This window comes from Aquila chrysaetos, chromosome 13 (genome assembly GCF_900496995.4).
Source record: "Aquila chrysaetos chrysaetos chromosome 13, bAquChr1.4, whole genome shotgun sequence".
Taxonomy (NCBI): Eukaryota; Metazoa; Chordata; class Aves; order Accipitriformes; family Accipitridae; genus Aquila; species Aquila chrysaetos.
In genome coordinates, this window is record NC_044016.1 from 39,187,046 (window position 1) to 39,247,993 (window position 60,948).

At 45.8% G+C, this 60,948-nt stretch overlaps 1 protein-coding gene across 2 annotated transcripts; it reads left to right on the forward strand.

Annotated features, from left to right (window-relative positions):
- The first annotated feature begins 4,471 nt into the window (after positions 1-4,471).
- Positions 4,472-59,642, forward strand: DPYSL2 (dihydropyrimidinase like 2). 2 transcript variants are annotated; one of them, XM_030036101.2, is made up of 14 exons: positions 4,472-4,861; positions 19,285-19,373; positions 20,697-20,881; positions 38,778-38,942; positions 40,075-40,136; positions 41,309-41,389; positions 42,295-42,363; positions 46,941-47,061; positions 50,573-50,729; positions 50,892-51,033; positions 51,255-51,425; positions 54,267-54,446; positions 55,898-56,063; positions 56,748-59,642. In XM_030036101.2, the coding sequence occupies exons 1-14, from the start codon at positions 4,511-4,513 to the stop codon at positions 56,837-56,839; spliced, it is 2,031 nt and encodes a 676-aa protein (XP_029891961.1). In that variant the 5' UTR covers positions 4,472-4,510; the 3' UTR covers positions 56,840-59,642. The 2 variants fall into 2 exon arrangements, with proteins under 2 accessions (XP_029891961.1, XP_029891963.1); XM_030036103.2 differs by lacking the exon at positions 4,472-4,861 and adding an exon at positions 15,487-15,923.
- Positions 59,643-60,948: the final 1,306 nt, after the last annotated feature.

Genomic DNA, 60,948 nt, shown 5'->3' on the forward strand with positions numbered 1-60,948 from the left:
GCAAAAGGATCCTTGTGAAATCCTTGTGCTCTTCATGAGGTCATTTTTCTTGTCTTGCCAGGGCAAATCCCCAGGCAGGGATTGTCTTTTGTCATGTGGTGCTGCAGTGCTTAAGGTAGTGAGTACTTATGTCACTTAGGACTTTTGTGCACTAGCATAAAAGAATCTTAAATTAAGCCAGTTCTGCCACTGCTTTCCTCTGCAGTTTTGGGCAGGCTGTGCAAGCTCTCTATTCATCACTTTCCTTTTTTGCAGTGTAGAGATATTACTACTAGAAGTCACTCACCCAGAAGAGTCCAGAGTGTTATGATGTTAAGAAAACCTGATGTTATGATTCCTTTTGTTCCTTTTATTATATGGTGTGTGGATAATGTTAGCTGATAAAATTATCTAATTTTTCATGTGGTGCTAAATAGTTTATCTGCAAATAAGTGTTCAAGTTAGTTATTCTACTCTGCATACCTGTATCACTGTAATATTGCAAGAACCAATTAATACTCATGACAGGGTCGGAATATGAAATCTGCTGCATGGAGAGCGAAGGCTAGAAGTGTAACTCCAATTGGCCTGATTTGTTTCTCAGGTTGTGTTTATGTTACTATTCAGCGTTTCTCCACCTTTGTTGTCAATAGGGCTAAGTATGATCTGTTATCTGAGAAATTTTTCTTATTGATGCTGGGTTTATGAAATTCAGATGAGGGTCAGTGTTATTTTCAAAGTAATCTATGTGGTTCGGAGTGAAAATAGATGCCCTATGGGATTATTAAGCACACACGGATTATCAGTGTCTGGTGATTTTTCAGCAAACTTTGGTTATTTCCATGCTTAGAGCATGGGCATATCCAGTTGCTGGTTTAATATACTGCCACTCAGGAGTTGTCCCATGCTGACTAGCTGGAAACAAACTCAAACTGAAATGTAAGTTGCATCAGCCTATGCTTTTTTATGATAACAAGGTTGGTAAGGAATCTCATATATACGGCTGGGAATTCTGGAATCTTAAAGAAGACCTGTGTGTCAGACATCGTAGAGGCTCAACAGGATTCATGTAGACAATAAGTTTCTGTGGCTGGTCCCAAAGTCAGAGTGATTTTGGGGGTCTAAGTTCTCAGTGTGCTGGCTGGTTGAGCTTTACTCATGATAGCAATCTTCCTGTAGGAAAAAGAATGTCCTAGGAATAAAGATGTGGAGTCATGTAGGTGTATCAAAATGTTTCAGTTCAAGTATAACAAACAGATTGAGTAGAGTTTGCTACAGCTGGACATTTCTCAAGGTCTGATACTTGAGTTTCACAGGTTGGAATAGAAACATTTGAGATTACCCCAGTATTTTTCAGTGTCCGTAAAAGGACCATAAAGACATAGAGAGTACTCTACAAACACCCTGTGAAATATCCAAAAAGGAGAATACAGTCAAAGGAGGATTCCTTTTAGTAGTTCAGTGATTTTTTTTTTTTTTTTTTTTTGGAGTGCCTCAGTTTCCACATGGGTGATTGAAATCATCTTTGGTTTGATATGTGAGGCCAATCAGAGACTCAACAGAACAGTCTGTGGTAAGGTGGTAAGGCATCTTTGATAGACTTCCCGTGAGCGCAACTGGAGCTGAACACAAAATAACTGAAGACACTGCTGAGTGTGTCCTCAAGTGCGTGTGGAAAGGGGAAACGCTTGGAGACGGCTGTTCAATATGTGACTGTTGTCCATGTTTTGAGGGTTTATTGGAAAAGAGAGTCAGATCTGTATGGTAGGAAACCTCAGCTTTTGGGAGTGACCTTCATCAAGTCTGAAACATTTGGAAGTTGCAGTCTTGTCTGCAGGATTTTGTTCTTGTCTCAGTCACTTCAGAGCCTCTAGGCTAGCTTATTGGCAGATCATTCTCTTTCCGTCCCTCCACAGAGGCTTGTGTCTGTGGCCATCTGAGCATCTTCCAAGGATGTGCCAAGTGGTGAATGAGCTTTATTTAAGGCTATCCCTGAAAGCCACTGCATACATTTCAGCAAACTGCAGAACGTGTCAACACAATCGCTTCAAGGCTTTCAGCTTGCTGGGGCCTCTGTCAGCACTCTCTGCAGCTTCTGCGGACTGCCTGATCAGCAATGCTATGACTATTAATATTTATAAACCTTAAATAATACAGGACTTCAGCGTACCTGAGAGACCATATGTTGGCCTCCAGTCCCCAACCAAGCACCTGAGATCAGTGTGGCTACAACCCTGGATGATCCACTGTTACGGTCCCAGAAGGGGAAGGAGGTGGAGCTTTTCCCCTGGAGGGCCTCTGTCTTTGGATTTCTCCTTCCTTCATTAGTTACCAGAGCACATCATCTTCATCCTTCAGGGCCAAGCTGCAGGCTTATTTCTTTCCTTTTAGTCTGGAGTCTTTTAACACTGTGCTGTGCATTTATTACAGGGCTTCACTTGGTTGTGACCTTGGTTTGGGGTTTTTTCCACCTCTTAGTAAAAATGCATTGATTTGGGTGTGGTTTGCAGGGAGAGAGGGCTCTGACATTTGTATTGTTATTTATTTATTTTTTGCTTTTGGTAATTTTTTTTTTTTTTTTTTTTTTTTGGCTTGATTCTTATGAAGGTGCTTGGTAACCATTTGGACACAGATGCTTCTGAATTAACATTTAATATATGCATGTGCAAAGATGCATATCGATGAATAATGCATAGTAATAAACACCTTGGTGATTGGGTTTGGTTCAGAGCAATATTGCATATGGATTAGCCTTAAGGACCCAGAGCAGTGGTGTTAATAACACGTATCAGGTGGAGACAGCCAAGCTAAACCTATTGTGTGCTGCACCACTTACCTTTGTGATAAAAATGTCTCTCCTCCCACGTACACAGCCTCAGCTGGACTCACAGGGCCGTTGGGTGTACTCTACTGAAACAAGCCCTTCGGAAATGACTAAGGCAAACCACCCTCTGCACCGCCAGCTGCCGGAGCAGTTTATTTAGGTACAAACCCGAGAGAATAAGTTAAAAAAACCCCAACAAACCAAACAAAAAGAATCCCTGACCCATGCGGCTGTACCAGCCACGAAGAGCAGGAGGGTGTGTTAGAGCCCAGCGGCTCATGCAAGGCGCTGCGTGGCGCAAAGGGGGCTGGGGGGGGGGGGGGGGGGGGGCAAGTGGCGAGTGTCTGGACGTGGCTCGGAGCCCCCCCTCGGGGCTGGTTTGGAGCCCCCCCCCCCCACCCCGGCCTTGGCTTTGAGCCCCCGACCCGACCCCGGGCCGGCGGTCGGGGCCGGGCGCGGGTGGTGCTGAAGGGACAGCGCCGGCGGCCCGGCCCGGCCCGGGGGGGGGGGTTCACCCGGCCCCCCTCGGCCCCTCGCTTTCTCGCTCGCCTCCGTCTCCCAGCGCAGGGAGGCTGTCGGCATGGGTAAGAGCGGGGAGGCAAGGGGCTGCTGCTGCTGCTCTGTCTCCTCCTCTAGAAACCTGTATTCAGCCGGAGCCGCCTTTGGCTGCCTCGCCTGATCCCCCGCAGGGAGGGACTGGGGGCTGCTGGCTTTGCGGAGGCTTAATTGACTTGCAAGGTCACTAATTTCGGCTCCTGGAGGTAAGTCCTGGTTAACGGCTCGTTCTCCTCTCTCCCTCGGTTCCCGCACCCCTCTCCCATCCGTCTGTCTTTCTCGTTCTCTCTCCAGTGCCATCAATCGACCCTTTTCCCCCCTGAAGAGGGTCTAACCCGAGTCACGGCACCAGCGATCCCCCAAAACCCAGAAAGATGAGTCAGCATTTTGCCTCCCACTAGCCCCACTAACCCAACCGCGATCCCATCTGCTCCCCGCCCTCCGGCTCCGCTGCTTTGAGAAAAGTGAGGAACAATAGGATTCCCGGAGCACTCCCTGACTCCACCATTGCGGGGCTAGGGGAGGAAGGGGAAAGGGTGGTGGGAGGAAGGAAGAGATCCTTTCTCCCCTGCCTTGGGAACACGCCTCCAGAGCAGCCGGAGGTGAGGGGGGTGCTCAGTCCCCATCAGCCTCTGTGCAACTTGTAGCAATAGCAGCACGCTGGGGAAGGGGAGGGGGGGAAAGGGTGTGTGTGATGGGGGCTGTTGCTCCAACCTGATCGAGTCCATTTGCCAATTCACCGGTCGCATCACTTCCGGATCAGTCCTCAGTTTCTGCTGCAGAGTGAGGATTTTTTTTTTTTTTTTTTTTTTCTCTCTCCTTTTCCCTCCCTCCCCATCTGGATGCTGGGAACTTGAAACCTCCTCCCTTGATTGCAGCAGGATCTGCCCCAATCTTCCCTCAACTTTGCACTGCATCAAAGAAAACAGAGCGAGCCACAGGCTATATTGTACCGATGGGGGCAGGGGATCTGCCAGGCACAGCCCTTTGCAATTGATGTTGCCGTATCTCTAGGACCCAGAGCGATCTCTCTTTTTTTTTTTTTTTTTTTTCTTCCCCCTCTCCTCCTTTCGCGTGTGTGCGTGTGTGTGTGAAGGATCCTCCTGGTTACTGCTGTTATTATTTTCCCTTAGCAGAGAGACCACACAAGCCATGGCTGAGAGGAAGCAGTCTGGCCGGCAGGGCGAGGAAGAAGAAGTGCCAGCCTTCTTCAAAAACCTGGGCTCGGGCAGTCCCAAGCCCCGGCAGAAATTCTGTGGCATGTTCTGCCCGGTCGAAGGCTCCCTGGAGAACAAGACCATCGACTTCGACTCCCTCTCGGTGGGCCGCGGATCTAACAAAGTCGTGGCAAAGCAGAAGGACGTTGCCCACCTGGGTCCGGATGCTCAATCCGTCTATTCCAGGCAGAGCGGGAAGGGAGGGGAACCATCTGTTGATTTCGGGAGAAAGGTGGAGATCAGGAGTGCCACTGGGAAGGAGGCGCTGCAGAACCTAAATGACAAGGTGGGTACATATATATATGTATGTGTGTGTGCGTGTGAGAGATGCAACTCGAACATGCGATAGGCTGCAGAAGGGATGTATCCTTTCCACCCTGCAGTTTCTTGCTTTTATGTCAGTTGCGTGTATGTGGCAGTCAATGTCTTCCTCTAAGCAGCAGCATCTCTCCTAGAGCATTCTTGCCAGACAGACATCTAACGTTATCCGTGTGCTCTCTGCAGGTGTGTGTGTATGTGCGCAGGGAAGAGGGCAGAAGAAGAAAGGAGCCCCCGCACCCACAAACATCCTCCCTTTCCCTGTCCTGCCTTCCTATTTGGTGATAGAGACTGACTTTTTTGTTTCTTGGGCGATTTCCCCCAGCACAACGGTAGCAAAATGCCCCACCCAGCTAGTGAACGCAGCTCACGGGAACAGAAATGCAATTGTTAGCAAAAGAGCATCAATGAGCCTCCACCTACAGGGATTAAATCCCTGCAGGCTTCTTCCAGGGGAAACTCCTACCCCCTCCTCCCAGGGGAGGACAGACTCCAGAGTGACCCCTGGGAGCTGTATTTCAATACCAATTTTGATCAAGGCCTCTGGCTACAGTGGGAATTTTTGCCTCAGGAAGATCTGGGACTTTCACAGGAATGTGGCGTTCTCTTAGAAACCACCGAACTCCTCCCAGTCTTTTAAGACTCCTGAAGCTATTTTCTTGCTCTCTGTATGTGTCATGGTGTAATAAAGCCTATCCTCTTCCTGAGGCAAAACCCATTCAACCCATAGGTCTAGCTGACCGTGCACGTTTGCTTTCCTCGATAAATAGATTTAAGCAAGCTTTATTCAGATCTGAGCCACGAAATACTCTGTGTATTCCTCTGACAATGCTGGCTCCTATGCATAGGCTGGAAGAGTGGAAATGAATGAAGCACCGACCAGCAAACCGATAAACTCCTAGCATACTGGGAAAGAGTTTCTGTGAGTAGTCCACCAGTGGGTTTACAGAGCAGTGCTTTCTTCTGGGAACTGTTTCTAGGATGTGCCTCCTGATTTTTAATAGCGGCATGGACTGCATATACAGGGCAGAAGTCTGCCTGGAATTTATAATATGGGCTTGTTCGCCACTTTCTCCTGCTTTCAGAAACGGGAAATATTACTAGGAGTATTACTGGGGACTCATCCTCCTCAAATCAGACCCTGCTCTGCTTCTTCCTACTACAGTAACCTAAGGGCTTCATCCAGCCATATTTACATGCATGAACAACTGCTGTTTACAGTGAGATCACAAAGGTAGGCCTTGATATTCAGAAGTGCTACGCACCGACCTTTAATTAGGAGTGGGATTTGCTCCACACCACTTCAAACCTGATTTGCCAAGCCCAAACAAAAGTTTGCCACTACAAATGCCTATGGTTTGGTTTGACCATATTGAAGTGCCTACTAATTGAGCAACTTTCCATGATTAATTAGTCTTGTTGGACTAACCAAGGTGCATCTCAAGAATAAAGGGCATACACCTTTTCATCTTGGGGAGTCAAAGGTTTTGCAATTCAGGACACTTTCAGGACTCATTTCCGACAATTTGATGTGGCAATGTCCTGCAGGACATAAGTATAAACAGGTGATACATTAATTCTGAAAAGCTCAATTATTTTGTGATTAACATAATAAAAAAATTTAAGTACAATGTGGTGAAAAATCAGCAGTCCACACAGAATATTAATCACATTTTTTAAAAGTGTGGTTTTTGGTTCTATTTTTAAAGATTGTCATCTAAATGTTAACTGAGGCCATGAAATAATGGGATAGTGCAACATTGGAGTTGTTTCTCATTAGCTTTACATAACACTGATGCCAATGGATTGTGTTGTGAGGGGTTGTGAGCATTCGGGTAAGTGCAGTCTTTTATTATAAATGTCTCGCTATGGATTGGCACTTTATTGCAGGAGTGTTTTAGCTTTGATGGTTTTCCAGCTGACTGCAACTGTAGCTTGAATCAATGGTTAGATCCTCAGCAGGTAAAACTGGCTTTACTTCAGTGTAGTTAATAGAAATGTGTTTATGATGATAATCAAAGCTCAACATATTAAAAAAAAAAAAGGTAAAGAAAAATAATGTTGCAGGAAGTGGCGTTAAAGGAAACAGTGCATTAAAATCACTTCAGGTAGGAGTTAAAAGGCTTCTGAAGTTTTGCAACTGAATTTGGCCCATTATTTTCAAACCTTTGACTTAAGCATTTAATAACACATCTGAAATAGGTTCTCCCTGGATAGACTATACACTATTTCTATGTGATAGGAATCTAAATTATAGTGGAAAGGAACAGTATGCTAATTTATAGGATCTTGAATTTATAACTTGCATGAATTATTTCACAATAGGGTAGAAATCTTACTGCTTCTTTTTCTTTAGCTTGAGGCTGACAGTAGTTGCAATTTTTATCAATACATGTAACAACCAACATAGAGGATGGTCCACGCTCTCTTTCAGCAACCAAAGGACCATATTGTGAGCTGATGGGAATGGGCGCCTAACAACTGGAGGCAATGGAGATAGGTGGAAGTATTTTAGCCAGTGACTGGATCCAAAAACAGTCATCCTTTCTGTCACTGTATAGAAAGATCTTGTATTAATCTCCACCGAAATAATTAACAAAGCAAGATGGACAAGCTATTTTTTATTTTTCTCAGTTCTTAACTGTCCAGAGGATAAAAAAAGGAATGTAATTATTCCACATTAAATTGCAATATATTGTTCTGCAGGCAAAGATAAGGGTAATCAAATCTCTTTGTGTCTATCCTGTCTAGGGTATTCTGTAGGCATCTATCATGGCCTCGCTTTATTGCCTCTGGGCCATGCTGCCTCATAATTCAGGGTTAAGATCCTCTCTAGAGGCACCAGCAAGGCTCTCTGTCTTGGTTTAAGCAGCTCTTTACAGTTAGGCCTCTGGAGGCAGTGTGACCTATTCAACAGGTCTGCAACTCAGCAGATCTGAGGCAAGCTCTGTTACTTCCCAGCCGTCAGGCCTTGGAGAATTAACTGTGCTTCTATTTCCCATCTTAAACTTTGTCATCTTCACTGTTTAGACTGTTAATGCCTGGTCCTGGAGCTACTTGTTCAATGCCTGAGCATTGCTTAGTGCTTTGAGGCCCTGACCCCAGCTGGGCCATCGCTGCAGTCTAACAAGAATGTCATGTTCAAACCCGGCATTTCTTGAATGAGACAATAAACGCTTGGCTTGGCTTTCATGAATTGCTGTGCACCTGCAAGCCCACTTCCTACAGTGGGATTGGGTATTCAGATAGCATCAGGGCAGGGACCTGTGGAACTTACTCATAGCACTGCTTTGTAGTAGTCAGTGCAGGAGCTGCAAGCTACCTTGTCTCAGAGCAGGGGGACTGATAAAATGGCTTCCCAGGGCATTAGTCCTCTGTTCCTTAGATGACCAGTCTTGAGACACATGCCTTCATCTGGACTTTGAAAAACCTTGGCCATTGCTTGCTTGACCTGGGTCATTTCTCTGTGTGCATTTCCCAGGTTTCCCATGTGTATAATTGGGTTTCCTTCTGTTTTGCTCATCTGTTGAGATTCTTTGGGACAGAGACAGTCTTTTAGGGAACATCTATAGGGGAAAGCAAGGTTTGACTGCAAGAGGGATCAGCAAGCCTGGGGCTTGCTTTCATCTAGTTTGCACAGAGAGCCTGAGTAGGTGCTAAGACATTTCAACACAGCTACAAGCCCTGGGGTCCCAGATCTCGTCTGCAGTTGCTAGCGAAAGTTCCCATTGCCATCTTGTCCTTACTCCAGTGATTCAGGTGGTTCCCCTGTGCAGCAAACAGTCACCTTTTCGTACCTTTTTTACATCCCTTAGAAACAGTTCATGGACCTTTAGGAAGTGCAGAGCACTGGGTGTAAACTACCAGTCTAAACCGACAAAGCTATGTCCTATTGTAATACGATAAGTAACAATAATGAATAAACAGAGACTAGGAAAACATTTTTATTTTAGAATTGACAGGAGAGGAATCACTTGCAAAATGCAGTGTCATGAAGCTTTTGACGTGACTGGACTTTTTGCTAAAACCTCAAAGCTCTCAGGATCATGGTGGTTCGTTCCTGGAAAGAAATAATTAACAGGACATTATTGAGAGCTCAAATAATCATAGACTCTGGAACATTAATGGAACTGTTGTGTAAAACAAAGAAGTTGTTCCAGACAGCTGGAATTGCAGTTCTGAGTTTAATTTGTTACAATGCCTGCAATTTTTCTAGCCTTATTTTGACAATCATTGCTTGAAAAATAATGATACAGGAGGATGACTTGCATGTTCTTCCAATGGATCATAATGGTTTGTCTGACTACTGAAAAAAACCCTGTAGAGAAACTAACAATTATGAGCACAAATGGCAAATTCCTCTTAACTTCTTAGATCCCTCTCAAAGCCATCAATCTGCATAGCTGGAACGTGCCATACATCCAATGGGTGTCTTGTGGAGTGGTCTGTTAGTGTTGTGTCAGGAATTTACCAATACCACACTCTCCCATGCAGAAATGAGCAAGGGGCTTTGATGCAGTGCCAGCTTGTCATTTGGGCTAAAGACTGGAGGGAGAACTTGAACACCTGGGGCCAGATCTCCCCACTCAGTTTAGAGCTGAGCCGATTCAGAGGTCTGGTCTTTCAGCAGCACCTTGCAACGCAGGCTTTGTCTCGGGGGAATAGATGCAGTATCTGGCACAATGAGACTGGCAGCTTTGCATGCCACCCTTACGCCAGTGCTGTGGCCATCATATGACATGAGCCGTCTGTTTTTAGTAGGTGCTGAGCAGTTGTTTAAGTCTGCTGGAAATCTTTTGCCTGCAAGACCATGTCTAACTCCCTGTATTGCTTGTCTTATGGCACATTAAATCGGAGTCTATCTTCTGTGGTGGTGTTATAGAGTTGGGAAATGATGTAGGCAGCAAAGCTTGTGTGAAGTTGATGTGTGCGTTCTGCATGAACTCTCTTACCCTAATAAAGGGACAGCATCTGGGAGCAGCGCTGCAGGAAATGTACCAAAACTCAAACCTCTTTACTGTAAGATTCACACAGAAGCGTAATGTCCTGTTCCTTGGTCACCTCCCAGAGATCTGGAATGAATCTCAGGGTGAGAGGAGAAAGGTCAGAATTTCATTTTCTCGTTGTCTGGGGTAATGATTGTCCTGTACATCAGAGGTAGGCAAACCTGGCTGACACAAGCAATGACAGCAATTGCTGAAAGCCTGATGCTTTGCCCCGTAGGTTTTTGGGGAAGGAGAATGGATTATAATGTTAAGAAATAGTGCAAATCACTGTGAAAATAGCCATTTCTTAGACCCTACTCATGGTTCCCTTGGGCCTCGAGGTGCTAAACTCTCTCCACTGGGTGAAAGGGAGGAGCAACGACAAGGATGCCCAAATGTCCCATGCCTTTGTTCCAGAAATGCTGTATTTAACTATAGTGAAGGTCACAGCGTGAGTGTAGGCAGTAAGCTGTTTAGAGAGGAAAGCACATTTTTGCTCTGTATTGTACTACCCATGACAGAGCGATCCCTGACTAGAACCCCGAAGAGGGCTGTCTCTTTCCCGATAACATGACGCGATAGTAAATTAACTGTGGAGCAGCGGCTCGGGCTTGTTTAAGGACAATTAAGTCTGTAGTGCACCTGAAATGCTCAGGACATTTCCTCTAAGAAACACACTATAATAGTAACAGTCTTCTTAGAAGGTTATTTCTGAACCTTCTCAAGGTTTCCTGGGATTTTAAAGGAAACAAAATCAATTGGAAGGTTAATTTTAATTTGCAGATCAAACGTACATTTTTATCGACCGGTTTGTGCGGTTAGAAAGTGAATCTCCCCCTCATAATCTAAGATGGTCTGTATTCAAAAAATATTAGGCTGTTCCTCTGAGAAGTTGTATGATTTTTACCTCATAGTAGCACATTTGACCTCTATGGTTATTTCCACGTCATGACACTTAACTTTAATTTTCTCCTCTAAGATAATGAAACAAACGAAAGATGCACATTGGCAAGTATAATTCCCCTCTGTAATTTAATTTATAGTGATCAATAATGGACAGTTCTTTCATCGTCTTTTGGGAAGGACAGATGTACTTCTTCTGCCATATATCAGCCTGTATTTAATCCTCTCAGCACTTCACAAGATGCAGGGGGTTGCTGGATCCATGGGAAACTCCTTTCAAGTCATTGAGACTCGGAGCTGATGCAGCAATTGGCACGGGCAGAATCATGACAGAAAATTAGGGCCTGATGGGTGAACTCATGAAAGCTCTTTTCGTCCAGTCCTGCTGCCTCTGATCGCGATGACAGGAGCCTCGCTGACTTTGGCGGGGGGTGATTCCCCAATAGGGAGTGGGGTTTATTAGCATCTAACAAGCCTAAAGGGAAATCTACAGCTTGTTGATGCTGTAGTGCTACAATTCCAGATACTTGCAGGAATGCTTTAAATCCATCTCTGATCCCTCTTTTGATTACATTTTAAAATGTGTATTTCCACTTGCAGGTTTTATAATTTCTTAGCAAAATGTCCTTGTGGGTAAACCTTTAAGAATTCAGTAGGAGTAAAAGCAATCGGGTGTTGCAGAAATTCTGTGGGGTTTGTTGCAACTACACTAAAATTCCACAGAGAAAGAGACTCTTTTAATAGTTTTTTCCCAACCATACAGTAACTCCACAGTGGGAATAAAATTCCTTGCGAAGTGCATTGTGGTAGTCCACAGAATCTGTAAAGTTAAGATTCAGAGCTGATGTAAATTGATTTCCACTGATGCCTGTGATGATTTATTTTAGCATAGATTATCACTGTACAGAGATTCTCATATTCTTGTGCCATTTTCCCTCTAGACCTTTCCAGAAGACAAATTTAGACATAGGCGTTCCTTTAACACGAAATGCGTTCCTGCTGCAGAGAGCCTGCAGAAGATGTCCTACACCAGCTGATTATCTGTGCAGAAATGGCTGACGGCAATCTTGTGCATCCACTGGCCGATATACCCCCCAACTACCCTAAGCCCAAGGACGAGCCAGAGACGCTCAGCCAGTGCAGAGCACAGCTCTGTATGTGGCCGGGGTAGAGGCTGGCAGTGCAAATGTGGGCATAATGCTCTGTTTTCTGCATTTCTTCCCCTGTTCTGCCACTTGGAGAACGTTGTCAGGGCCCTCAGAAATGCTGATGTAGCGTAATAGAAGACATTTACGTTCTTTTGCTCTTCTTCTACTGCTGATGTGACTTGGCTGCATCAGCCTCGCTGGTCCTGTCGTAGTGGCTGCAGTCAGGGAGCTGGGTTGGGCTGGCCAGCCGTCCTTCATCACATTTTCTTCGTTAATGTTTGGCAAGGAGGATTTGGCAGTGCTCGTTCTGTGTAGCACCTTCTAATTTTAGCCTGCTCAGCCTGCCGTGTGCATTAACAGACCTATGGAAGGCAAAGTGCATAAACATTATCTAGAAATCCCACCACTTCCCGCAATACCTTGGCAGGTAACAGCACCGCTGTATGACAGCTGGACTGGATACAAACCTGCAAGGATTTAAGAAGCGGGTTCAACTCTCCTCTTTTAATCTAGGACCTGACTCCTGCCCCTGACATTTCAAAAGTAGTTATCTATCTTCATTTAACTTACAGGGGGAATTTAGACACAAACTATAGCTTTACCAGAGGAATGAACCAGCTTTTGTAAAAAAAAAAATATAATGCAGGTGTACATCGTGGTATTTTCTGACTCTGTTCCCCACTTTTCTCATCCCAACATTGTCCTTTAGCCTCAATAGCTCTTCTCCTTCCCTCCTCGCCTCCCCTCACGTTCCTTGCTTTTGTTTAGCAAGGCTAAATAAGCCAGTTTGCAACTACATTAATAATTTTTAAATTATTTATTTTGACAACCTTTTAGCTCATCGCTAGAAGGAAAGAAAATTGGGCCATATTGGCAATTGGTATAATGGAGCTAGAAGATACCCCTGGGAGCTCAGTTCTGGTCCTTTGGGTACATGCTAAATCATACGGAAGTTTTTAAAATTTGGTGCTGTGTAGATGTTGAATATTGAACAACCGTGTTTTTCAGCCCTTTAATCTCTTCATTTATTTTATTCTGTACTACTTAGGTTCTTGCAACATGGTGATGGGAAGGAAAAGCTAAGTGTCACCTGAAGATACGTTATTACTTTCTGAACCTAGTCACTACTGGATTCAAGTTATGGAATGTATTCAAAGTTCAAGAACTGCCGTTCTGAATTAGGCCCATGTGCAGTAAGGATTGCCTTTTAAAAAAAGTATTTTAAATAGCTGCCTTTGAGCAGATGAGAATAGCTTTAGAAACATCAGCGTGCTGATGACATCATCCCCTTAAAGGTGCTTCTATTTCTTCTACCAGTACTGCTGTTCCACAACTTTTAGCATAATGTGGAGAAATGACCTGCCCAAGGTCGGGGAGGCGAGTCAGCGCTGGAGATGTACGGTTTCCTGCGCCCATCTTGGTGGCGGTTCCTCTCTAATCATGTCGCTGCTGCCAGGGCAGGATCTTGAAATGGTAGCTGGTCTTACCACATCTCAGGTCAGCTGCCCAAGCGCCTCGATGCTATCTCTCAAACCCTTAGGCAGCGTTTGCTTCCTCTTTGATAGCTGAAGACACTCTTTTACCTGGCACGCAGAGGCAAGAAACCATTCAGATAGAAAATTGAGGAGGAAAGCTAGCATTAAAGGGAAAGAAGGAACAGTTGCACTGTCTAAATTTAGAAATCTGATGTAAATGCTTTCTTCCATGTTCTGAGCAAAAATATGCTGAGGTTTTAAAACTTCTTTCAGCACAGATCAGGAGGGGCAGGATAACTCATTTAGTATTGTCTATTCTAATCATTAAATCGAAATAAAACCCTACAGGCTAACAAATTAATCATTTTGCTACTGTCACAATGAGCCACTTTTTCATTTGCTACTAATTGCATATTAACTGATTGGCACATTAGCTACTTAAATGTTGCCTGATGCCCTACCTATACATAGGAAAAGCTCTTTTACTCTTTTCTTTATAGCTTCCTGTGAACTAACGTACATAAAAGGTCCTGGTAGTCATCTGTTTGAACAGATGTTGCCTTTATAATTTACTGCAGTGAGATACTGAAGGTTTTAATTTCTTATGGGCTGCGTACAGTGTGTGTCAGGGAACTACTTGGGTACGTAAAGGTTTTGTGATAGGAGAAGCTTGCAGTTTGCTTTGTGTAATGTGAAATTCACTCATGATCAGGGAAGAAGGTAAGTCTTTGTCAGTCATTAATCGTCTGTTATAACCTCCAAGCAGAAGTGGATTTGTGCTACTTATGAGTTCTCCAAAAGGTGTCTTGTACCTTCCCCCAAAGCAATTGATGTAAGAGGAACTGGTGTAAACAGATGCATTTTGAATGGTTATCCCACACTCTGGCCATGGATCCCATCTCCATGGCACTGGGGCAAGCGCACCGTAAATAACGAGGGAATATTTATGCCATTTAATGCATTTCTTTCCTTGAAGTACCAGCTTATGGAGTTCAGGGAGTGAGAAATTTAAGACTCCAAGTGTGACTGAAACATTGAACGTGGGAGTTGGCAACACTGGAATAGTAAGGAAAGGCCAGAGTGACTGGAGAGGACCACCATGCCTGTGTGTGTAGCTCTGATCCCACATTTCCCTGGCACTAAAGCTTCAGGTTAGTGACCACGGGAGGGGGGGGACTGGAATCTGGGCTGTATTTTCTGCGGGAGAAGGTATTTAGAAAGCACGGCAGACATGCTGGGAAATCAAAGGGCCGGGAGTAGCTTCAAACCTTCCTTTTTTTCCCCACAATTTGCTAATGCTTCCCAACAGCTTTCTGCTCCGGTAGCGCCAAGAAGGGCGGGGTGGGACAAAGAAGATGGACGGCAGCGCGTTTGCCAGCCCCACCGGCTCCCCGGACAGCCCCCCTCTCCTCCCGCTGGGCTCGCAGCCCCGCCGGGGGTAGAAGGAGGGTGTCCGCACCCCCCCCCCCCGGGGAGGGGGCCGGTGGGTGGGCGTCGTTTCGCAGCATCCCCCATCCGCGGCTACCGCACCGCAGGTGCTGGGCCCGCTGCGGGGCGGGGGCGGCCGCCCGTTTCCCCTCCCCCCCCCCCGAGCTAGGCGCGGCAGCTCCGCTAACCGGTCCCTCGGCAGCAGCTTGGCCCCGCCGCGGGGCGGGCGAACGGGGGAACGGGCGGCGGCGGGGGGGGGGGGGCCCCCGGTTCTTCCCCCCCCCCCCCCGGCTTTCCCGCCGGCGCCAGGAGCGCGCGCCCCCGCGCCTTCCCTCCCGCCTCCATTGCGCCACTTTGCATAGCAGCGCCTTCCCCTCTCCCCATTTGCACGGCGGCCGCCTCTCATTTGCATCCCCGCCAGGCTCTCGGCCAATAGGCGCCCCGAGCTGCGCGGCTCATTTTCCCCCCCACCCCACCCCTCCTTCCCGCCACCGCGGGAAGGGGGCGGCCAGGGGGGCGCATGCGCCGCTCCTTCCCCGCTCCTCCGCTGTTGTTGCTGGCGGCGCTCGCCCCCCCCCCCGCTCCCTGCGCGGCCGGGGCTGGGCTGGGCTGGGCGGTGCGGACTGGGCTGGGCTGTGCGGGACTGGGCTGGGCTGGGCTGGGCTGGGCTCCGGGCAGAGGGAAGAAAGGGAGACGCGCAGGGGTGGCTGCTTCTCCCCTTCCTGCTATTGCGGAGAACAGGGCTCGCTTTCCCCCCCCCCCTTCCCCAGCCCCAGCCGTGCCGCGCCCTCCCCGGCGGACCCTCCGCTCCTCTTCCTTGTGATCGCATTGATTTGGGCTCGGGGGATTTATTTTTATTCTATTTTATTGTTGCGCCTTTTTTTTTTTTTTTTTTTTTTTTTTTTTTTTTTTTTTCCGGTGGAGGGGAGGTCGGGGAGCAGTTGCTGCACGGGAGACAATAGCCATACAGCAGCCGCCCCGCTTCTCCCCCCCACCCCTAAAAAAAAAAAAACCATTCATTAAATAAATAAATCGGGGAGTGATTTCCCAAGATGTCTTATCAGGGGAAGAAAAATATTCCACGGATCACGGTGAGTTGAGTGCCCGGGAATAAAAGCGGGGAAGGGGGAGGGGTGCGCGGGGATTAAGCCCTTTGTGTGCTCGCAGGGCGATGGCAGGGGTTTGGGGCAGGATAATAAGATCAGGGGCTAATGCAGCGCTTCCTGTGCTGCAGCGCGGCTGGACGCCCGGGGGGGGGCAACGGATGGACGGGGGAGGTGGTGGTGGTGGTGGTTGGAGGGGTGGGGGGGGGGTTTGAGCGGCAGTTTGAGCGAGGTTCGGGAGAACCGCGGAGATGCTGAGCGGGCGCCCGGCTTGGAGCAGGGGGGGGGGACACCGGGGTGGGGGGAGGATTTCATCAGCATCGCCCCGCCGAGCCCAGCCGGCCCCGGGGGGAGCCTCGGGGACAGCGGTGCCTTCGGCCGTGGTGGGGGGGGGGCTCCCCTGCCTGCAGGGTTTGTGCCCCCGGGGGGGGGGGGGGGGAGAGGGATGGAGCCCCCCCGTCCTGCGCCAGCCCGGCAAAGGGCGGCTCGGAGGGTGGATGGGGTGGTGGTGGGGGATCGGCCGGACCCCCCCAGCCCGGCGGGTTGGCGCTGGGGATGGAGCAGGATTTCTCTTTTTCTTCCCCAAGAAGCTTCTCGCAAGGCGCGCCTTTGGGTGCGCTCCTCGATGCGATCCCGGGGGAGCAGGGAAGGAGCCGTTACATAAACCCCTCCCTCGGTGTCCTTATCGTGGGAGCCGATTTAGGGCAGGTACTGCAGATCCAAGGATACTAACTTTTCGTTACGTAAGGCAACACATTCGCATCTAACGGGCCGTTACAGCCATTTCGGTTTTTTGACGCGGAGTTTTTTCATTATTGGCAGCGGCTCCTTCTCGCAGCCCCACGGACACACCCATCCTAGTCCTCCTTCCTCAGCCTCCGAGGCAGAAAAGTGAGCTCTGAAATGGAGCTTTGAAGTGTGACATTTGTGCAGGAGCCGCTGGGCTGCACAGTTACGTTTTAAACCGTGTCCAGGAAATGCAGGGGATGCACAAAATTGTTACGTGATGAATGGAGCATCCTCCTTTTTGGAGGGGGTGGGGTGGGGTGCGGTGCAGAATAGTTTCCCTCCAAGAGTCCAATGTTAGCGAGTTTAAAAAGATGCCTACGTTTAAATAAGGATGAAGGTTACTGCTGAATCGCTGTCACGGGCCGAAAGTAGTATGACGCATTTTTCTTATGACTGAATGCTCTGATTTATGTTGTGTGCACCCAGTGCAATTCTCTTGTAAAGACAAGGGACAGAAAAAAATCAGATTCTGGTCTTATTTGCTGTTGTACAAACCCGGGACTGATCTATGGAGACCAATGCTTGAAGAAGAAGGATCATCAACGTCTAGCTGTCCTATTTTGACTGCATCAGTAGGGTAAATAGATCCAGGTTTAGCGGCAGGCCCTCGCACGGTTGCAAGATGCGTGCGCTTTTGTCTCCGAGGTGGCTGAAATGAGCAGAAGGATTCACACTGATTTCAGAGCCTACCATACAGCCGCAGCAGGAGACCTGTTTACTAGCAGAAGCATTCAGAGCATCATCAAAACGGTCCAGGCTGCGTTTTTGTTGGTCATTACATATATATTTTTTTTCTTCTTTCCTAATTGATGCCCAGTGCATTAGGACTTGGGCTGTCAGTGACATCGATGGCCAAACTAGCCGATTTCACTAGTAGCCGGCCTTTTTAATAGCACAAGGAGTCTGCACTGGAGGTGGGCATAAATACTGCAGTGTTTCTGGAAATGGTAAACATGTAGGACAGTTTGCTGTAGAGGCTGGTGTTGAAAGACAAAGTGGGTTTTTCACGCCCCAAGTTAATTCATTCAGGCTTATTGGCATTCACAGCAGATCCTAAATTTAAATCTTGGGGTTTTCTTTCTTTGTTTTTTAAATCGGTGGCGTTATTCAGGGAAACTCTCTATTGCAGCAGTAGGAGAAAGGAGAAGGAAAAAAAGGAGGGGGAAGGAGAACCACTTAACATCTCATAGATGTTTAGCAGTTATATAAAAGATGGATATAATGGCATAAATCAGTAGCTGATGCAATTCCTGTAGCCCTTTTGGAGTTAAAAGAGCCATGTCAGCTTGTGTCTGTTGAGAATCTGGTGCTCCAGCTCTTCAGTTTATTATAAGCAATTTGGGAAAATGCCTGATTCTTTTCTTCTGTTTGACCAGTGGAGGAGTCCCAGCTCAAAATAAGGGCCCTGAGCACCACTGTCACTGTCTTATATGTATTTGCTGTAAGTTCAAGGCACCACCGAGTTAAAGTCCTGCTTTCTACCCCTTCTTGAAGTCAGCGTTTGGTTTTCACCAGTCTTTGGCTGTGCTGTTCTGATATAGCTTTGTTTGCTTACAAAGACGTTTCTGGGAGGAGGAAAGAGAATCAGAGTAAGTAGAAGTGCAGACATAAGGGCCAAGGTGTAGTTCAAACCGAACGCTGCATAGCGTGTATGTGCTTTGCTTTAAATATATCCATCTGTAACGTAGGGAATGGAGGAACCAGAGGGACAGAGCAGTCGCTTTTAACTTTCCTCCCCATCCAGAGCTCTGCAGAGTGTGTTTCGCTCTTGTTTACGACTACTGCAAAAAAAGATAAATTGGTCTTTGACCTGAAGTCTCGCGAAAGCGAGATGTAACCTGGGCCGCGATAAAAGCACATCGCCTGATAGCTGCCTTGTTACAATTACCTTTCTGTTCCTGCCAAACTGTCGTCTAATTTGAGGAAATTTTAATAACCGTTTTTTAAATCCTTCTCTTAAACTTGATTTGCTAATACGTGCTTATTTCCATCTGATTATGCAGTAGGGCTCTGGAAAGGCAGTAAAAGTATCCGCTGCATCGAAACATCACTAAGTTGGACAAAATGAGTTTGTTTGTGTTGTGTAACCCGTGGCAACAGACTTTTGGTCCATTTCCCTGACAGCAGTTGACTCACAGTTAGCCAAGTAGTGACTCCAGTGTGTGGGTGCATATAGGAAATTGTGCATACGACCAAGTCAGAAAAAATAGAGATGTGGCTATTACGCATCCCTCAAAGTATTATTTAATGCTTTTGCTGTAGGTGATGGTGGCAAACTGCAGGTATGAGTGAAGCTGCCAAGTAGACAAGCCCACTGGAACCCAACTCCTTTTCTGTTCTGATTTTTTTGGATCGTTAGTGTGATGAAAGGACTTGCAGATGAAATAAAATATATTATCTTTCCAGTTGAAAGTGCAGCAATTGACTTGTGTTTTGACATGCACTTTTGAATAATGCAGAGGTTGTTTCTGTCTCTGCTCTTTCATCTCTGAAGTGACACTGCAGACTGTCAGCTTTCTCACAGAATAATTATGTATTGTTGTATGCTTCTTTGTTGCAGAGTGATCGTCTTTTGATCAAAGGTGGTAAAATAGTTAATGACGACCAGTCTTTTTATGCAGACATTTACATGGAAGATGGGTTGATAAAGTAAGTGAAGCCTGATACCGTGTTGTGATTGGAAATGTACAGAAATGTACTGCAGATTAGCAAGGAATAACTTAGTCTCTGAGCTATATTAAATTGCAGTGAAAAATGAATATTTCATGTATATCCTGGTGTTTGAGGGAGGAACTTTAAAAACAAGATGTTGAATTACATAAACGCTGTTATTAAAGCATGGGTCAAGGGAGGTACTTACATGTACTTAATTTCAGCCATGTGAATAGCCCCATGCTGAGATGACACATATGTTTGAAGTTATCTGTGTTGTAACATTTTACTGAGTTATGACTTAAGATATTTTGAATCCAGAGTTCAGCATCCTAATACAGTTAATTCTGTTTTAGGGTAGGAGGCTGGACTTAGGTGACCTCTTGAGGCCTCTTGCAGCGCTGTCTTCTATGATTCTGTGATGCAAGGATCAATCCAGACCCCCTTAAAGTTAAAAATGATCCTGTAGTTTAAGGACTGAGGTTCAGACCTCTTTCCAGCCTGCTTCTGTGTTTTCAGTCCTGAAACATGCGTTTCTGGCACGTTAAATGTATTACAGATATCTTTGGAAAATGACTCTTAGGAAAAAATGGACGAGCCAGAGGTTACAAACAAGGAATCTTCCTGTTCTGGCTAAATGGTCAACACATGTGCTTTGTTAATCAAGGTTAAAAGTTAAAGGAGCCAGCCAAAGACAGCTAATTAATTGCAGTGTGTCATCCACTATGGCACTTTTAAGAATATGTCTGTGAAGAGCTAGACTGGAGAGACCTTTGATGGTCTCATCAGGAATTTGGTAACTGATATCTGCATGGGTTTATATTTGTGCAGGGACTACGTGATGTTTATGCAAGAAAGGAAAGCAGACAATATAGAGGCAAAAATTCTTCCAGTGCTCCTAAAACAATACTAGCATCTAAATTGCTGTTAGATAGCTAGGATCAAGTGTTGAACTGCTACTCGGCAACCCCAGTCCAGTCCCAGTAAAGCTGCTCGCAAGGTTCTTGCTGTGTTGGTGCGGCGATCATCCGATTATCTGCATGGTCCCTTCTCCAGCTGCCTGCCAGTGCGGCTCCTTCTTTTCCTTCCTGTTCAGTCTAATATTGCCCCGAGGTCCTGAAGTAATTGCATACTTTGCTCTCAATTATGCAACTGCTTCAAGGGGAAGAATAAAACATTATCAGCTATCTATGCTGATCCTGTAGGTTGCTTTATATGGAAAAAGAAAACACTAGCCAGATTAAGTAGCACAAGGGTGTATGTTTACAGGCTGTTCGCTTTGTTTGTGTCTGACTTGCTGTTTGCAACCTGTTTACCCAGGCAAATAGGAGAGAATCTGATTGTGCCAGGGGGAGTGAAAACTATTGAAGCCCATGGCAGGATGGTGATTCCTGGAGGGATTGATGTTCACACCCGCTTCCAGATGCCGGAACAGGGGATGACATCCGCTGATGACTTCTTCCAGGGGACCAAGGCTGCACTGGCTGGGGGCACCACCATGATCAGTAAGCTGGCTGTTTTTTCTCTTCCAAGACAGCTTCACTTTTCCCTTTCTCAGATAAGTACAGAAACTGTGGGCTCTTTAAGTCGCGTGATATTTTGGACCAGGTACCAGCAGTGGGGGATTTCTGATGTCTTTCCAGGTTGCTGAGAAAAGCTTGTGTAGGGGTGGGAAAAGGGGTGGAAAAGCAAGACCCCACAATTTCCACATCTCACAGCTGTCAGTTATTTCACTCTTGTCTTCTCTGTTGGCAGGGTTTACCTTGCTACTTGTGTGACTTTGCCAGATATTTGGGTCTGCTCCTACTGAAACCGGTGTCACTTTGAGCTTTGGCTCCAGTATGAGTAGCTGATAGTCTGCATTCCTGTGCCTTGGTTCCTTTCCCCATGATGTCTATGGATAGATGTCCATCGTATGGTTCACACCCAGAAGCTTGATGCCAGTGTACTATGTGTCTTTGAAAACAGGGCCACTTAAGGATTTTCACATGCCCGCTTATGTACGCGGCTTGAGCACCAGAATTTTTGTTAGCGTTGTTCCTTTTGTGCTCATATCCTCTTTTGGAGGAAGAGAGAAACCGGGAAGTGAAAATATCTCAAAATAAAAAGGCAGACTGACTGACTGTTCTGCTGACACCAGGATTAGACACTCATGGTGTTCCACTCTGGCTCTAAAATGCCTCATGAATGATTTCCAGGCTATCTGTCCCTGCTTGCGTTGGCTACAGATGCTTGGCTTGTCAGAGCCAGGATCTTAAAACTCTGTGAGTCATTGTTGTTAACCTTGTTTGAGCTAGAGAAAAAAATAAAAACCTCTGTTGCAGTGCAGCTGATCATGTGTAAACTGTACCACGGCGCCCTGGAGTCTGTTGCTGCATACGGGAATCAAGGATGAAGGTGTAAAGTGATAGTATATCTGAGCATCTGGCATTCTTTCATGCACTTTGAGGTGCTGCCATTTCGCAGGAGGGGAGTTAAGGTACAGAGAAATGAAAGAGCGTGGTTCAGAACAGGTACTAGTGTCTATTGTCCAATCCATGGATATAAAGAGGTCTTAGGCACAGCCAGGAATCGGCCTAACCCTCCTCAGTTCAAACCTAACTCCTTGTGGACTAGAACATCCTCATCTCTTCGAGGAGGGTTATGAGCGATCTTTGATCCCTGGCCTGGTGGGCGGACTGGGACTGATTGACATGGAGGTTGGGAGTAGGAGCCAGTGGTGCAAACACAGCCAGGCTGCTCTGTGTTTCAGAAAATAATCTTTTTCTGGGTATGGACCTTGCAAAGAGGTTGTGTCTGGCCTATGAACTTGATCTAATGCTTCAAATAAATAACCTTAAGATAACCCAGGAAATTATTTTTCATAATGTTATCACTTTAGAGTATGAAGTTTGTGTATGAAGATAACCTCACACATACAGAGAACGTAAAGTGGGAGCGTAGCTGTGGATGTGCATACTAATACCCAGTTTTTCTTCAAATCTTTGCTGTCAATTTAAATTAATAACACCAAAATGGTATTTTCTTTTCAGCTTCAGCTCATTGACTTTGTTTCATTGGTTGCTGCTTTCTTGTTAGTACACCTGGTTCACACTTGAATTATCATTCTGTTCTTCCTTGTTAAGTTGAATTAGATCAAAATAACATTCTCCCTTATCTGCATCTGACCTTTCAACAGCATTATTTCCCACAGTGGCACTTTTTAAAACATTTTAAGCGGAAATTGTTTAGGCAAAATTTTCTGAAGTAGCCCTTTTTCTTTGGTTGCCCGATTTTACCTATGCAGAGCCTTGTACTTCAGAAATGCTTAGACCTTTCCGTATATGCATACATTTATATTGCCGTTATGACTGCAGTATCTGAATATCTCGCTAATGGTGTTTGTAACACTTCTCTGAGTTAGGGAAGTTGGAGGAGAGTCGCCCATTTTATAATTTCTCATTTTACAGCTGTGAAAAAATAGTACAATGTAGATTATGACCGTGGGCAAACCATGTAGAGGAGGCTGGTGGCTAAACTTGACCTTACTGCCTTCCTGAGTGTCTCCAACTAGGATACCAAAATACACAATCATCTCTGAACAAAAATCATCTTCCTAAAGCGTGGCAGCAAGGACAGTAGTTGGACTGCTTAGGCTGATGGAGAGATGTTTCTGATGGGTGGGTATCAGCAACTGGAGCTGAACAGTGGAAAGCAGGATAAATAATCCAACTAGACTTCAAAGCTTCAGAGACTCTGCTCTGTGTCAGCTCAGCTGTTCCCTTCTTAGCAAAATTATACCATTTGCAAAAATGTTTTTCCGCAGTGAAGCATGCAGAACTGCCCTCGTGAACATGCTCTTGGTGGGTGGCCTTTGGTTGTTCCCCAAGCAGGTGGGAGTTGTGGTTGATGGCAGCATTTTTTCTTTTGTGATAAGTAGGACAACATTTAGCGAACTAGATTCATAATATCACAAACAAATTGCAGCCTGAAAATGACATGCTAATGTTTATGTCATTGTGTATTTTAAATACTGTGCCTGGGACTTTTCAAAAGAGAATACGCTCCTCTCATGGAAATGTGTCTAGCTGTGTGCCTCCGTTCTTCAGGCTTTTTTGGAAAAGATAGCCTCATGGATGTGAGCTTTGTGGAAAAAAACACCCATGTTTCTTCATTTGTGCTTTAAGCAAACTTTGTATTATTTATTTACAAATACCTTTACCCCATCCATTTTTCTCTTTTATACATAGCCCTCAATTTGGGTAAGAAAACAGGTTAGTTGACTTCATGCTTCAGTTTGTTTCACATTTCCATGCAGGAGGGCACTTTACGACTGTTTACAATCATTCTAGGGAAATACTTGTTTTAGGTACATTTTTCAGTGAAATTAAAACAAGAATCTTGGATAGGTTTCTATTGATCATTGGTTTTATAAGAACTGTGGGTGAAATCCTGGCTTCGTCGAGGTAATGGAGTGTTTTGTCATTGACCTCAGCAGTGCCAGGAATTCACCCTGTATGTCTGGTTTGGTTTCAGTGAACTTCATTTTCAGCTCAGATCAAATTCAGTGTTGTTCCTTTAATTCTCATGGCAGACACATCCAAGGGAAGCACAGAGGAGTTCAAGAATGTAACCTATTGTTTCCAAGCCCTGTGCTCTCATTTACTTCCGTTCCCCTTTAAAGTAAATTCACTACTACAGCATCAGAGAGAGGAGAATCCGACTCTCAACTGGTATCAAATGGAGCAGCCCCATTTTCCTTGTGGGATCGGTGGAGATTTATCCTGGTGGGAAGCAGATCTGCCTCCAATCCAGTGCTTCCCAACTCATCCCCTGGTTAGCTGGAAGGAGGGAGAGTGGCTGGCGGTGACGATCTGAATTAGCCCTTTTCTCCCCTGTGTTCCCACAGGGCTCTCCAGTCCTCGCTCTCCTGAGCCCTCCTCTACGTTGCTTCGCTCAGGAGTTAGGGCTGATTGCTTTTTCTAGCTACTCGTTCCACGGAGGCCATCTGACCAGGAATTCCAGCTATGATCCTTCTGTCTCTACCCTCTTCAGTGCCAAAGGCAAGGCTCCAGCTGACTTTGCTAACGTATGAAAAAAATATAGTTAGTTGGTTTTGCTGTGCAGAGCTGCCGAGAGATAAAGTGACGCGTTGTGATACGATTGATTGTTTTTCTGAAACGGCAATTTGCACGATCGTTTCGCTGTCCCTACCTTAAAACAATATTAGTGTGGGTATGTCAGCCGAGGGCAAACAGCACTGCGCATGTTTTAGGATAACATTACTCTGGAAAAAACTTGGATTATTGCCCTTTTAAAATGTCAGAATACAGTGTTTGGATATTAAGTTGAAGGGAGGATTCCAGGATGATCCAGAGAAGACTTTGGAGGAGAGAGGAATATTAGATAGGCTCCAGCTCGTTCAGGGTAGCTTCCCTAAGCTCCCCCGTTTTCCATGAAAAGAGAACAGTCCTTTCAGAGTTTTGGAAAAGGACTCCGCCTGAAGTTGCCCTTTACAAGAGGCTCTTTCTCATCCACGGAGCCACCGTTTTGTTGAGCTAAAGATGGCATTTTTGAGCCCCTATTGTCCCAACTTGAGATAGGTTGATGCCCTAGGATATAAACCAGTCCCTGGAGCTATTCGAGAAGGAAGATACCGCTGCTAAGAACAAGGTGGCCTCTCCAAGTCTTGTGATGGTTTGGTTGCTTATTAACTGTGAGGGGTGAAATCCCCATCCAAATCGACGGTAAAACTCCCCCTGATTTTAGTAGAGGCAGGATTGCCTTTCTCTGCTCCTAACCCTTCAGAAAGGATGAAGCTAAGCTGTGTGTATTTACTGGCTCTCTGATCCTCTAGCCTGTTTAATGTCCCAGTGAGATCTGCATCTATCCAGGCCAGCTCCCACACACATTTCAGCCCCCCCTCCCGAAGACTGCTTCTTCCTGGGTATCTGCTGTCCTTGAGTGAAATCGCTTGCTGACATCGCCTGTGTTGACTCAGTCAACCACTGTTATAATCACAGAGAGAAATTACAGTGAGAGAAATTATAGCTCTTTCTGGCTTGGTGACTGGGAAGCCAGCTGCCTTTTGAACTTGACTAGCAGTTATCCTAATAACATGGAGAATGTACGCTAGGGATATGAGCCTTTGTGTCTTGGAAGGTTCAGAAAATGAAGGGGCACTTCACATGGGCTGCAGTCTGCTTCTTAATGCTTTACCCTGCTATTAAAGAGAGAGCTTACGTGCAGGATGGCAGAGGTTTTCAGGAGCGTGTTAGCTGCTCAGCTACAATCACATTCGTAGTGAGCTGACACCAGGTCTCCTAGGCCATCCTGAAGACCAGCACCTTGCCAGAAGGAAAAGTTTCCAGTCTAGCTTGCTTTCTTGCCTCTTGGTTTTTGAACTGAACATGACTGGAGAGAATGGAGCCGCCCCAAAGGAGATCAGAGTCTAAAACTGAACAGTGTGAGCTTAGAGTAGGGTTTAGAAGAAGGCAAGGGCAACTTGGCATGGGATGGTGTTTAGACCCGCCAGTGAAGACTAGATCATATTTTACCCTACTGGGTGCTGCTATTTTGTATTTTTGTGGTTAGTCCTGTGCTGGTAGAGAGCAAGAGTCGAAATGGTGGGCAGAGGAGGAGGACGGAAACAGAGAGACAGGAGGAGGTGACAGCAGTGGTCATGCAGTAACTTGTGGCTGAGCTGAAAGTATAAAACCAAGCGTTTTGAGTCCAAGGGCAGTGACCACAGAGCTGTAGTGTCTCACCAAGTCTCTGTGGTTATGTGTACACAGCACTGCATTGTTCTGCAGACACCCGCCTGAATTTTTGTTTCTTTTTGCACCCAGTAGCAGAGATAAAAGAGGAACTGTGCAGCTGGGGACTAGCGCTTCAGACGGGCTGCTTTGGGGTGTATGGCTTGTTTCACTTTCTAGCAGCTGGCGGTGGTGCTTCTGCAGCAAAGAAATGTTTAATTCTCTAGAAATGTAATGAAAATGTCCGCTCGCTTGTACAAAAGATTATTGGTGATTTATCTGGGTAGAGGCTTCCTTGAACTCTGTTATTAAGATAATGACATTACCACACAGGAGTGTAGAGTCCCTCCGGCCCTTTCTCTCCTCTCCCCAGCTCCCCTCGGTGCTTTTCATACCCCTGCACTCTTCAGCCTCTGCACCGATTCACGCTAAATCTTGTTCGCTTCACTGACTCCCAGCTTGCTGCTGATGTGTTTGTTGCTTTCATTTAGAGTGGGCTTAAAATCATTAATGAGAAAGTTGGTCCGTAAACAGAGATGGGCACTCCCCCGTCGCGAGCTACTCTTCTCAAGCTTTTAAACCCCTCTAAGTCCATTAGGCTTCTCTGCCGGCAGTAGTGTCTGCGGCTACCGTAGGGACGACAGCCTGCCTTGCTGGGGCCGGCTCTGCTTCCAGCCATCCCTGTGACGCTGGCTTTCTGCTGGATGGGATCGCTTCTATTGTTCTGACGGGGTTTCCAAAGGGGTCTCGTTGGAAGCGAACAAATCTGCCAAGCCCTTGATGTCTCTTGCCAGTTAGCACAGAAGGAAACAGCTGTTTGGTCCTCGGCATACGTTGTGTGTTACTGTGTGGATTTTATTTTATTTTTTTTTTTTTTTTTCCCCTTTGGGCTGCGACTATTGTTTGTCATCTCTTTGCTGCTGAGAGAACGGGCCCCTGTGAGGAACAGATGAGGACTTCAGGAGCTGTGTAGCTTTGCCTGAGGTTATTCAGGAGGCCTGTGGTGCGATAGTGTCTTTAACCCTGGCTGTCAGATAGTCGGGCTAATGACTCTGCGTACCGGCTGGGCCATCTTTTCTTCTTAGTGCTGGAAGACGAAATCAGCAGTGTCTGGTTTTGGGCTGGAGTCCTGTGAAACCGCTGCAGTCCAGCGTGGCTTGTTTGCAAGTCAATCGGTAGATTTTTCCCTATTTTCCCATCTTCTACCTTCCCCGGAGCTGCTCTGGATCCTGTCCCTTGCTCCTCTCCCAGCTTGCTGCCTCTTTGGCAGCACTCGTTTTTTATAAAGAGCAGGTGAGCGGGGCCCTTGCTCCGTTTCTGTTTTGCCGCGTTCTGCTCTGGACCCGCTCCACCCCTGTCACTGCGGAGGAAGGAGTGGATGGAGGCTGTCCCACACGTGCTGGAGCCTGGAGACTCTGATTTAGTTATGAACAAATGAATGTTGAAATGGCAACACGACTGACACTGCAGCCGTTTTCCTGCAGATGTGACTGACCTAGATTTTTCCGTGCATCTGAAAAGAGGGATTTGGCACGCACTCAGGAGAAATAACCAATGTTGTCCGTTTATGCAGTAGCACTTAATACCTCTTATTCCATATAATGGTTGGCATCAGTAGTGCTGCTTTCCCACTGCGTGGAGAAGAGTTCATGCTCTTTTGTTTGAAGAGCTGCTTTTAAATGCTTTTCTTGCTTTCCTGTGTCCAGTGCTCTCATCCCCAAGTCCCATGCCTTATGGATGACACACAGGAGAAGTAAAGAGCTAACGGGTATCACCAATGCGTCATGTCTTACACAGCCCCTTACATCAATGGAAAATGCATGTGGTACTTCGAAGGGTGCCGGTGTAAAAGTTGGGTCCTTCAGCTAAAGCCTGTCTACTGTAGATGGAAAAGCAATCTTAAAAAAATAAAATACAATTATCCACCTCGGTTAATGTAACATCATTAGCTGTCTGTGATAGGTTTTCAGGGCATGTGTGTTAAATCTTGCTATATAACCTGTCTTAATCACCTTCAAGTTGAGACAAGGTCTTAAAAGAAACAGTAGGAAATGGTGCCTCCAGCTCTTTTCTTGGCTTGTTTTTCTGGGCACGGATTTTTGCCTTCCTACCGGTGTTCAATCCCTTGGCTTCCTTTACCTTCCTGTGAGCTTGACTCAGCAGAAACCGTACTTGTCAGACAGGAACTTTTAACTTTCCGCATTGGGAATTAGCTTTGCGTGTCAGGGGAAGGAAGCAAGTGATGCCTGAACAAAGTGATGGCTAAAACTAAATGCAGTATTTCTCACTTGGGGTGGATTCAGGCGAGTGCTGTCTGTGGAGTGGAATTTGACGTCTTGGGTCAGCAGAGTCTTTTTTCCATCTTTCCTTCAGCCTCTATGCCTTCAGTTCATAGATCCCATCTGTTTCTTAGAGACTGGATTGTTTTTTAATCTTTCTGGTGAGAGGGAGAAATGTTTAAGGAATACAAATTAGCTCCTCCTGTCTAGCATGCTTTAATCATGCTTATAAATTGCCAGTTTTTACCAACTTGGGGCTGTGCCTGCATCTTTGCACAACCCTAACTCCCATGGAAGCCATGTGCATTTAAAAGGAATGCAACGATGGGCACTTAAGAGTAATGGCTTCTGGGAATACTCTTTTCTTCCCTTGATACACTACAGTTAGTGTTAGGACTACCTCTGTGACAATGGGTATGTCATTTAATTTCTCCACGCTAGTTGCTAGCTGTCCATAATGGGAGGTGGCTTTGTTGCCAAGGGGTTGTAAGCTTCAATTCAAATTAGTTAAGTTCACCTAGACCCTCATATTATAAGTACAAAGTGATTATTTTTGTGAGAGCCCGACGTGTGAAACACTGGCTGCCACCTAGCCATGAGATAGTCCCTGTCCCTCCCAGCTGGGACCCGTGCAGAGGCAGACACCCAGTCCCTGCCGTTCATGATACACAGCCCTGGTTATTGTCAGGATATGAATAAAAGGAAAAACCCTGTGTGAGGCAGAGACGAGGTGAGCCCTGTGTGCATAAAGTGCTTTTGGCTTCCTGGAGCCTGAAAGCCTGTTTTAAGTAATAAGAGGAACTGTTTGACTTCAACATGCAAATGTTAACCGGGGAGTCTCTTGGTGAATTTTCAAAGCCCATCAAAAAGGGCCGTGCTTTTGGAAGTTCCCCTTCCTGACCGCTTCTAGGGCATATTTTCGCCAGATTGCTTTGCTCCTGAAAGCAGTTACATATGTGCAGTGTGTATATTTTTGGAATCTGGGGGACTCTGTGGTGTTTTACATATGAATGAAATTCCCTGGCACAGCCTACAGGCAACGTGAGCTGGTAAAGGAGTTCCTTGAGAATGATCCCGTATTATTACACAGCACTGCTTTTGTGCAAAGGAGAGGAAGGGGGAAAGTTCCCAAAGCATAGCACAGCAAGAGATAGCGTAACCCAATATCATTTCAAAAATCTCACTGCAGAAATGTGTGTCAGTTAACGATACTTCCCAACAGACTTTTCTTTATTTCAGATAAGATTTCTCAGGATTTGTATCAGTGTCCAAAGAGAAGAGTTCAGCTACTGATGGGGTGCAAAGTACTTTTCAGGCTGATGTGCAGAGACTCTTTATCCACTGTGAACTGAAAAAGTTTTGTAAAGTCTTTGTGGCACAACAGTAGCTGGAGGAAAATGTAGATGTGCGGGATGTTCTTACGTGAAGTAGAATTAGGCCACGGTACCAAGACCAGAGTTCACTTCTGCTGCTTTCTGACAAGCAGTTAGTCCTTTTGGTATGTAAACACACTATAAAAGGGGAAAATGGCAGCTGCATGGAAATGACTCACACCGAGCTGTCCCGCAGCATGGATCCAGGGGCAATTCAGGCTGTAGGGTCCTGGATTGGAAGAGCCGCAGGTATAGTGTCCACCTTTGGGTTGGCCAGATCAGGCGATGCCCAGGAGTGCATCCTTTCCTACCTCAAATATGGTGCTTTGTGCCCCCAAACAAGGGGAAGTTTCCTGGGCCTGGGAAGATACCAGACTGCTTCAGACAGGGCTATTTCAGACCTGGAGGAAGGAAATTTGGCAGCTGGGGACTGTGTCACAGAGTTCCTATTTAAACAAAGGATGATCTACTTAGGGCCTCCTACAGGTAATTATTACAGCAATCTCAACGGCTGTTTTTGCAGGCAGTATTAGCCTTACAAAGTTGATAGAAAGCTAGCAGATGGCTAGGTGTAGTCAGAAAATTGACGTGCGCAATGTGAACGTGCTGCTTGATCTCTGTCCTACAATAGGTTTTTTTAGAAAATGGGTTCTGCTGCACTTCCACATCAGATCCCACCACAGTTTTCTCTATGGACATGTGGACGTTTGGGTCTGGTTCAGTCCTCACTTCTTTGTCTATAGTTCTGTCTGACAGTCATCAAAGTCAGTGGTTTAACTGAGAACAGAATGGGGAGTCTTGGTGTCTTACCAGAAGTGGTACGGTGGTGATTGATGAAAACCTCTTCCTCAAAGCGTCATGTCACTTCATCAGAGCCACAAGAAGAGGAAGTGTCTGGTCCTTGTCCAGCGAAGGGAGATGTTTATATGGCCAATACACAGAGGGACAGGACATGTTCACCAAGCAGATTCCACCCCCCCATCCTCCATTTCCCTCACAAGCTGTTTAAAAAAAAAAACCAAAAACAAAACCCAAAAGTGCTTCTATAGAATCAGAACTCTTTGCATTCAGTTGATTTTGTTGGGGAGAAAATTCATCTTTCTAGTCCTGAAAACAAAGCCCTCTCAGCACCATCGCAAATTTCCATTGTAAAAATTCCCGTTCTGCAGTTGTGTTCCTCTTCATCTCCAACGCCCCCCTGAGACAACCATGGGCAATGAAATGAAGCTGAGAAGCCAAAATCTGGTCCTGGCGACAGTGATGCAAATCCAGAATTGTTCCAGCTTCCCGGCTAGTGGAAAAAGCCCGACGGGCAGGGTGTATCTCCACTGACCTGAGAGGGACAGAACTGGCTTACGGCACTTGATCTTTTGTCCTCTTGTTTCTGATCAAAGTTTTGCCCCTTGGATGTGTTGTTATAGTTGTGTTTTGCCTCGACTTGAAATCCATGGCTGCAAACAGAGGTTTTCTCAATCCCATTCTCTCAAGGTTTACAGGCCGGTTAATTTATATGGAGGTCTTTGAAGTCCTGTGTACTTTTTTTCGTGGGCTTCAAGTGTGGAGTATGCCTAAAAGAAAGAATAAATCTTGGAATCACTTAAAATCTCTTTTGTACTTGGCTCCCTGCCTCCTCTATCATGGTGACCTCCTGAGATACAAACATAGTTTAGATGTACAATAAACCTGTACTTTAAAGAAATGAAGCCTTTTTTGATCTGATCTAAATATGTAGTCGTTCCAGCTGTTGAAGAGGGCTATTAATTACTGTTTGGACACACAGACCCCTATTCTTTACATTTGTGTCCAGCTGGCATTAAATTATTAATCATATTTTGGATCTAATCAGCTAAAAAGACAAGTGAAATATCTGTATGACATCAATGAGGGAATAAGAGAACATTGCAGTCTGAAAATGTAATCAGTGTAGCACGGATATGTCTAATTCTTCTGAGCCTGGTCCAGCTTCTGATTCTCTGCATGGAGTCTAATAAACTGGATCTAAACTGACAGAAAACAACACGCGATGCCATTTAGCCTGCCTTTTCTTCTATTAGTTTGGCAGACAAATACAAGCGAATGGTCCTTGTGTAGTTGTATTAGCACAGTAAGTGCTATTCTGTGCAGAGTGTTGTTACTCTTCAGAATAATCTCTTTATTTCAATATCTTTTCTTGGGGGAAGAAAACCAACAACAATAAAATAATGTGGGAATAAATCCCCAGAAATATGCAAAGCTGAAATCTGATTGCTGGATCCAGGATGTTAAGAAAATTCTTCATTTGACTTTTCGTTACCTTCAAGTGTATCAGCTTAGGTACGTCAGATACATGAAGTGGTAACCTTAAAAGCGATCTTGTAGCTATCCTTTCTTGTCCTAGATCAAAAACATGACCTGGAGTGTGGTTTAGAGGAAGAACTGGGTATGAAATCAGAACATAGGAGATGTGAGGCTCTTTTAGGTTACTTGATTTGGGATTTTTGAGCTCAGAAGAAATGCTGAGGTCTGTTTCTAGCCTACATTGATGCAGAGCCGGTGAGCTGGCAGTTGTGTGTCAGTACTTCCAGCAGAAGTCTTGTTGCTGGGAGGCTTGACTTTTGAACAACTTTGTTCCTGGACAAGGCAGCTTTTGGTAGCTCAATTTCTTGACATGTAAAAGGGTCATAATGATATATTAGCTGAGAGTTTGAAGTCTCTGGATGAAAGAAGGTCTGTGATTATGGGATAATCTTCTGTGAAGCTTCTTGGGTCAGTCAAGGGCCTGACTTTCAGTTCACGTATATTGATTTTACTCCGCTCGCTTTCATAGCATTACTCCCAGTTCACGCCAGTGCCAGGAGAATACTCTTGCAGCCATAAACTAGCAACAACTCCAGACTTTTAAGCAGGGAGCTGTGCAATTACCAGGGCTGAATTTAATTACAACCTCTCAATAAAATGGCTTGTGACAGAATGTACAACTCAATAAATTCACCAGATTTCATCACATGCAGTTGCTGTGAAGATTAAGTAGTATTAAAAAGGCAGATGTGTTTATAGTGATCAAGCTGCTATTTAGAGTTTTGGGTAGGGGAAATCTGCCTGCTAACAGTTAAGCTTAAATGTTAAGGATTTTCACCTTATAAACTCCTCTTAAACAATAGGCACATTTAATGCTAGTAGGAGCAGGAAATAATGTGTAAAACTGCAGTTTGTAATAGCAACTGGAACCCCGCATACATGGTTTTATAACATACACAATTTTTGTAACATCTGACCCTAATTCACGTTTATATTGTCCGTATCAAATAGTTTTTCTCTTTCCTGGTAGTGGTGTTCATTAGCTGAAGAGCAAGAAAAATTTCATGCATGCTTTAGATGACATGTAATTAAACCAGCTGAAAAAAGCCTTTACGGGGAAAGCTGGAACCAAGGGCTATTAATAGAAACTCCAGGAAGGGTTTGTTAGCAAGCCAAGGCCTGCTCAAATGAGGCAGGATGCAAAAAAGAAAAAAATTGAACGTGCCACAATGCCAGGAAGCTATAAAACCCATTAATCCCCACCCATGAGGACATCCATCCAAAAAGTAAAGTTTTGTTTTCAAGGCAAGGCTAATAGCTGAGTTCAGCTCTCCCAGTGAAGCAATAATTTCTCTTGAGCTTAGCGAGGCGTCAAAAATGTAAAGGCATGGCACTTAAACTGCCTTTTTTTTTTTTATTTTGAGAGCTTCAAAGTGCCAGAGAGATTATATGGGATTTTTTATGGCTTCAGCCTCAAAGCACCCTGCAGGCTGTTGGTTCAATTCCCCTGTCTTCTGTGTGTGATCCCTCGTGCCCATGCAGAGCAGCTCCCTCCGTTCTCAAGCTGGGCACTTGTTCAGGGCCTGAGATATCCCAGCTGCAGAAATCCCCCTGCTTCAGAAAAGCTCTTAAGGACCAGAAAGCCACAGTGTATCCGAGTTTGTAAAAGGCAGCCAAGGTGTGATGCAACACTTACAAAGCCACTGGTTAAAGCTGAGATCAGCACCATTTTAAGTGTGCTGTGCAGCTAGCGGGTTGGTATGGTTTTTTAAAGTAAGTGAGAAGATAGAGCAGCTGAATGAAGAGCAAAGGTGTGCTTAGAGCCAACCCTTAATATGCGCGCTGACCAGCGATGTGATTAGTAAATGCTAGTGCTTTATAAACCGATGCTGTCACTTCTCCTACCCTACTTAGATTTTTCATGCTTATGTTAAAACAATACTACTTTATTTTCCCCATATTTGGAAAGTTCCCTTTAAATCAATTCCTCTAAGTTTTTGCTTTCCCCTTTCATTTAATACCGAGTGCCTGATGTGCTGGTGGTTGTTATCTCTCCACCACAGCATTCAGCCATTTCGGCTTGTTGGACGCCTAACATTTCAGTGTGGCTGAATGCCAGCTCCGGTATATTAAAGCCACACAGATAAGCTAACAGTGGTTAGTGGTGTTGTCTCACTTCAGCTTATTGTCTGCCTTTAATCTTGAGCCGATTAATCTGTCCAAGGAGGAGCGAAGGATCATGAGCGAGACAGGCAGAAAAACAGCCATGGATGATGGGTGGGTGGGAGCTGAAATACTTGGAAGTAAGAGCAGATGTACCTTGTAGGCCATGTGAAACTGTATGTAATGATTGGAGAGCAAAACCAGGCACATGGGAGAGGTAATTAAGAGTCTTAGCGAATGTGGCTGGAACAATTGTGGCATGTGGGTATGCAGGTGCTCAAATCCCAGTGCCTTCCAAAGGGAGGTGAACGCTTGGTTTGTCTGGGAAAAAGATAAACAGACTATCCGGTAATTTTGGAATAGCTTCAATATTTTACCAAGGGAAAAATTAGATGATTTGTAAAGTGCAAAATCCTTTTTTAATTTTTTTTTTTTTTAAAAGCAGTTACTTTGCTGATGTAAACAAGCTTGCTTTTGCTTCTAAGCCATAGGCTGTTGCATTTTGGATTCAGCATCTCAGAAGGTTAAAAGATAAATCTACAGAATGTTTTCTGTTCATAGCTGAGAAACCACTGTAATCCTAACCTTGGCTTTGCCATGTAACTTGCTGAGAGCATGTGTTAAATAAAGAGAAACATTAGCATTAAGCCTGAAATTCACTCTGATTCAGGGAGCCACTACAAGGACCACAAGCTATTTAATTTCTCCTTTGAAGGTTTCAGTACTGATGAAGTGATACTTAAATGATCTTTTCCTTTTCTCTTTTTTTAATTCATTTTGTTACTGGTTTTGGAGCAAGCTTTGAGCTTAAATTGAGCTGGCAACTTCCTTTTCAGACCTCAGCAGCTGACATCATTTGTACAGCAATAATCAACAACAGGAAGAAAATATCTGGGCTTGGAAGCACGAAGAAGTCAAGCGGTCTAGAGAATAAAGGGGTGACAACAGTCTGTGTTGCAACAGTTTGTCTTGAGTGCGTCCCGCAGATGTGAGGCCACTCCAGCGGCTGCAGGAATTGAACATTCCTGCTTTCCGAGATGAAGGCATGGAAGATAGGGCAGTAAGCTGTCGGATTCCCTAGAGAGAAGTGGTTCAGCGAGGTCAGGACAGCACACTGCTTTTCGCATGGGAAGCCTCCAGGGTAATCTCCATGGCTGGGTTTGCTGCGTGCTCTGGTGGGTCAGAAGACCTTGTGTCCGTGGTCCTGTGGTGGATCATACCCGAGGGTCATCTTGCGAACCTAGGGCTGTGGGAATGCAGCGGATGGAGCTTTCATCAGCTGCTTTGTACTGCTCTGAAGCACAGGGACCTTAAAGAAAAAGCTTTTTGTTTTACTCCGAGCTGTTGAGCTTTGCCTGAGGACTGGAAGGAGAACTTCCTCTGAGCTGCATGTGGGCGATTCCTATCCATACCAATAGGCAAAAGTATTTGCAATGCTCAGTTCTTTTAACAGCAGGCGAAGAATCAATCTTGACTGTTCTCCTTTAAAGGATCTAGGCTCATTCTTACTTACTTGGGCTCCCCAAAACCCCAACCCTAGCACGTAGGGCCGTGGGCCGTGATCTTGCAATGTAGTTGGCCCTTTCTGTTGTAACAAGGGATGGTGAAATTGAGGAGACGTTTGCATTTGTGTCTGAATTACCTCTAGACTAGCACTTAGGGTTACATCCACCTTCCTCGTCTCTTATGTGCAGCATCTACCGTTTCTGCTGCCTCACGTGTGGCTACACGGCTTCATTCCTGCTCCAGGGTGCCGTCTGTCAGGTGTAGCTGCTGCTGCCCTCCAGCACTTGGACCCCTGTCCAGGGATGTCCCTGTCACTGTGACTACCCCATGGTACGCTCAGTCATGTCGCTCCTTCCCTGAGTCTCTTGGGACTGGTTAAATGACAGGCTTTTGAAGGCTGTTGACTTACCTTGCACGTTCAGGCTGCCTTCTTGCTGACTTCTTCCACGTGAATATAAAGAAGTGGTTGATCGGTAATATTTGCCTGGCAGAAAGCTGCTGTGGAAACAAACTGTGTTCTATTTTGATGGGGATGATGGGTGATTTGGCTATTGGTGAGCTCAAGGGAGCTGCTATGAGATGTGTCGGCAGTGCAGCTTCCATATGAGATATTCTTAATCCCCAGAGCTGACTTTCATGCACATATGCACCACTACCTCCATCCCTTACCCTTATTGTAACCAGCTGTGGTTTGAATTTGTCAAAGATCTGATGAGCTCCCTTACCCCCTCTCCCACTCCCTCCGCAAACTCCCATTAGTCATACTTGGGCAGCGCATGAAATAAGATGGTGATAAAGCTCTGATCCTAGACACCAGAGTCATTCCGAGGGGCTCCGTGCTGGGCTGTGAGGACTCCACTGTGTTAACCCCTTGGTGCCTCCAGGCAGAATTTCCGATGCCCATAAGCCATGTATCGTCTTGGGGCTAATAGGGCTCTTAGGGCACCTTCCGTCTTCAGTAGAGATGGATTTATTACTGTGATGTGTTAGAGATTAACTAGGCTTTTTTTGCTTTTTAATTAGTCAGTGGGTTGAGGAAGACAGCTCTTGTGTTAAGGCACTGGCCATTTGTGAAAACCTGGGTTTTCTCTCTATCCCATTGGTAACGCAGAGAGAATGTTACTTTTCTCCTTGTTGTTCATACTACTTAAGCTAAAGATTAACTTTGGCAGAGTGACAAGGGGCTACGTACTGGCCAAGAAACAATTCAGTCTGGAAGTTAGTGGAAGGTTTCTGACCACTGGGGAGGAGGAGATCATGGAACAGAAATTGGATGATTTTTTTAAAAAACAGGACAGTTTATCGTCTGGTTAAATTTGGGTTGCTTTTCCCAAGGGTGGTGAAAAGCACATCCTTGATCTGATGCCAGTCACCAGGCAAATTGCAGAGCTTTCACTCATAGCATAGATTTCTCTGATGCATTCTGAGCAGACGAAGGCCACCAGCCGCTCTTGAACCCCTAAGCCACTGCTGGTCAAAGCTGGCAGCTCTACTGCCGATGTATCGGCAAAGAACTGTACATCACATCCTTCACTTTGCAGGCTGGCGTGATACTTCGAGGCGCAAACAGGAGCCTTTTGGAAAAGCACGAGTATTTTAACTGCTGTTTTGCTATCTGTCACGTAGTCACCTTTGCGAAAGGGAGAGAGGGTGGGCAGAGCTTTGCGGGACAGATGTTTTTTTTGGGTAATCCTCTCGGCCTTCTACAGTGTTTGCACATCGCAAACGTTGGAGACGTCATTATCGACTCGGGTGGCTGAAGCTCGTGGATCGTTCAGGAGAGCCGTACTGCTTTTTGCAGCGGGTTGAGAGCCCCCGGCGTAAATCCAGTTCTTAAGGCAGTGCAAAACCAGTAAATCTAGGCTGATGCGTCTGCGTGGGGGCAAAGCTGAGCTTTGTACTTCAATGAGAGCGAGTAGGGCCCAAGGACTTTGTCTCTTATCCCAGTTGTGATTTAGAGCTAAGTACTGAGCTGATGGCAGCCCAGATACTCGCTAATGAAGTTAAAAATAAACTGCTTGAATTTCTCTGCTGATAATTGAAGCAACTTTTTATTTTTTTGTGCGATTTGATGTAAAATCAAGCCAGGGCTCTCTCCTCCTCCGCAACAGTGCCTGCCCAGTTTGTGACCCCTGAAGTCCCGCAGGCTTTTCCTACTCTCTTAGCAGCAGTTCAGTTTCTGAGATACTGGCTTGCTTCTTCTGTTTCACTGTGTTTAGTGAAGATCTTAGAGATCCCGTGCATTCAAATAGAAATTTGCATGCTATTCGGATTACTGCGAGGAAGGCTAAATCTTCAGAACCAGATCTCTTTTGTTACCCTTTGAGGCTGTTCTGCACCTGTAGCACTGGTGGAGTATCCTGTAGCTGTCTATGAACCCAGCTGCTGCTGGAACTAATGTGTTAGGCTAGCGTGAGGATCAGACTGAGCAGATGCCAGAGGCAAGCAGGACCATCGTGTTGTCAGGAGGTGTCTCTCCAGCCGTGGCAGACTGTCGGTCCTGCTTCTTCCAGTCCTCACTTAGACGCCGCCTCTGGAAGGTGCTCTTGGTTGGGATGCGTAGCACAAAGCAGCTCTGATCCACTGCGTACGTGCCGGCAGCAATACATCTTTGCGCTCTTTGGACACCTTCTCTAGCGTGTCCAGAGGCGCAGACAAAAGCGCTGCTTGAACGTGAGGTGCTGAGTACCGAAAGCTGCGGACTGATGCTCACAGGGGATCTCGCCTGTGTCATTGTTTATTTGTTACCGAACAGGAGAGCGGTGTTTACGGAGCTCTCTGCAGTGGTTTGTGTTAGCTGCCCTGCGAGTTTCATTTGCTCTGTTCACAATTGCAGTAAACAGGCTGTAGTAATTGAACTATTTCTTTCAGCTTCTGCTCCCTGATCAGCTTCCTGGCTGCACTCTCAGATGTGGGGCTTTAGAAACCAGGTCTTTCAAACTCAAATATTTTAACGGGAAGGGGATGTCTTGTTTTTGCGGCAGCCTCTGCAAAGCCTGCTTTCTGTCTTGGACATCCAGGAAAGCTACTGTGCCAGGTATTTACCAACGCTTTGGTTGTCTTTCCCAGTTGATCACGTGGTTCCTGAGCCAGGGACCAGTTTGCTGACTGCGTTTGACCAGTGGCGAGAATGGGCAGACAGCAAATCCTGCTGCGACTACTCTCTGCATGTGGATATCACTGAGTGGCATAAAGGTGTCCAGGAGGAGATGGAAGCTCTGGTTAAAGATCATGGTAAGTTCTGTTACTGAAAGTTCATGGAAACCTTTCCCCTCCTTATTTTTTTAGGACTGGCTCTTGTGAAATATTTTACTCTTACATCCCAGTAAAGCTGTTTTGGGCCCTGACATTAACTTGGCCCATTCTGGCTTCTTGTGAAGGTTTGGACAGTCACTGTTGTAGAGGGCTCAGGGGGACGGTACACACTAGTGTCACTGCAGTGTGTTAGGTGGGTGAGCATTGATTTTGCAGAGGTGACTCTCTTGCTGCTGCCATGCAAAGGAGCACCTTTGTTTAGTGGAGGCCCTTCGATTTTCATTAGTGCAGGTAGGTGATAGCTTCAGCCATTAAACTGTTGTAAACAAGGGAAGAATTGGGCCCAGAAGGAACAGTCCAGCACTGATTGCTAAAAGTGGAGAAGAGGTGAATAAAATGACCTCATAGGCTTTTCCCCTCTTTAATTTCCTTGATGTTTCATCCTTAGGCTAGAGTAATTTTCCATCCTGTTTGTAGTTTAAAAAAGCAACCTTTTACATCCTAACGAGCGCTTTCCCACATGTGCTGGGTAAGAGCTTTTACTGGTTCAGAAGGCAGGAGAGGGAAAGCCGACTTAGGAGCACTCCCTGTGTCTTGGCCAGTACGAATACGGTGGAGGGGGGCATGCCTACAAACACAGATTTCCCACTGCTCTCACAGGAGGGAGTTGGGGGATCAGGCAGCCAGGCCCAGTCTCTGCTTTTGTGTGTGATGCGTTTTGCTTATTTTTTTACTCAACCTCCTACAGTGCTGAATCCACAGAATTACTCTTACTTTAATGTTAAATGGAAGCCTGGGGGTTTAGCTGTCCCCACGGCTGGAGTGCAGGCTCCTCTGTTCTCATCAGTTGTGTTAATAAATGCCACGTGGCTGAGGAGATCCTGGCTTTACACTGTGATCGGTTGAGGATGCATGTGTCTGTGTGCGCGCACATGTGTGTACACATTTCAGAGCAGATTAAAGTAATTTATTTGTCTACGCATCATTACTGCTTGCTGGGGGCCTGATGGAGGGGGACGTCTTCTCTCTGCGAGAAACTATGTGTTTCGTAGCTTTATCTGTGCCTGCAATTTGTATGTCAAAGATAATTCCTTTGCTCTCTTTCTACTAGGTGTGAACTCCTTCTTGGTTTACATGGCTTTCAAAGATCGCTTTCAGCTAACTGATTCTCAGGTAGGAAGGCTTAATGTTCACACAATTCTGTCACTGCAGGCAGTGCGTTAGTCACATATAAGGGTTTAAATTCAATACACTGGGATCTGACATTCTCTTCTGGTTTCAATCTTTGTATGTGTAAGAGTACCTAAGATTTGCAACAGTACCCAGAGCTCTGGTTTGAAGATTATTTTTTTAATAAAAAACCCCAACCAACAACAAACCCTGAAAGGCTTGGCTGGGGAAAGCAATGAGAAAACCCTCATTTTGAGAGATCTAAGGTTTTATTCCAGCTCCTTTGGTGTGGAAGCAGTGGCAGTTTTATAAATTGCTGCTTTATGCCTAGGCGCAGGGCAGGACAGCGAGATCTCTGGCATAACTACGCTGTGTGTTTATAAGCTAAAACTGATCCTGGTCCAGAAGTGGGTTTCTGGCTTTAGCGTTAGAATCGCTGTGACCTTAGAAAGGAATTGCCCTCCCATTTGCAATTCTGGTGGATACGTTTGGGTACATTTAATTGTTGAGATGGGCAGTTTATATTTCTAAACGTGGTGGGAGGAGAGGAATGCCTGGGAGTCATTTGGAACAGTGTAGGAGGCAGTGGTGTATGACAGTTATCTCTAATGACTCTGGTAAGCATTTTAATGAGTGACCATTGACGGAACTGGTGTCAGTTGTGGGTTACTCAACCTGAGCCCTCTCAAACTGGTTGCTGGAGTGGGAGATGACACTGCACCTATCCCAGGCAGTGAGAGGGGTGGGTGCAGGTTCTCCGTGAAAAACAAATGTAAGGTTTGTTTTTTTTTCATGCCAGGCACCAGTAGATGAAGGCATGAAACAGTTACAACTCTGTGAGCTCTTTAAAATCACTCCAGCTGTAGGCCTGTGCAGTTGCTGTTTCTTCCTCCAATGTGGTAAATATACCGAACCTGGCTTTTGAGTAGTGCTGCTTTGCCATATCAGTAGCATCCGACTGTACAGATTGGGAAATTCAGTTATAGGCAGGAAAATGGATCATACCTATCCAGCAAACCACATCTTACATTCTTTAATGCTTCTCTTTCTCTTTCTCTTTTCCATTCTGCAAAATTCTGTATGCTGTGAAGGAGTCTGGAGCGTATACTTTATAATAGGTGCGTACCTGAGCGTACACTCAGGGTATACTGTAATGTGTGTTTTCTCTCTTCCAGATATATGAGGTCCTGAGTGTAATCCGGGATATTGGTGCGACAGCTCAAGTGCATGCTGAGAACGGTGACATCATTGCTGAGGTATGTTATGTTTATTCTGCGGATTATTAACTTCAAAATGCTGGGAGGGATTTAAACTCTTAATTCCTTCTTTGCAAACAGAAAATCACCAAGACTTATTAAAGCATGGCATAGCTGTATCAAGGATGCAAGCAGAGCTGTACATCAAATCTTATGCCCTCATTGTCACTGATAAAGCAGGTTTTCATGGCAGCTTTCAGCTTGTGGTGGCTATCGGCCATCTCTGCCTTTCTCCCCATAAGTGAAAGACTGCATCTGGGTGTGACTGTCACCCTGTACAGTAAAATGTTCTGTGGTAACTAAGACCAGGGGGAGTGGGAAGGGAAATAGCTTCATACGGTACCTGGGATGCTGATGCTTGGGATCTGTTCGTCCTTTAAATAGCAACAACGAAAAGTGTTAATAATGTATTTGGATTTAATCTGATCTCCAGCTCATTTTATACATTACGTCTCAAGCATGCAAAACTTGGTGTTGCAGAGGACTTCTGTGTTGTCTGTCTGGGGAAGAGCCCACCTGAGTCTTTGAGCCCTGTCACCTGCAGCTGCAGGATGTTTTTTTCATGAGATACTGTTTTGCTGTATCTTTAGAAATTATTTTATAGGCGCAAATGAGTAGTAAAAGCTGAGGGGCTATGAAACCAGTGTGAAGCAAATCAAAATAAAAGGTTTCCCTGACCTCGTGGGAACAAATCAGCGAGGGTTTTGTGAGCTCTGGTTATTCTCAACAAGGGAAGTTGGACAGGACTCTGGTTGTAAGGCCCTTATGTAAAGCCCCATGTGATTATTAGCTCGCACAGATGCGTAGGATCTCACTTGTACCACTTTCAAACAGCTGTGTTTGCTGCAAGAAAAAATGCATGTTGCTTTAAGTCTTTTTCCTGCTCTTTTTTCTCTCTGCCATAGGAGCAGCAAAGGATCCTGGAACTGGGGATCACAGGCCCTGAAGGGCATGTGCTGAGCAGACCTGAAGAGGTGAGGACTTTACCGCCTTTGCATTTACTCCGCCAATTTATAACATTTCTGCATTGCCATCAAGTACTTCCTATTGGGATGAATGTGGCCGGAAAACCATTTCATCCTGGCTGTAAACATTATTGCTGCATGGGGTAAGGGAAGAGGCTGAGACACTTCTAGGGACTCACTAGTAACTAGTCCCTTCTAGAGACTAACTGCTATGGGTACTTATGAGGAATTCCCTCAGCTTCTGTACTGGAGAAGGGGACATCTCCTGGGTGTACTTCATCCAGCCTGAGATTTGATTCACCCTCTGGAAAAGCTCATCTCTTTCTGTTAATTATCAGAGATAGACTATAAAGGCTCTGCTCACACATCGGGTGTCTAAAGGGAGGCGAGATGTGTTTGAACCACAGAGCCCATGAGAAGCACTCAAGACACAGAGAGCTGTTGGTAGTTAGCACATCTTCAGTTCAGCCCTTTGAGAGCCAAAACTGGAATCCTACATTAGGAGATGTAGAAAATGTTGAACCTGAAGCACAGGTATGAATCACCAATTCCTTGATTCAGCTGCTGCACAGGAACACGTTGAAGATGGAGTCTCTGAAGAATTACATGCTCTGATTGATGATGTTGGTCTTTATGGAGCTACACCCTGAAGTTCTTAAGGTTTCTCATTGCTTTCAGTCAAGTTTAGCATGAGTAAAGACTTCAGAATTTAGGTTTATGTAGGCAGGGTTTTGCCACGGACTTTTCTGATCCCGTCTCTTGGGCTTCTCTCTTGGTCCTTATTTTATCAGGACTTCGTCTGAATCAGTAGAAATTTTTAATGTATGCCCAAATCCTGACATTCTGTCTTAGGCACTTGCATAGCTTTCATTACCATAATATTTGATGATCTGATGAACATTTTACCGATGGTGGATTTTTATACCAAGGGACGAAGTGGTTTGCTGAATGCACAGAAAGTATGTACCAGAGAGGGGAGCTAATTCTCAGATCTCAGCCTAGCACTTTAATATAGTTAGCCTCCATACTTCCCCATTGATTTCTCTAGGGTCAAGCACCCCAATCCCTCTCACTCCTTGAAGTCTTTAAAATGAATCTCAAGACTAAGAACGAACCTTAAAACTTCGCTTTTCAGGTTGGTTTCCATTGCATTCTTCGTTTCCAGTCTTTCAGTATCTCTAAGCTAGACATCTCACCGTGGCATTCTGGGTTTGTAAAGTCCATCTGTTATGTACAAGCATTTTTTTTTTTGTTCCTCTAAGATATTGGGGCTTTGCTGACTGCCAGATGTGGCAGCTGGAAGCTGGGTGTGTGAGATCATCCACACGTGCCCCTCATGCTCCCTCTCTATTTCCTCCCCTTGGTTCAGACAAGCAGCATCCAAAGACATTTCAGTAGGAATATAAATCATTCAGTTGCTTCATGCACAAGGGGAAAAAAAATGCTCGACTTGGGCAGTATGTGAATCCTCACAGAATTTGTGTTTGGCTCCGGGAGCTGGGATTTTTTGCTTCCTGAAAGTTGTGAGCAAACACTTCCACTGAGCTTTCCACCCACACACCCCTGCATTTTTTTTTTTATACGTATTTTTTGGCTTGCACCAGGAGAGCAGGAACAGATGCCGACATGACACTTGGGGCTCATCTGTGGAGCACCCCTAAACTTTTGTTGACTTCAAAGGGAGGCTGCTCCTTACCTTAAAAGATCCGGCCATCAAACTAGCCAAGTCTTGTCTGGCTACTTCAAAGCTCATCCTTAGTGGAGCAGGAGCTTTAAAGTGTGAACTGTGTGGTTCCCTGGCTTGGTTGGTTTGTTACATCTGTGCAGAAATGTGTTCTTTCTCAGTATAGCAAAGAAGGCTGCCTGAGGACACGTGGCTGCCTCAAATGAGGATCTAATTCCTCAAGTAAGGTCTAATTCCCAATGTCGCTGGGCAGCCTCTGTGCAGCTGAACTCAGCTGTGCTGTCTGCCCAGAGTGGAAGCATTTGGTCCAAAATTCTCCTCCTTGAAAGTCATAGGAAACAGGGCAGGAAACGATGTCATCTGGTTTCCTCCCTTCCTTTTCTCCAACGCGGGAGTAACTTTGTGTTTTTAAAAGCATACAACTTCCTTTAAGCTGGCTGATGATAAAGGCCAGATTCTGAGGGTGGCAGCAGATCCATAGTTCCTGTTGACTTCAGTAGGAGTGGATGTTTCTTGGTGTCCCTCTGGGGTGGTGTTAACACTAGAATTGGCTTTTCATGCTGCCCCTTACGGAGTATAAAGCCTGTCCTAAGGACTTTATGATGGTTGTCGCCTTACTGAAGAGCTGCTTAATTCAGACCTCCATCTACAGCAAACTAGCGGGATTTGTTGAAGAAGTCTAAGGTATTTATTAAATCAAAACTCCCATTCAATTCAGTGAGACTTACGTCAGAGTGAAGCATTCAGGGCCTGGCCATGTGCATTTGTGTCTTACTTGGAGCGTACACATCTTCTGAATTCCCAGGTTGAGCAGAAGGCATGAATTAAGGCTTACGTTTCACTGCTGACTCATGGGTTTAGCTTGCTCACCTCAGTAACCTGGGTTGAGCCAAGGTGACAGTATTCAGCATGTTGTTCCAGCCAGCAAAGGGAGCCTTAATTAAGACACCACCATCCCAAGTCAGCATCATCCATCACTTTCTGCAGTACTCTCCCCCTCATGGCTCAGATCATTCTGTGATGACTTTTCGGAGTGATCCATCATTTTTTGTTTTTATTTTAGCCACAAAAACGCTGAAAGCACAAGCAGTCCAAGTGCTCCAGGAAATGTCTGTCTTTTTTTTTCCAAGAGAACTGCTGTGCTAGGGCTTCTAATGCATACTGGTAATTGCAAACATTCCCCTTTGGACTAGTCGTTGGGTTATTGTTATGTGCCTGTCACCATAGCATCTGGGCACAAGGCATGAATTCAGCAGCCTTGTTCTCTTCTGTGCAGAAAGTCTTCTCCTCCTGCTTAGCAGTTGCTCAAAATGCCTTTTGGTCAAAAGTCTGGAGATGCGTGTTGTTTTATCCTTGTTTTGCAAGTGGGGAAACTAAGGCACAGCATGGAAACGTGCCTTCCAAGTGCTGCAGTGGCAGAGCTGTGTGCAGGCCTGCTTCAAACGGGCAGTTTGCAAACTGATGCCATTGCCTGGAAGCATTGGCCCATCCGAGTTCTCTCCTTGTCTCTCAGGAGGGACAAGTATGCTTTTCTTGGCTCTTCCTTTGAGCCTGCGTCTTCCCTGCAAGTGCTGCTGGCTGTGACATACTCGAGTCGAATGTCCTGGAATAAACACCCTTCCTTGCAGCCTTTTCCATTTGCGTGAGGCAGTTGGGCCAGAAAATGTCCCCTTCTGTGTATCACCCTGCCTGGGGAGGGTTAATCAGAAGCCCTGGCATGGTGACAGGCAAGGGCTTTAACCCGTCTGGCACTAGAGCCCAACCTACTGGCTCGGGGGGGCTGGTTTTCTTTTGAAAACTCCCAGCTGTTGCCGTGTTGTTTTTCTTGAGCGGTCCAGCTGCAAACAGAGCAGTGTTACAAGAAGCGGTGGCTTTGTCAGTGTGAGCAGAGCTGTTCTGGGCACTTGGACGTCAGCCTGGCGAACGCACCGTTTCCTAAGCTGATGGGTCCCTAGTCTCAGGTACTTCTTTTGGTGGACCAAGCACAGAGCTAGGAGCCAGCGGTCAGTGGTTCTGGGACTGATGATGTACGGTGCGCGGTCTGCGATAAGTCACTGCAGAGCAGATTTTCAGAAGTGCTGAGCATGTGCCAGTCTCACCGGAGTCCGTGGGAGGTGCTGGTAGCCTCTTGCATTTGGGAATCAGGTGGCTGATTGCTCTGGGTTTCAATTTCCTCTGTTGTTCGCTTGGAAAATGTCTGTGGTATTGCAGGCTTAGTTCTCCATGGCAGCAGGCACTGTGAGCATTACCCTGCTGTTAAATCTGTCATCTGGACTGCTTTGATTAGGATGTGTGATCCGTAAAAGTCTGCAGAGTGATGACGTTCATTCTGAGGCTGTAGTTATAAAGTGACCCTCAGTCTTGCTGAGGTTATCTCTCTACACATGCAAGAAGAAGTAGTGGATTTATGGGGTGGTTCACACTCTGTCAGATCCCAAGCCAGATATTGTAGTGGAGGGTACAATTTAGGAGGCTTGTTTGCAAACGTGGCTTACCAGAGTATGCGGCTACAGCATCTCTCTTCCGCGTGGGCTGGAACTTGAATAGTTTTGTTGAGTCAACATTTAGTTGCTTATTTTTGTCTAGGTTAAAGAGGGGGCTTAATCATTCTGAACTTGAGCACCTGGGATGTTATTTTAGGACTTGGTCTCCTTGCAGAGAACCTTTGAAGCAGCCTGGGAGAAAAGGTAGTAATGAGAGGGGACTACAGCTTGATGTCATTTTAATTACCATGATTACACTGTACATTTTTCTGGCTCAGAATCGGAGAGGTGGAAAGTCTCTCATCTCGGCCCTGCACACCCTGTTTTCCCGTGAAAGCAGAGGCTGTGACCCTCTGAAGGGGAATGGGATATGCTAACGTGTGGAATGTTACTAACTTGCTGCTGACTTTGTTTCTCAGGTGGAGGCAGAGGCTGTGAACCGGGCAATAACCATCGCCAACCAAACCAACTGCCCCCTTTATATCACCAAGGTGATGAGCAAAAGTGCCGCTGATGTAATTGCTCAAGCCAGGAAAAAGGGTAAGTTATTTCCCTTGGATGGAAGCGCCCTATTAGCTCATGCAGTTCAACTCCTTGCCAACATAAGCTTCATCCCTACAGGAAAGGTTTCTTTTTCCAGTGTTATCATCCAGGCTCTTTTTTAAAAGGTCCCAAGCAACTGCTTCTGTCTCATCTCCCACAGACAAGTATTCGGTGGTCATATCAGTGCCAGGAGCTGTTTCTTCTGTTCACCCTAGAGCCCCTCTCTTGACACTCATCCTACCACATCGAGCCATGCGCCTTCATGTTACTGCAGAGTAATTCCATGCTGTCTCCATTTAAAGAATCCCCCTGGAGATTGCAAGTTGTATCCTCCTTCCAGCTGCTGTGGTCTTTCCTTGGTGCTTTCTGCTGAGCTGCTTCCTGGGGTCAGAAGTGATTCCAAGAGTCCCGACGGAGGTCTCAACTCACAAGCCCTGTTGGATTTAGTTGGAGTAGCCGAAGAGGTTACCGATTCCAGCTATCCACTGTGCTCCTTGCTTGTGAAATAGATACTCCTCGTGGGCTGTCACTCACAGCCTGGCATCCGAACAGGAACTGGGATCAGTAGTCTGGGTTTGGCTGGGAATTGCAGTCGCCTCTGATAACTCTGCCTGAGGATGCTGCAAGAAGCAAGACTCAGACCTGCTGTGGATGCTGCTGCCTTGCGTCTCTTCCCTCTAGCCGAGGTCTGTGAGGGAGCTGCGCTACTCTGAGTGATGCAGTAGCTTTTCCCGAGTCCTGACCCTGCTGTCTTGCCCCCAGGGAGCAAGGGTTACAAAGCACAGTGAGTGCCCGTCTCCCTGCTTTATTCTGTGACTAAACCCTTCGTTTCTATTTAAAGCAGCTCTGGGTGGGTGAGTAAGCAGGAGGGATGATTTTCCCCCTTCTTTCCTCAGAAGGATTGGATTTAATTTTATGCAGTCTAAATAAGCCTGAATGGATATACAAATGACATCACTTTCCATCTGGGTGTTTGGTGTGAGAAGAGCTAATTTCCTACCACAGCAAACAGATTTGTGTTGGTGTATTGGCTCAGAAGTATTTTGGTCCCATGATTCCTGTTAAGTGAGTTCAGAGTTGGTGAGGAGGACCGATTTCCAAGGCATCTCTTTCTGTTCATGGCGTGGAAACAGCTCAAGCTGTTTGGGATAAACCTTCCTCTCCTAGCGCCATTAGTGGAGATCGTGCTGAAATGAGAAGATGTGATGACACGGCAAAGTGGCTGCATGTTGCGTTACCCCAGAAAACAACTTGATGCCGTTGTGCAGCTCAATCCTATAAGCCTGGGAAACATCCCTTCCTTTTTGTAGGTAAAGTACTGGCGACAGATGCACCACAGGGATGGAGCATCAACAAAAACACCTTCTTGCTGTGCTCACTGTCCCTTGAGACCACTAGCTGGCAAGTGGAGAGGGGCATTGGGATGAGAGACCATACGCTTAGATCGCAGAAGCCGTAAAACACAACCTGACCTGGGTGGATGTTACCCTGCCTGTGAACGGTGCTGGGATTGTCCCAGATGAATGATCCACAGAAGTCACTTCATTTAGCCTCCTGAGTGAACTAGCATATGCAGTTTTCATTCAGATTGTGTTTTCTCCTTATAAGGAGAATTTGGGTATAAATGGCACACCATTCTCTGTTCCTTTATTAAATAATTCAATTTAAATGCTGTGCAGTTACCCAACTGGGTAACCCGGGAGGGCCACACACACTAGCGTTGCCCTCCCAAGCAACAGAGGAAACATAACTGAAGACTATCCAAGGCGAAAACAAAACAGAATTGATTTGCTAAATGGAGAAGAACGAATGTTATTTAAAGCCAGATGTTCCCAGTGGCATTTGTATGGAGGAGATTCCCTGCAGACTCTGTCGTTGGCAGATCTGGGAGCTCAAAACATCGTTCCCTGCAGAACAATCCTCCCAATGTATTGGCCCACAACAGGCCTCCCATTAATAGCCAGCGTGTGTTTTGCCTTGTTCTGATTTCATAACCCTATTTGTGGCAAGTGATGTCAGACGGCCTCTTCCTCTGCTGGTGGATCCCCTCTGACAAAGGCTGTTCCTACACCTCCTGTTTCAGTGTGGTCCTGGAAGCAGCACGAAGCCAGTTAATGCATCGTTCTGCCTCAGCTAATACGCTCCTTCCCAGCTAGCTTGAGAGCCTATAGACATAACAGTAGCTCAGACAATATGGTGAAGGAAAGATCGTATTTTTTTACTTCGCACGGTGAGGTGTGTAAGACCCTGCTGACCAATTCTGGGGTCGCCTTTACCGCTCTCTTCTGACTGAAGTATTTAGGGTTAGTATTTTAACTACCCACATCTTTTGCAGGCAGATACAAACAGATGAAGTGTCTGGGCTCAGGAGCCAGATGGATAGGCACTTAGCAGAGATTTCAGGAAGGTTGCATTTGGTGAGCAGATCTGTGGGGCTACCAGCTTGCACGCTTTTGAAGTTGCAGCATCTTGCATCTGCTTGGTGTGTAGATGTTGCTGGTGTGTTCCAGCTCGCAAAGTATTGTGGCCTTAAGGATCCGCTTAAGGTTCCTTCATGTGGTTCCAAAAATGTTAATGAAGAGGAAGGATGCACTGGTGGTTAGCGCACTGGACAGAGAGTCAGAAGATCCAATTTCATTTCCTAGCCCTGCCACAGATTTACCGTGTACCCTTGGGGGAATTACTCAGTTTCACTCAGCTTCATTTGTGAACCAGAAACACTGATAATTCCTCTGGGATGGGCTTTCTCTGTAGGCAGGAAACTTTCCTGATAGGAGTTTTCTCTTACCTGATCTATGCACAGAGCCTGCTCCAAGAAACCCAGCCTTGTTAGATCTTTAATACATACACATTTGTAAAAATATTGTAGGTGCTGTTTTTTTCATTCATGTTCTTCCGCGTCCCTTCTAGATCAGACTGGATCTCCTCAGGCTCTTACAGTTCCCCTCAGCCTCTTTCATAAGGTTCTTGGCCCAGGATACAATACAATGGATCTTTACAGTAACCCTTTCAAGCACAATTAATCAGCGCCGACCTCAGCAATTGTGTAAAGGCATTGGGCGCATTTTGCTGCTCCAAGCTCTGGTCAGTAACAGTATCTTTATTATGAACTCAGGTATTTAGTTTTTTGGATACTTAGTCTGAGGAACTGATTTTTGGAAAATTGTCAGTGTTTCTTTAGCGATCTCAAGATAGGCATGCCAAATTAAGAGTTGCTTGTGAAAACATGCCCCTAGTAACATAACACAGTTTCTGAGGAGCATTGAACAGGCCAGGAGTTTAATGACGTCTGATCATCTCGTTATGCAGGCCGGTGAATTCAATCCAGTGTTGTGTCTCTGTGATCACATACTTAAAAGGAAGTACCAAGAAACCCTGCAGCGTGTGATGCTGTCATAACTTACCCAACTTGTCCTTTTTCGGAAGGATGCTTTATGCCTGGAAGCCAGGCTGGAGGTGCATGTTGCTTGGTGCTCACAGTGGATTTATCTGTATTCCTGTCCTGTAGGCACCGTGGTGTATGGAGAGCCCATCACAGCCAGCTTGGGTACTGATGGATCTCATTACTGGAGCAAGAATTGGGCTAAGGCGGCAGCGTTTGTTACTTCCCCACCACTGAGTCCTGACCCAACCACTCCTGATTTTCTCAACTCGCTACTGTCCTGGTGAGTAGAGCTCTTTGTGTTCATACAACATGTGCTTCATCGTGAGACAAGCGGGTGATAAAAATAATAGCTGTTGTTGTCAGCAAGCAAAAGGCTCTTTTACCTTTAGGAGTAAACCTGTGGCAGTAAAATATCTTAAATACCTGTCATTGTCTTTTCCAGCGGAGACCTCCAAGTTACCGGCAGTGCCCACTGCACCTTCAACACTGCTCAGAAAGCTGTTGGGAAGGACAACTTTACCCTGATCCCTGAAGGAACCAATGGGACTGAAGAGAGGATGTCCATCATCTGGGATAAGGCTGTGGTATGTCACATGTGTCACAGGCTTAGGCTGCAACTAGACATTCAGAGCTGAAAGACCTGTAGCAGTGTGTTATTATCTCCCCCCAGACACTTGTTATGGTCCTTGCGCTTGAGGTTTTTGCTCCTGCAGAGATGGTTGGGAATCTGCTGTGCTGTCAGCTCTTTGCTTTTCAGAGCGGTCCCCACCTGGCTAATGCAGTGACTCCTTTTGTCTTTCCCCAGGTGACTGGCAAGATGGATGAGAACCAGTTTGTCGCTGTGACCAGCACAAACGCAGCTAAAATCTTTAACCTGTACCCGCGGAAGGGCCGTATTGCAGTGGGCTCGGATGCTGATCTGGTTATCTGGGATCCTGACAGCGTCAAGACAATCTCCGCCAAGACTCATAACATAGTAAGGATATTTTCTACGGTGTGAGCTCTGCTGCTCATTTCCTCCTCTCTTCCTTCAATGCCAGACTGTGCTGCCAAGGACTAGAGCTCATGACAACTCAGGGCTTTGTTTTCTCGATGCCCCAAGCCCTCTCTGGTCTTACACCCAGTACGGCTCAGTTGTGTGAGCAGAAGGGAAGATGATCGATTGAGTCCCAATCCGAAATCACATGAATACCCAGAGATTCCCCTCAGAGCAAAGAGGTTGTCTGCTCTTTCTGAGTGTTGGATGCTGGGATCTGAGCACACAGAAAGCTCTTTGCATCTTCTAAAATATCAAAAGGCCTCTTATCACAATGTGTCATTTAAGACCTTCTGGCTCGCTAGCAGTGGGAATGTGAACTGCCCCTTTTCTAGCTGGGGTCAGTGAAGGTTGCCAGCTCGTGGACACCTTCGCTGGAGATCTGATCCAGATCAGTGAGTCTGAGTGGATTTACACCAGGTACTGATCTGGCACATGCCTGTGGAGTCATATTTAGACATGATTTTACTGGCGATTATCCCAACGTTAGTAGGCACAGGGAGGCACGAGGCAGCACCCAGACTAACCAGACCTTCCCCTTGTTTCTTCTGCGGCTTTGTGGTGGCACTGTTAGAGGCACTGTCTGCTTGTGACCCGCAGCTGTGTCCCATATCTCATACCTGGCTCCTACAGAGAAAAAGCTGTTCCACCCTGTGGGAAACGGCAGAATGGTCCCAGTGCAAAGGGCTGGTTGGAGTCTCCCTGTGACATTCGGGCACTGTCTCAGAGAAAGCAACCACTGTTTGCATTTGTTGACGACTTGTTTCACTGCTGGCGATGAACCTATGGAATGTTTCCCTGGAAAAAAAACTCCTTGTTCTTTTTTCCGTGAATGCTTTCATTCACTCTGGAGCTGAAGGAGCAAAATTTTCTTCCACACTTGGATCCCTGGGCACATTCACAAAGAAACTTTTTTTAAGGTTTGGTTCCCTTCCCTGTGACTTAACTCTGTCAGAATTGGTCACAGATGGCCTGGATTCATCCTGCCTGTGTTTAGACTTCTTACAGAGGCATCCAGACCCAGAAGTCCAGTCACTTCAATCACCTTAGAGGTGCTTCCAGACTCGTCACACCTCCAGTCTGGAGAAGAATGACTTAGAGGAGGGAGCCCAGGGATATACTGCTATTAGGTGCCAAATTTAATGGTCTGAACCTGGGTTTGTGCTTATGAATGGCTCAGCAGGAAGTAGCTTGCTGGATGGAGTATTTGAAAGTCATTGCCATTTAATGGCTGTTGTCTTTAGGAAATGAATTGGACTCACTAAAAATTTCCTAACACAAAACTCAGAGACTATCTTTTGTGGATATGCTCCAGTACAATCAGGTTTGACTCCATGATTTTGCCATGGATCTGTGCTAGGCTGAAGGAGAACCAGATCCACCATGGAGCGACCATTCAGAAATACTTTATACGCTAAGGACCGCAGATCCCCCTGAAACTCATGTACCCTGTAAGAGGCCTCAGCACTCAATGCTCAGCTATTGCCAAAGGCTGCATCTCGAAGTTGTGCCAAGACTATGGAGGATGAAGGGCTCTCGTTTTCAGGTGGCTTGTTTAGAGCTTGGAGGGTGGTCTAAGAAATCACAGCTTTTTTTCTTACATGTCCAGCTCTAACCTCGTCCCCTGTCATTGCATTGCCTGTTTTACCTGGCATTACACCTGCTGGGGTATTTTTTTGTGTCTCACACTGCACACGTGCCTTGTGTGAGAGGAGAAATTGATACCAGTGATGCATTTAGAGTCAAGGCATCCTAGTTTGGTCAAGCATAAAACAAAAGCCCCTTTGAAAGGCAGAGCGGTTGCTGCGACACAGGGAGACGTAGTGATTATGTGGCATCGGATGATTGTTACTTTTTTAAATGCTAGAGCAACACACGGCTATTTTCCAAGAATTGACACTGCTCTTGCCACTGTCTGGCAAGGAAACATGAGGAGCTAGGGAGGGAGATAGTGTTGTTCTTGGAACCAGCCTACTTCATAAGCTTCTAACCAAGCCTCCTCCTTTGCCACCACAACTTTTTTTCAGACTGGATCTGGTTCAGTGTCGGTTTAACCGCCATTCTAGCTAACTGTAAATCTGCAGTCAAGCCTACCCGTACTTATAACACACTTCAAGAGCAAACTCCATTATTAACTCAGTAAAGACGACCTGGATTTGTCTCAGAGATGGTCACTAGAGTAACAGTCCCCAAATAACATGGTTGTAGTGCATCTCATTCCAGGATGCTTTATGGGTGGGACATTTACCAGTGATTCCTTTAAAACTTGTCTTTTTTTCCGTGGTGTAACGTTTCCAATCCTGTTAATTGAGGATGGGCAATCCCATTAGAGTAAAACAAGATTGTCCTGGTCCCTGACCCATCAACCAAAACACTGGTTTGAAATACAGCTTTTCAAAATTATCATTATGTTTAGTATGAAACTCGGATAAAACTTTATTTGGCTCTTAAATCCCCTGCAGTTCGGAAGAGATAGGCGCCTAAATGCCTTTAAACAGGTAGGCTTCGAGATATTCTCATTCGAAACTGTATATCCTCTTTACGAATCTTGTTGCAGTGGAAATTTTGCATGAGTAAATCCTTAATAAATTTAGGCTGATGATAAAGACCAGCCTTTCTATTAAACCACAGTGTATACAACTCAGGTAAGTGCTGTTGAGTTTGCTTCCATCTGTCCTTAAAATTTTGGCAGTTAGCATGACTGGTGATTGCTAATTAAAGCACAGCAGGCTTTGCTGGGATGAATACGTTTGCCTCATGTTGTCTTTTTGTTTGTTCTAGTCTCTGGAGTACAATATCTTTGAAGGCATGGAGTGCCGTGGGTCTCCCCTGGTGGTTATCAGCCAGGGGAAGATCGTGCTGGAGGATGGGAATCTCCATGTCACCGAGGGATCTGGACGGTATATCCCCAGGAAACCATTCCCTGACTTCGTCTACAAGCGCATCAAAGCAAGGAGCAGGGTGAGTATAAATGGTTGGATGCAAATTTGTTCTCTCACTGAAACTCCTGAGTTAAAGAGGGTGGAAAACAGATGCTATCCCCTGGCCCGCAGACACACACTTCTGCAACAGAAAATGTTCCCTGGATAGGAGCCATATTTATCTCATTCCTCTTTCATTTTTGCTATTCACTTGAGTCATTACAGGAATATGCTTTGGCTTGAGCTTTTATTTTCTGCAAATTTTATTCTTCTGCTCTTTAATTCTCATTCTCTGTCTTGGGACACCTATACAGAGCATGTGTCCAGGAACTGTCCAGTTTGGACATGAGTCAATCTGCAAATCACTCGGCGGGCTTCTCCTTCACAGAAGAACCAAGAGAAGTTACTGAGAGCGTTTATATATCAAACCTTTCAGCAACAATTTAGAATTCTAATTTATTGTTATAGATACATTATGCTGCTTTCCCTTCTGTCAGATATGATCAGATGCTCTTGTCTGGTGACTGGTGAGTCACAGGCACAGCCTACCGACTGTTTAAAAGTGAGAATTTTCTATTTTTAAGAGGCTAAAAGTGTTGGAAAAGTGCTCTTGTAAAATACACCCATTCAGAGCAGAAACTGCCTTTTGATATGCCTTTAGTTGGTAAAAACTGACAGAGAAGGTGACGCTGAACGCAGCTGCAACTTAGTTGCTGAGAATTCAGGGAAGTTTATTTCTAGATGAAGTCAGATTTCTGAGGAGAAAAGTGTTTTGATGTTTGAAGTGTTGCCCTCTCCTGGACAAAAGCAGAGTTGTGTTAGTTCTGCTGACCATAGGTAATCTTCACATTCCTTGCAAATGATCTTTCTTTAATTGTTCTTTTGAAGAAATAGCAAGTTATCAAAATTACAACCTCAGATAATTTAGCACCGCAGAGAACAGATCCGTGGTTTCTGTTGTGTTCTGGTCTCCCACAGAAATATGTGTCTGAGCTATAAATCCAACTGGGCAGCATCTCAACTGGAATAATTGCATTTAACCCAGTCTAAAGCTCCCAGGCTGGCGATGTGAAGCTAGCCTCGCTCCTCCTTATGCAGGCCTGCCTCTGTCTCAGCATTGTTTTGCTTTTTGGGGATGAGTAGTAAGTTTCATTTGAGAGTCGTCAGGAGCCTTTAATACAACAGCAGGTAGGTTGGGATCATTAAAGGACAGAACTTGCGGTGCAGGGGACAGACTGGCTGTCTTCTGTAGGCTGCTCGCGCCAGCTAACAACTAGCTGGAGCCGCAGCAGTCCAGAGCGCGTTTCATTTTATCCATGCTGCTTCGGAGACCAGCTACCGCCCGAGGATCAGCACGGAGGAGATGATGTACGCTTTCAAATCCTCTTACCAAAGACAAATCTTGAAATGTGTGTCGTTGGCTTAGCAACATCTGGCCAGCTGTTCAGTTCTGTTTTGACCCTGAAGACTGCCTGGTTCTGTGTTTTGCAGCTGGCCGAGCTGCGGGGTGTGCCTCGAGGCCTCTACGACGGACCCGTCTGCGAAGTGTCGGTGACGCCGAAGACCGTCACGCCAGCGTCTTCGGCTAAGACGTCTCCTGCCAAACAGCAGGCCCCACCCGTGAGGAACCTGCACCAGTCTGGATTCAGCTTGTCTGGTACATACTTCCATGGGGCTAAATTGCTTTGAAATCACGGCTTGTTCATACTCCCATACTCTGAATTAATTCTGCTGAAATTGGAAGGCAGCGAAAGAGGCTGTGATGTGTTTTTAGCTTGGAGGTTGTCCCTTTAGAAAGGAAGAAGAGCAGTATAGGAGCTATCATAAAGTCCTGCTTATTTTCATGCGGTGGCATGAATGCCGAGTACACCCGTGCGTTCTGGGCTCAGTCCTCAGCCGGGTGTCTGAAGAGGGCAGATGGCACCAACTTCAGCAGAGCTTTGCCAGCTGAGACCAGCTGTGGATCTGGTATGTGGCAAATTTGATTTCTCAGCGTGCTGTTTCAGTGCAATAAGGGACAACTATACAAAGGAATAAAAAGCTTCGCTAAGGGAAAACCATTTAGCCAACTCTTACCCGGGCAGGGCTGGGAGGCTCAGGTGTTCAGTGCGGAGATACTAACGCAGAGCAGGTTTCAGCAGAATTAAGGCACTGGAGGCCAGTAAGGGCTTTTCCTCCAAAGATGATGCACTTTGGTGCACACCGTTGGAGCCCGGCCTGGGAGGACTCGGATGGGTTTCAGCGCAGCCGCGCTCTCCCGACTGCCTTGTCCTGCAGCTCGCTCGTCTCGAAACTCCCCTCGCTGACCCGGGGGACCTGACGTTGCTTCTCTCTCCCGCAGGGGCACAGATCGACGACAACATCCCACGCCGCACGACTCAGCGCATCGTGGCGCCGCCGGGCGGACGTGCCAACATCACCAGCTTGGGCTAAGGACCGACCCCTTCTGTGCCCGCCTAGCGGACCGGGGGACGGGGGCACCTGGAGACCCTTTTTGATTCTTTTAGAGCCTGTGACAGTTACTGCGGGCAACCAGTGAGGGGGGGCTGAAGTAAGGCGCCTCTTTCAGTCCCCTCCGATTCCCTTCTCATCTTCACCGACCCCTCTCACTTCCCCCCTCAGCCCCTACACATTTAAAGAAATAAGCCCTGTTTTGACACCTCTGACATGCAAAAGTAAGTGTAAAGAGGATGTTTGAGATATGTGGCCTCTGTCCCATTCAGCATCTTTCTTTTACTAAAGGAAGGATAAAGTGAATTTCCCAGGAGCTGCCTTTAAGACACACACAAAAAAGGAATAAATAAATAAGAAATGTAAAAAATAGCGCTTTTTTTTTTTTTCTTTTTTTTTAAATGTCAAGCAGAAGAGTAGTTCAAGGGTTTTAAACTGGATAATCTGTAGGGTTCTGTGTTCCAGCAGAATAGCTAGGCAAGCACGGAGGGACACGAATCCCAGCCTGTCTGTAACCATTCCCCACCACCGCCTTTGAGGTCGCTGAATAGCTGTCTGCTGCCAAGAGAGAGAAACAGGACCCAGCAGTAGGAATTGAGAAAGCGCATCACACCCAGCCATCGGGTGAGCTAGAATCGTTGGGGACTTTGGTTCTGTTGGTTTGTTTTTTTTATTTTTTTTTTTTTTTTTCCTTCTGGATTTTGCTGCAAATTAGGTCCTTGAGGAAACTTTTTTTTTTTTTTATGTTTGTGTGTGTGTTTTTAATATGTTTGTATCATTGTGTTTACGAAGCCTTATCTGAGAACTGGGGATTTCCCTGTTCTTCCCAGTCCTTCCCGACCCTCATTCAAGTTACAGACTCCCGCCAGTGTCACTGCCGCTGCCGCCCTGGTACTTCAGGTATTCCTAGGTTGCATCATTCCAGCCAACGCTTGCCACTTAGCTGCAATAGGAGGTCGCGGAGCAGGTTCATAAGCTATGGTCTTCACTTCAGTGTACTAGGTCTTGAGCTGGTGCAAAGGGGCTAGATACCAGCTGAGGAGCTGGGACAGAGTCTCCTGAGAAGTTTTTAGCGGCTAGTTTGTCTTCTCTTCCTGGAGGTGGAAATCGATAAGCGGGGGGCCATGGGCAAAGAGCAACACGTTGCTTGAAAGATTTCTGTAGCAGCCACCTTCCCCCTTCCTGGCCATCGATGAGTGGTTATTTAAAACTTTAAGAGAGCTTATCTTTAGCTCTCGTCGAAAGGCCGGCCAGTTGAGTGTGTGCCTGAGCATCTGTGGCAATTCCAATTCGAGTCCAGATGCCCAGCTGTTGTAACTGGGAGCCTCAGAGTAGCTCGATGGGTCAACAGCAGCTGAGAATCTCTCGTACGTGGTGCGAATTTCACAGTCACTCATGCCTTCAGGAATCTGCCTTTGTGCAAATACTCATGAGAAGGCCTGGTGGTTCTCCACCCTTCCTCAGATGCCTGCTGCCTCAGATTTGAGAAACCAGAGGCCGTGAGTGGTCCTTAAATGAATTTAGGAGCCCCAGCTTCTGTGGCAGTCAGCAGGATCTGGGTGTTTAACTATATTCTGGGATTGAAGGTCTTTTAGCCCTAGTATTGGCGGCTTAACTATTTTCAGGACATGGAGAATAAATCTGCACCATTAGATTCCCACCTAACTTAGCTGGAGGGCTCAGCGGTCCCAAGGACTTGGCCTGTCTCTTAGCACAGAGAGCTTTTCTACCCGCCATTAACACAGCGTTACCTCCACTGTCTGTATGCCCTGGCACTTGGCTGCATCTTCTGCTTTCTCTTCTATTTGTACTTTGCCACGTACGTTGACCTTGTTTTTCCATATTTGTGAGTATTTTCTTAAATGGTGTTTACAGGTTCTTTTAGGGAAAAAACTATATATGAAGGCTTTTAAGAAACAAGTACCAAATTTGTTGTTTTGAAGTATCAGTGCTGGGATTTGCAAAGGATCTGGAAGCTACTTAGGTACCCAAACCCTCCCAGCTTCAGCACCTAATTCCTTTAGGCCCCTTTGAACACAAAAGTTAAGAAAAACATTGCCATATTCATCCATGCATTTTGCATTTAGGTTTAACTATTGGGTCTTTTAGTTTTGCATAAAAGAGTTTGCACTTTGTTTGTTAAGTAATCCGTGAACTTAATATATATTGCAGCTACTTTCATTTTTTTTCACCTGTATGTTAAAATCAATTTGAACGAGTTGGGGAGAAAAAAAAAAGAATTGCAGATCCGTTTCAATTCTACGAAACACTTGCGGCTCTTCAGTATTCACTTAAGTCTTCCTTTTTTTTTTCCTTCACTGACTCATTATATGACTTTTTAGTTTTAATTTGTTCTTCAAAAGGAAAAAAAAAATCACAAAAAAAGATCATTGCAGGCTATGTAAGCATGTTTTTTCCTGTGAGAGCTCGTCCGCTTTGTGTCTGTTTAATGAATGTCATATGTAAATGCTTAAAGAAAAAAAAAGACGATGACTTAATTAATTAATTAACCGCAGTGACTTGAAGCTCTAAAAATAAAAAAAAAAAAGTAGGATTTAATACTAGCTGGATTTAACCCTTGGATTTGTGATTGTGAACCATGAGTGGAGGAGCTGTAAGTGCTAAAGCTGATCATGTGTGTAGACAAAAAGAAGTACTGATATTTGACCATTGTCTCAATGGCAAACCACCCCACCCCAACCCCAAGTCTTGTGTTTTATTCCTTAAGAACTCTGTGTTATATTACCATGGGAACTCCTAATAAAGACAAAATGTTGTTGTTTCACTAGGTGCATCTGTGTCTCAAGGCGATACGTGTTCTGTGTAACTGCGTATGTTGGCTGGTGTCTCCAACAGATAAAAACTGACTGAGCTCTGAAGTCGGTGCTGATGCAGGCTCGTGGTAGTCCTGTGTAGGAGTGAGATGTACAGCAGCAGAGCTGAAGATAAGGTCCCATGGTTCCTCAGAAGATGGTGATGGTAAAGAGGAAGCAGTGATCCACAGTGTAATTTCCTTTAGAGAAAAGCGAGCCTCTTCTCAGGGCAGTTGTCTGTTTAAAACAGTATTTGGCAAAGCAGAGACAATCGCCTGAAAAATCCTGGCTCTGCATTGCAGAGGTCGCTGATGAAATGTGAGCAAAAGAAGCTAAAACTATTGGCGTAGCTCTCAGCCCTCCAATGTGTTTCTACTTGGACCCTCCTAAGAGCGATGGAGGAGGGGAGAGAAAGTACAGCCGTAAATAGAAGCCACACACAGATAACTGCATGGGGAGGGTTAGAGCTGGCTGGAAAAACGCCAGCGACGCTTTCGGTGGCGGTGGGTTGGGTTTTTCGGTGTCGCAGAGATGCTGTGAGTGAGGTGGCAGCAGATCGTGGGAAGGGCTCAGGAAGAGCCAGCATCGCTGTCAGCCGCTCACACCGTTGGTTGCTGCATCCCTACGTCCACCATATCAACGCTCTCGGTGGTCTTCCCCCAAATCCGAGCACGGCTGGAGTTCGTAACTGACTTTGCGATGATGTTTAGCTCTTGTTCCTCATCTGAACAAAACCAAATGTTTAAGCGCTCTGTGAAATGCAATTGGCTTTCTCCACACAGCTTTAAACCTGGCACCCCTATCCAGTCGGAAGTTTTAAGAGGGTTTCCTTTTTATCTGTTGAGAAGGGGCAATGGTCATCCACTAATAAGATCACTTCTGCTTAATGTGGGGATCCTGGCTCTGTCACCAATGACATGCAGTTATTTGGCTACTGGCAGCTTAAATTAGATATTAGCACATGTGCAATCAAATCCCATGGAGCAGGGTTAGTGGGTCACTGCGTATAAGATTTATTAGCTTGTCCCAACAATAATATCCCAGTGAAAGATACATTCAGCCTAAAGCACTGGTGTTTGGTTAACGCACATCTGCAGAGCCTCTATTTGTTGTTCTTCTATCATTATTTCTTCCTCCAGTGCCTAAATTGGAAAGAAAGAAACCTCTTCCACAGGAAATCAATTCCAGGGACTCTGTGAACCTGGTCCATGTTAGAAGAGGCCAGAAAATATCAGCTGAGGCATGTAGAAGTTTTTGAGGTCAGGAAGAAGTCAACAA

Bases quoted from the DNA above. Each gene is read 5' to 3' on its own strand.
- DPYSL2 (XM_030036101.2), top strand. From the start codon at position 4,511: ATGGCTGAGAGGAAGCAGTCTGGCCGGCAGGGCGAGGAAGAAGAAGTG. The intron at 38,943-40,074 runs GTAAGTTCTGTT...TCTTTCTACTAG, and splicing joins AGCTCTGGTTAAAGATCATG to GTGTGAACTCCTTCTTGGTT. The intron at 51,426-54,266 runs GTAAGGATATTT...TGTTTGTTCTAG, and splicing joins CCGCCAAGACTCATAACATA to TCTCTGGAGTACAATATCTT.